Source organism: Salvelinus fontinalis, chromosome 2, assembly GCF_029448725.1.
Source record: "Salvelinus fontinalis isolate EN_2023a chromosome 2, ASM2944872v1, whole genome shotgun sequence".
In the NCBI taxonomy this organism is placed as follows: Eukaryota; Metazoa; Chordata; class Actinopteri; order Salmoniformes; family Salmonidae; genus Salvelinus; species Salvelinus fontinalis.
Genome location: NC_074666.1, coordinates 19,318,980 through 19,379,927, shown reverse-complemented (window position 1 = coordinate 19,379,927; position 60,948 = coordinate 19,318,980). Strand labels below are relative to the sequence as shown.

The 60,948-nt window shown below is 43.2% G+C and overlaps 3 protein-coding genes across 3 annotated transcripts; 2 read left to right on the top strand and 1 right to left on the bottom strand.

Moving 5' to 3' along the window:
• The first annotated feature begins 6,643 nt into the window (after window positions 1–6,643).
• Window positions 6,644–11,686, top strand: LOC129813637 (creatine kinase S-type, mitochondrial-like). Its single transcript, XM_055866009.1, has 9 exons — window positions 6,644–6,821; window positions 7,523–7,721; window positions 7,813–7,908; window positions 7,998–8,219; window positions 9,422–9,507; window positions 10,131–10,254; window positions 10,585–10,719; window positions 10,843–10,968; window positions 11,097–11,686. The coding sequence occupies exons 1-9, from the start codon at window positions 6,673–6,675 to the stop codon at window positions 11,211–11,213; spliced, it is 1,254 nt and encodes a 417-aa protein (XP_055721984.1). The 5' UTR covers window positions 6,644–6,672; the 3' UTR covers window positions 11,214–11,686.
• A 2,795-nt stretch (window positions 11,687–14,481) lies between these two features.
• Window positions 14,482–17,764, bottom strand: LOC129813631 (ubiquitin-conjugating enzyme E2 L3-like). Its single transcript, XM_055865997.1, has 4 exons — window positions 17,660–17,764; window positions 16,062–16,157; window positions 15,690–15,876; window positions 14,482–15,375 (listed from the first exon to the last, which is right to left on the bottom strand). Exons 1-4 carry the CDS (start codon window positions 17,684–17,686, stop codon window positions 15,221–15,223), a joined length of 465 nt encoding a protein of 154 aa, XP_055721972.1. The 5' UTR covers window positions 17,687–17,764; the 3' UTR covers window positions 14,482–15,220.
• A 3,889-nt stretch (window positions 17,765–21,653) lies between these two features.
• Window positions 21,654–44,332, top strand: LOC129813628 (hypermethylated in cancer 2 protein-like). The gene is made up of 3 exons (XM_055865982.1): window positions 21,654–21,973; window positions 39,999–40,240; window positions 40,482–44,332. The coding sequence occupies exons 2-3, from the start codon at window positions 40,022–40,024 to the stop codon at window positions 41,847–41,849; spliced, it is 1,587 nt and encodes a 528-aa protein (XP_055721957.1). The 5' UTR covers window positions 21,654–21,973; window positions 39,999–40,021; the 3' UTR covers window positions 41,850–44,332.
• The last annotated feature ends 16,616 nt before the right edge of the window (window positions 44,333–60,948 follow it).

Here is a 60,948-nt window from a genome sequence, read left to right as displayed (position 1 = left end):
ATCAGGCAACACAATAAACCCAACATAGAAACACAATACATAGAATGCCCACCCCAACTCACGCCCTGACCAACTAAACACATACAAAAACAAGAGAAAACAGGTCAGGAACATGACAATGGCCAGAAACAAATACAACAATTCTGAAACTCATCAGTCTATTCTTGTTCTGAGAAATGAAGGCTATTCCATACGAGAAATTGCCAAAAAACTGAAGATCTCATACAATGCTGTGTACTACTGCCTTCACAGAACAGCGCAAACTGGCTCTAACCAGAATAGAAAGAGGAGTGAGAGGCCCCGGTGCACAACTGAGCAAGAGTACAAGTACATGAGAGTGTCTAGTTTGAGAAACAGACGCTTCACAAGTCCTCAACTGGCAGCTTCATTAAATAGAGTACTCCCAAAACATCAGTCTCAACGTCAACAGTGAAGAGACAACTCTGGGATGCTGGCTTTTTAGGTAGAGTTTCAAAGAAAAAGCCATATCTCTGTCTAGTGTCTGTTCTTTTGCCCATCTTAATCTTTTATTTTTATTGGCCAGTCTGAAATATGTATTTTTCTTTGCAATTCTGCCTAGAAGGCCAGCATCCCGGAGTCGCCTCTTCACTGTTGAAAACAAGAACATTTCTAAGTGACCCCAAACTTTTGAACGGTAGTGTATGTTATGGTTCAATCTTAGTTTTCCTTATCTCCACTGTGGAATGTCCATGTCGATCCTCTTGGTCCATCCACCTGTCTTTGTTAGTCAGGCCTGACCCCTTCATCCCGTAGTTTATTCCAGTTATCTATTTTAAAATGACTGAAGATGCAGAAGTTTATGCCAGACCCCTTCTAATAGGGTATAATAGACTGGTTAGAACTTTGACCACATGCCCTCTAGACGGACTACATGCTCTCTATCAAATCAAAACTGGATTTTTTACTCAAAACAAAGTTGTAAAAGTATGCTAGACATTTATAGAATAAATCATATCTAGTTTGATGTTTCTGTGACAAACAGTGAATAAGTTTATGATTTATACAGTTTAAAATGGCATTTGATAGATTTTATGTATTTCTATCAAGTCAAAACTGGAATATTACTCAAAATAAAGGTTGTAAAAGTATGCTAGACATTTATAGAATAAATGTACTTAGTTTGATGTTTCTGTGACAAACTGTTAATTAGTTATTGATTTATACTGCTTTAAAAGGCATTTTATAGATTTTATGTATTTCCATCAAGTTAAAACTGGAATTTCTACTCAAAACAAAGGTTGTAAAAATATGCTAGACATTTATAGAATAAATCATATCTAGTTTGATCATTCTGTGACAAATGGTGAATTAGTTATTGATTTTTACATTTTTAAATGGCTTTTGGCGAATGTCTGTTGAATGTCTGTTGAATGTCTGTTGAATGTCTGTTGAATGTCTGTTGAATGTCTGTTGAATGTCCGAATGTGTGAATATAAAACCAATTTTACCTCGGTCTGACGATTGCATCCAAAACATTGGCTCATCAAGACCTCATAGATGCTGATCGGCAAACTCCCCCTGAAAAGTGTCTATTGCCAAAACCTGATGGTGGATAGCACTTAGATGTGCACCGGAATGGCATGTGTTCGCCTTTTTAATGTGTGTCTTAAATACTAGCAAAAATCTTATGAAATGTGTTTTGTTAATCTATATCTGATGAGCCAGTCTGTACTTTCTGCAAAAGTCCCACCCGTCTCTAAAAACACACGCTGCAAAACGCAGGGTCTTCCAACAGAGCATGGTCAGCCATCTGCATTTCACGGTAAGGTCTACTACACCTGTTGTATTCGGTGCATTTGACAAAATAAAAATCATATTTTGATCTCTCATTCGACTTCCCATTATCTCTGTCTTTTATAGTAGCCTATTTCAACAATGGTTTCACTTTCACACGTGCCTCTAATTGATCAAATCCCTCTATGTTATATGCATTAGTATCTAACAGATGCACTGACGTGATAAAAGTACATGATATAGCCTGTCAATATATATTTCATGAATTCACAATGGTGTGTGTGTGGAGAGGGGGGTTACCTCTAGTAAAGATTAAGGAAAGATCAAGGTCAACACAGACAGCAGAGCAAGGACCGTCCAAGGTGTTGCACGAGGAATAAAAATACGATTGGTCAGCAGCACAGGTTCTTATCTCCCCATTGGCCCACAGCGTAAATTCTGAATTTTTAATTGGTTTAAAGCACAGGTCCTAATCCCACATTAGTGGGCGGAGTGTGGGATGAGAAATAGAGAAAAAGACTCCTGAAAGAAGATTCTATAGCAGGGAGGGATACCGGCAGTGAAACAGGTACTGTACTCTCTATGTTTCCTCTCTCTATAGCTCTCCTCTATCTCTCATTCATTCTGGAAGGGGGGATATTAACAAACTGTTTTAAATTAGATACTTGATACGTTTTAAAATGGTAGATGAAGCCAAGTAGTTGTTATAAATGACTGGTGAAATCTAAATGACTTTGGTGAGAGCCCCTCCCTCCCACCTTGAGAATACAGACAGACTTGAAGTTAAAGTTTCCTTCTGCATATTTTAATAAGATTTTGCAGATGTAGTCACTATCATTGTAAGACTGACATGATATTTGATGGACAGAACAGGAGCCTTTTGGTGTTGGAATGTAGACTGGTCTACTTAGTCTTGTCCAGGGCTCTTCAACCCTGTTCCTGGAGAGCCATCCTCCTGTAGGTTTTCGCTCCAACCCTGTTCCTGGAGAGCCATCCTCCTGTAGGTTTTCACTCCAACCCTGTTCCTGGAGAGCCATCCTCCTGTAGGTTTTCGCTCCAACCCTGTTCCTGGAGAGCCATCCTCCTGTAGGTTTTCGCTCCAACCCTGTTCCTGGAGAGCCATCCTCCTGTAGGTTTTCGCTCCAACCCTGTTCCTGGAGAGCCATCCTCCTGTAGGTTTTCGCTCCAACCCTGTTCCTGGAGAGCCATCCTCCTGTAGGTTTTCGCTCCAACCCTGTTCCTGGAGAGCCATCCTCCTGTAGGTTTTCGCTCCAACCCTGTTCCTGGAGAGCTATCCTGTAGGTTTTCGCTCCAACCCTGTTCCTGGAGAGCTACCCTCCTGTAGGTTTTCGCTCCAACCCTGTTCCTGGAGAGCCATCCTCCTGTAGGTTTTCGCTCCAACCCTGTTCCTGGAGAGCCATCCTCCTGTAGGTTTTCGCTCCAACCCTGTTCCTGGAGAGCCATCCTCCTGTAGGTTTTCGCTCCAACCCTGTTCCTGGAGAGCCATCCTCCTGTAGGTTTTCGCTCCAACCCTGTTCCTGGAGAGCTATCCTGTAGGTTTTCGCTCCAACCCTGTTCCTGGAGAGCCATCCTCCTGTAGGTTTTCGCTCCAACCCTGTTCCTGGAGAGCTATCCTGTAGGTTTTCGCTCCAACCCTGTTCCTGGAGAGCTACCCTGTAGGTTTTCGCTCCAACCCTGTTCCTGGAGAGCTATCCTGTAGGTTTTCGCTCCAACCCTGTTCCTGGAGAGCTACCCTCCTGTAGGTTTTCGCTCCAACCCCAGTTGTAACTAACTTGATTCATTTTATCAACCAGCTAATTATTACAATCAAGTGCGCTAGATTAGGGTTGGAATGAAAACCTACGGAATGGTAGGTAGCTCTCCAGGAACAGGGTTGGAATGAAAACCTACAGAATGGTAGGTAGCTCTCCAGGAACAGGGTTGGAATGAAAACCTACAGAATGGTAGGTAGCTCTCCAGGAACAGGGTTGGAATGAAAACCTACAGAATGGTAGGTAGCTCTCCAGGAACAGGGTTGGAGAGCCCTGGTCTAGTCTGATGTTCTAAAGGACAGCAGAGCATGTTCATAGTGATACTTAATCCTTATATACATTATTAACTGTCAGTAACTGCTTCATGACTCGAGTTAATTCATCATTTTGAGAGCTTTACAAAGAAGTAGTATTATGTCTGTTAACTACATTCCCACATATTAAATACTCAAGCAGTGTGACAGTGGTTTTTATGTTTGTTTTTTAACTTTAAAAAAATGATTTATTACAAAAAACACAAAGAAGGGGTAACATTAAAGTATTAGAACATGAAGGACAAACAATACAGCATCAAGACACTATCAAACATGTATCAGTCTTTCCACAACAGAGCCATCCTTATGTGTGAGGGTGCGTGTGCATGATAGTGATATAAAATATATGTCATAGTTTCCTTTTTCATGATCACAATCTTGTGAAACCCGAACCCTCCAAGATCCACCCACAGTTCCCCAATAGCTGTCCCTCAACCATTCGAGACCCCTCCCACAGTCCCCTCCGGAATATATAAAAAAAAAAAAATACAATTAATTAAATTAAGTGTGACAGTGTTAACACTCCTCTCCGTATGGCTAGTAGGGATGAAAGTTGCTGAAACTCAAAACTGATCTAAGGTCAGTTTTATGTTTCTCCCCCTGATGGTTAGGATTGTGGGAGGATAATGAACTGATCCTAGATCTGTAGTAATCCTGGCTTTAAAGCATACAATCCAATGTGACTGACTGATGGCTGCCTTTAAACCACCATATAGGCCTGTCATACCAGAAAGTTGCTGTTTCTGACATAACCTTATCACTGATTCACTGGTCTTTGCTGTCAGGGCTGTAGCCCCGCTTTCTCTTCCTACGTCTCTGTGTTCATCTTTTCCACCTCTTATTTTCCATCTCTCCCTCATCTCTCTTTTTCTGTCTCACTTATCTCTCAATCTCTTTCTCTGTCTCTCTATAACTCTCTGTATCTCTTTCTCGCTGTGTGTGTGTCTCGTTCTTTCCTCCTTTCCCCTCCCCCTGTCTTTGTCTTGGCCTGTGTCCTGTCTTGAGAGACTGTGGCCGGTTCAGAATGTCAGAGCAGAACAGAACACGAGGCCTGTGGTGTTTTGATTCCAGAAAGAGCGGTCTTGGCATTAGACCCATCTGGCACTGTTTCTCTCCTCCAGATTTCTATAAATAATAATTTATTTGCAGTGCTGACAGCCTCCTCCATTCTGACTCCTCAGCTACCTAGTGTGTTCTACTCTCGCTGTATCAAGGAAAACACAGCCACAACTTTGAGGTCAATAGAGTTGAAATGACCCAGAGATGTTACCTTGTGTTCAGACACTGATATGTGTAACAGTATAACTTTAGTACGTCCCCTCGCCCCGACACGGGCACGAACCAGGGACCCTCTGCACACATCAACAACTGACACCCACGAAGCGTCGTTACCCATCGCTCGACAAAAGCCGCGGCCCTTGCAGAGCAAGGGGCAACACTACATCTAGGTTTCAGAGCAAGTGACGTAACTGATTGAAACGCTACTAGCGCGTACCCGCTAACTAGCTAGCCATTTCACATCCGTTACACTCACCCCCCTTTCAACCTCCTCCTTTCCCGCAGCAACCAGTGATCCGGGTCAACAGCATCAATGTCACAGTATATCTTTAAACCGTCCCCTCGCCCCGACACGGGCGTGAACCAGGGACCCTTTGCACACATCAACAACGGTCGCCCACGAAGCATCGTTACCCATCGCTCCACAAAGGCCACGGCTCTTGCAGAGCAAGGGGCAACACTACATCTAGGTTTCAGAGCAAGTGACGTAACTGATTGAAACGCTACTAGCGCGTACCCGCTAACTAGCTAGCCATTTCACATCCGTTACATATGCATGTAGGTTTCCTTAAATGGATCATAGAGCAGAGAGGGTGGATCATTAGCTTTGCAGCCAACTGATGATCTGATGGAATAGTACTTTTCCTGTATTCTTAATGAAGACCAATATGGAACTAAGTCAACTGACGACTGCAGATCATGATGTAATAGATGTGTAGAATGATAATCAAGACAGGAAGTCAATCCCAGCTTTTGTTTCCGCTCTGACAGGGATTAGTGAATAGACCTCTACTAGACCTCTACAGACCTATATACAGTAGACCTCTCTATTTTAAGACAGCTTTCCCTCTCTCTCTGTCCTCTGCACTGCGGTGAAGGACAAGTCAGTGAGAACAAACTTTCACCTTTAGATTTTAGTCACAGGAGATACTGAGAGGAATAACTTGTTCGGGCTGGGGCAAAACCAAATGTAATTTTATCTTGGTGACCTAAGATCAGTGTATAGGGGCATCTTCATCCTACCTACTCCTCCTTGATGGTGGCGGCCAGATTGTGCTTGCTAAGAGGCCATCCTGTGAGGCCAGTTTAGGAGACTGAGCTTAATCAGCCATCTGCTGATACTCCCGTCTCATACTGTAAGCTCGTTATCAACGACCTACATCTACTCTATAAGATATAAAGCGTTAAAAAAATGACTTGTTACGATACAATTGAATACAGTACAATCAACCAACTGGAAGTGCATTGTAACTCAACTGAGGACATGGAGTAAGTTTGAGCTGCAGCATCCACAGTCTGTATTTGATAGACAAAAGGTAGTGGCCAAAGGGTTAAAGGTAGGAAGTGTATTGTTCTTTAGGAGGAGATTCTTCCCACAGCTCACCTGATGTGAAGGACATACACACAAAGAAACTAATGCATAGATAAATACATGTTTAAGAATTTTTAAGAAGTTAAACCTTTGAAATGTGTACATTTTATCTTATCTCTCTTCTTCCCTAATTCCTCTCTCTCCCCCAGTTGACCTGATTCTGACCTCTGAACTGTCCAAGATGGCGACCTCCTTCACAAGAATGATGTCCGGCCGTAACACGGCCGTGCTGTTGGCCAGCCTGGGAGCAGGCACCATGGCAACCGGCTACCTGATGACCGACAGCAACATCCTGTCCGCTGAAGAGAGGAGGAAGCTCTATCCACCCAGGTAGGACTACAAACAACATGGCCTCTAATGGACTGTTGACTACACATAGGATGGCCGTATACAGACGACCTACACAGGTTGGAGAAATCATTTGGAATACAGGTGTTGGGCCTAGGATAGCTGCATCTATTGAATAGGAACAACTATAATCTGACACCCAGTGTGCAGTCAGTCCAAATGTAAGTCTAAGGTAGAGGGGCGGGGAATGAAACCTTAGTAGATACAAGTGTCGCCAGTCACCTCCTTTGCCCTTTCTGACATTCACATTTAGTAAACACACACACACACACACACACACACACACACACACACACACACACACACACACACACACACACACACACACACACACACACACACACACACACACACACACACACACACACACACACACACACACACACAAGAGCCAAGAGGAGACCAGATCATGAACTAAGGCTTGAGCCACAGATTAGACAGATCACCAACACTCTAAAATAACTTCCTCTACTTGTCTCAATCAAGCAACCAATCAATCAATCAACCAATCAATATGTACCTGTCCAAAAAAACGACATCCACATTACATCTAAAACCACAGCCCTCTTGGCAAGGGGTGTGTCCATAATCAAACCCAATCTGAAATGTCCTTCACAGTGCACAGCTTTTGATCTTTTCATCTCTATGGTTTGAATGAAAACTACTTTTCCCATCATCCCCAGCGCTGACTATCCTGACCTGAGGAGGCACAATAACTGCATGGCGCACTCCCTGACCCCTGCTATCTACGGCAAGCTGAGAGACAAGGTGACCCCTAACAACTGGAGCCTGGACCAGTGCATCCAGACCGGAGTGGACAACCCTGGCCACCCCTTCATCAAGACTGTCGGCATGGTGGCTGGGGACGAGGAGAGCTACGAGGTACTGTATGTGTGCGTGAGTTTGTGTGTGTTTTTCTATATTTTGAAGGAGGTATCTCCTTTTGGTTAACTGTTCATCCTGTCCTCTGCAGGTGTTTGCTGATATCTTTGACCCCGTCATCAAAGACCGACACAATGGCTACGACCCCAAAACAATGAAACACCCCACTGATCTGGATGCGTTCAAGGTAACACACACACACCTCCAGTAACCTATACACACTACATGAGATAGTCCATTATTCTCCGATTTAATGATAACCCTCCTTCTCCTCAGATCACCAACGGTATGTTTGATGAGAAATACGTTCTGTCGTCTCGCGTGCGTACAGGCCGTAGTATCCGCGGTCTGAGCCTGCCCCCGTGCTGCTCCCGCTCAGAGCGCCGTGAGGTAGAGCGTGTGACCGTCCAGGCCCTGGCCGGCCTGAAGGGTGATCTGGCCGGACGTTACTACAGCCTGGGAGACATGACGGAGAAGGAGCAGCAGCAGCTTATTGATGTGAGACACTCAGAGGACATCTATCTATCTATCTATCTAATGTACCTATCTATCTTTCTATTTATCTATCTATCTATCTATCTAATGTACCTATCTATCTAATGTATCTATCTATCTATCTATCTATCTATCTAATGTACCTATCTATCTATCTATCAATTCAATTCAATTCAATTCAAGGGGCTTTATTGGCATGGGAAACATGTGTTAACATTGCCAAAGCAAGTGAGGTAGCAATACACAAAAGTGAAACAAACAATACAAATTAACAGTAAACATTACACATACAGAAGTTTCAAAACAATAAAGACATTACAAATGTCATATTATATATATACAGTGTTGTAGCAATGTACGAATGGTTAAAGCACACAGGTTAAAATAAATAGGCATAAATATGGGTTGTATTTACAATGCTGTTTGTTCTTCACTGGTTGCCCTTTTCTTGTGACAACAGGTCACAAATCTTGCTGCTGTGATGGCACACTGTGGAATTTCACCCAGTAGATATGGGAGTTTATCAAAATTGGATTTGTTTTCGAATTCTTTGTGGATCTGTGTAATCTGAGGGAATCTATCTATCTATCTATCTATCTATCTATCTATCTATCTATCTATCTATCTATCTATCTAATGTACCTATCTATCTTTCTGTCTGTGGGTCTGTCCATCTGTCTGTATCTCTCTCTCTCTCTGCATCCCCCTCTCTCTCTTCCTCTTTGTCTGTCTCTCTTCACTTTTTATCCCAAAATGTACATACATGTATTATCATAATCTGACTGCATATGGGATTCCTCATATCCATGATAATGTCTACTTATATTGCCATGCTAATGGCAGGGATTGTTGTGCCGATTATGCTGAAATAGTGCAATTGGAACCTGGACTGTAGTGACAGCATTGTTTCATGAGTTTTATTTGACCCGACTCATTTGAGGACATGGTTCTTAATTGCACTCATTTGTCTTCATTCCCCAGTGGTAGGCCTACCAATGATTTCAGGAAAGTTTAGCACAATGGAAAAAAGGGTCTTACCCAGTTAATCCACTCAGTCTAGACAGACTGGGGTGACTTTGCGTTTAATCCTAACGGCTAAGATTAAGATTGGAAATAGAGGTAATCTTTGGGAGAGATTACACTAGTCTTGATCTTTAACTTTCAGTCTCATTAACCTTTGTCCTCTGAACCTCACGTTGCCTCAGGAGCATTTCCTGTTCGACAAGCCCGTCTCTCCTCTGCTGACCTCTGCCTTCATGGCCCGTGACTGGCCTGATGCCAGGGGCATCTGGTAAGACCAGAGTAGTAGAGAGCCAAACCATGTCCCCAAAACTACACTACCTGTAGAGAGACTTAGTACTAAGAAACTGGAAAGGCCAGAGTAGTAGAGAGCCCAACCCTGTCCCTGTAGCTTTAAAAGCCTGTAGCACTGTCTTGTATCGTAATAGCTGTAGAGATTGTACTATCGGTGAGTAGGGGCGTCTGGTAAGACCAGTAGAGAGCAGAACCATGTTTCCATAGCATTATGGCATTGGGAAAGGTCTCTTCCTCTGACTACTCTTCCTCCTCCTCCTCTCGTCCTCTTCTCCCCAAAGTGTCATTACATCAATGTCCTAGCCTTGAATTCCCATTTCCGTGACCACCTCCTTATCTTCCTCCTCTTCCTCTTCCCCTCCCTCTCCTCCTCCTTCTCTCTCCTCTCCCCTGTAGGACCACTCCCTGTTTGACAAGCCTGTCTCCCCCTTGTTGATGTGTGCCTTCATGCCCCGACGGCAGGGGCCTCTGGTAGGGTCTACAAGGCTCTCATCAGCAGAATCCTCTAACCAGCATGTGTGTGCTGTGATCACAGAAGTTGACAATCAATGCAACCAACAAATGTTTCTAGATTCTTAGGATTGTGTTCTTTCTCTCCAGGCACAACAATGAGAAGACCTTCTTGATCTGGGTCAATGAGGAGGACCACACCAGGGTCATCTCCATGGAGAAGGGAGGAAACATGAAGAGAGTGTTTGAGAGGTTCTGCAGAGGACTCCAACAGGTACTTTACATGTCACATCTTAGTGATTTAATGATGATTGTCTATACACTCTTAAAAAAATAATTCCAAAAGGGCTCTTCGGCTGTCCCTATAGGAGAACCCTTTTTGGTTCCAGGTAGAACCATTTTTGGTTCCAGGTAATATGGGAAAAGGTGAAAATGGTTCTACATGGAACCCAAAAGGGTTCTACCTGGAACCAAAAAGGGTTATTTGAAGGGTTCTCCTATAAGGATAGCTGAAGAACCATTTTATGTTGTAGATAGCACCCTTTTGTCTATAATATACACGGACATGTACAGTAGATCATTAATGTGGCCTCCCATCCTCTAGGTGGAGAAGCTGATCCAGGAGAGAGGCTGGGAGTTCATGTGGAACGAGCGCCTGGGATACATCCTGACCTGCCCCTCTAACCTGGGTACTGGACTCAGGGCTGGAGTGCACATCAGACTGCCCAACCTCAGCAAGGTAACACACACGTTCTCTCTTTCTCTTTCCTTTTCCTCAAAGTTTGTACTTGGATTGTCGCTGTGCATTGACCCCTCTATCCCTAGACAAAGCATTTATTAAAGTTTTGTACTTACCATGCAGGACCCTCGCTTTGGTAAGATCCTGGACAACATGCGTCTGCAGAAGAGAGGGACAGGCGGAGTTGACTCAGCCACAACTGGAGACACCTTTGATATCTCCAACAACGACCGTCTGGGAAAATCTGAGGTAAAACTAGAACCGATATTCTATGAATGAATGAATAACTGAAGGAAACTGTAAACCATCTCTATCTGGACTAGAGATTAAACTCCCCTTGATCGCTGATAACTGTGTGTATCGGTGCGTGTGTATAGGTGGAGCTGGTCCAGTTGCTGGTTGATGGAGTCAACTATCTGATTGACTGTGAGAAGAAGCTGGAAAGGGGCCAGGACATCAAGGTCCCCTCCCCCATCACCCAGTTCAGAAAGTGAAACACCTGAGCCCCACGTCTGAGAGGAAGTGACCCGCTCTGCGGTTAGAGAGGGCCAAAGAAGAGGAGTTAGGCCTGATCCCTCCTCATCCCCAAACTGAGCAATTTGGAGTAAAGTAGAAGTAGAATGTCTTTCCACTGGTCCAGGGACAAGTGTTGGTGTATCCCCCTTGATGGTTAAGGCTGGGGTTGGGGGTATCATAATCTGATCCTAGATCTGTGGTTAGGGACAGCTTCTACCAGAAGCGAAAGTCTAACCTGTAACATTAACCTCAATAAAAATCAACCCTAATAAAACCACTGATCTCTGATCAATAAAACAACTAATTCTCTGATTCCAAGGCGATATTACAGCTTGTGTTTTCTCCTTCAACTAATCATTCTACCCTAACTAAAAGCTTAAATACCTTTCCAATTAACAACTGACTGGGACTTTCCATAACTGTAGTACGTTTCCATTCCCCATAAATGTCATTGGACTTTTTATATGTAATGACTATGTAGAAGATCCATCATTAACTGTGAAGTTGACTATATATATAGCTGTGTTGTAGGTGGAAGTGTGGCAGTGTACAGTTCCAATCGCTCCAGTGAGTCTCTTCTCTCAGCAGGCCTCTGTCTCCCACCAGCTGATCTGCCATAATGGGTTTACTGCAGTAACAGAGTTTAACCCTGAGTTAAGCACTTTTAGAGGTCAGGCAGAGGAACAGAGAGAAGCATGGCAGCAGTCCAATTCCACCAATGGAACTACCAGTAGAATTGGCACAGATGTCTCTAATCTAACCTTTATTCATCCAGGTTAGTCTCAATTAGATAAAATACAAATCGCAGTTGAGGGCTCCAGACTAGAATGGGAGCAGCCTCAGTGCCAAAACGTTTGTCTGTCTTAAAAGGGTAGATTCTGTCCATTTGTCTGTCTGTCTGTCTCGTCTCTAGGAGGGTAATTGGGCTACTTGGAGCAGCTTAGTGACGTGGAGATAATCAGCTAATCGCTGCCTGCTATATTTACACTGAAAGGGTCAGGGGACCACAGAAACAGAGGGCATATAGGACATATTTTTTGCATGTCGGAAAGACCAGGTGGCAGATCTGCTCTAGATGTTCTGCTTCTATGCTTTAGACATTGCGTGACTGAGAGGGCAAGTGCCAGTGGGTTTGTGTGTGTAGGTGTGAGAGGGTCTGTGACCACTAACATGGTCAGAGAGGAAACTGAATCTGGTCGGTGTATTTTTAGCAGTGTTCTGTGTGCTGACCACTAGTCTTCTGTCTAATGCCAAGGAGGAGACATTAGAAATGTGAGAGATAAGGGTTGTAGATTTGTCCCATGGCAATACGTGGGGTTTGGTAGACGAACAACCAGAATATAGCTTTTTGTAGTTTACTGAAAGTTTCTGTACATACATCTTCATCTGTATCCCACAATGATCTGTCCTCTAGTAGAATCTAGACTACCCACTGAAATAAATCCCATTTAATAATATTACAACTACCATTGAGCACTATTAAAATGTTAATTTTCCTTTGGACAATTCACATAATGGTCAAGCTATGTAATACTACACCAATATAATAGTGTGGTGCTGTCTGTAAAAAAATGAATTTTTCCATAACCATATGGTCGTCGGTCGCTCATCGTCAGCAGCAGGGGTTACCTCACTGACCTCTCTGCTCCAACTCCTACGGGCCGTTCACTTCGGTGCTTTTCCATTGAGACTTACTCCCACACTAGTGGCTCGCCAGTGTTTTATGTTAATGTAAGCTGTAGTGTTGTGTTTCCATCAGGAGTGACACTAAAGACCTCCCCAACAACCTCAGCATCATTCAAGACTGTTGCTTTGTGAGGTGTTAAAAGTTCACGGTTGACTCCAAATTAGAGCAGGTCCCCCAGAGCCAAAGGCCCAATGAGACACGGGTGCTGGTCCCCGTAGATGGAAACATAAAAGTCTGAGCCTTTTGGGTAAAAGACTCCGGTAAACCATCAATGGAAATGTTCCAATGGAGGTGTAGTCTAGAGGACCATGGGAAACTGAGTCCACATTCACTTCAAAGACAAATACAACACTAGTTTCCACTACACGTAAGGGTATCAATCTGAACAAAGCAGTGCGCAGAATCACTCATCTGCGCAGAACATAATTACAAACCATTTGACTTCAAATTGACCGCAAGAATCCCAAATAGATATATTTGACTAAAACAATAATTTCAAACCTTGCTTAGATTTGTATACGAACATGTCTCTATATTATGCGTGGGATAATAGGGAACACATCTCAAATTAAAATCACTTGGAGCTGATCTCATGGTGTCTTTTATGCCTAGCAATAAAAGATTTAAATAAACAATTTATTTTTATCTTGCTCAGAAAACCTTGGGGGCCAAATAAGACAACCTGGCCGGTGGGCCACCAGTTGAGGGACCCCGGCATAGAAAGACCCATTGGGCAGCACACAATTGAACCAGCATCGTCCGGGTTATGGTTTGGCTGGGGTAGGCCGTCAGTGTAAATAAGAATTTGTTCTTAACTGATTTTCCTAGTTAAAGGGTCAATTAAAAACAATTGAAAAGACCCACAGACCTTTGGATAAGGAGTTCCATTTCTCTTGTAAATAAGTATCGTCCTCTAGTGGTGGAAAAGTGTTACTGACATATACTGGTCTGCAGTACCTTGCATGCATCTCATTGGCAGTCAACCAATACATCATATCATTAGTCCTAACCCTTCAGTGTTTACAGATCCCTGTGGACTGGACGGGTAACTGCCTCCTGCCTCTAGGTGGTTACTGGCTAACTTTCATTTACAATTACATATATTAATCAAATAATCAAATGTTTTGGTCCAATGCCATTACTATTCCCCAATGGCAGCTGTTCTTCTCCTGATACTGTTCAGGTGGTTGTTGCTGAATGACTAAACAAATGTGTAAATGACTAAACTTCTGCAATTTAATCATCTGATTCACAAATCACTTTGTATGACAAATATGTGTACAAGATTAGTGAATTTGTGGAGTGCCTTTCTAGGGCTGATTACTTCAATACCCAGAAAACCTTTTGCCATCCCCGTCAGTTGCAGAGGAATAATGATAAGCCGTTTCCATGGGAACACAATGTGATAGTCTGATTCCCTTCTTGGAAAAGGCAAGTGGGCAAAGGTGTAAAGAGAGGTACTTCCTGTCACATGGTCAGACCTTTACAGGAAGTGCCATATATCTGCTGAACAAAACATTTCATGATCATTTCTCAATTAAGGTTCAAACACAAACACGCATCTTTCTTCTCCTTTTTATAACATCTGGAACATCATATTGGTGACAAACTGACGTTTTATGGTGAACTTAAAAACTAGTTCCACAGAGCAAAGTGCAACTTCAGCAAAACAATAAAAAGAAATATAAAATAAACATTTTGTCACACACCTGAACCTGGATGCTTTAAATGTTTATCATTTAGTTGCTTTTGGGGTTGTTTTTTATGTTACATATTTTAGTGAGGGGAAGGAGTGAGAGGAAAAGGGTTAGCAAACAGACCACAAGTTGAGCATTTAGCAAATAGCTTTCAAAACAGTCTACAATCTTTATACAGGTCTGCTCCAGCAATCAATACACTTCTGTGAACAAATCATGAGCAGAACAACATTTTACCCACATATTTGTTTCCTCTCCCTGTTACAGGTTGCTCTCTCTGGCCCAAATCCGGCACTTTTATAATTTAATTTAAGAAATCAGTAGAAAGTTAGTAACAGCCACAAGCTAACACCCAGAGGTGACCGACGAGCCTGATTCACGACAAAGTCCTGTTGCCAGGGCAAAGTGGAGCCAAGATATACCGCCCCAGGAGGAGGAGGGGGGCTAGAAGGATGTGTGTACGTGTGTGGGGGCCATTTTCAGGAGATGGGGTAAGAACAGAGGGGTATAGGTGGTCTTGGAAGGGGGGAGAGAGGGAGGAGTTGAGAGAGGATCCCGGGGGGAGGGAGGAAAGGGAAGAGGGAGTCACACGTTTGCGTTCTCAGTCCATAGGTCGTTTTTCTCCATGTTTCTTTGTAAACTCTTCTGCGTTCTTAAAGAATTTTTTACGGTCCTTAGAGTATTCCTCTGCTAGGTCTGCCCTGAGAGGATGCTCTGGTTGAGGGTCGTTGACCAGCGCGATCAGGGACTGGATCACTGCAAAGAGACAAGCAGGACAAAAGAGACCGTAAGAATGGTGTAAAAATGGATGACGACATGAGGAAGTCCAGATGAAACAGGTCAGAAAGACACATTGAAATCCATAACCAGGCAGAGGATACAGGATGGAAACCTCTCCAGCCAAATAGATATGAGCCTCTGATGGAGAGGAGACTGGAGGGTTAGGGTTCAGACAGCATTTCAATGACAAATTATGAAAAACTGCAAATAATAACTACAGAAGAAAACCACAGTGTCAATTGCCTCTGTCTCGCTCTCCATGTGTGTGTCTGCGCTTCTTTCCACCGTACCTTGGTCAGTTTTAGTGGCTGGTTTCCAATTCTCTGCGCTGATCACAGGCAGACACACCTGTCCCTTCTCGTCGATGTTGGGGTGGTAGATCTTCGTCTTGAACGTGATCTTGGGGGGCTTGAAGGGGTACTCCGCAGGGAAGATTATCTCGATCCTGAACGCACCTTTATCGTATGGAGGGTTGTCCTTTTAGAGGGGAGAAAGAGAAAGAATGACGTTTGGTTAAAAGGTGAACTGAGTCCTGCTGAACATGTCACAGCAACAAATAGATTCGAATATCGCTGTGAGTGACTTGGTCCTCCTTGTTATTCTGCTCATGTTCATGTTTTCTGTCTGGAGAAGGTAGTACGTAGTGGCGCTAGGCTACTTACTGGAACAATGAGGCCTTGCCAAGTCAAAATATTTGTTTCATCCACTTGAATGTTACGGAAATTTTTCATTCCAGACTTGCGGATTTCATCAAGTTCCTGAAAAAGAGAGAGAAAACATAATGAACAAGTTCTTCTGTACTGCTAATTAATGACAGTTAATCACAAACCATAAACATCACCACTACGGGAAGAAGGTGTATATCAAATTAGAGATTAAGGACTGATAAAACATGTCTGTTGGCTGAGTCTTAGTAACCATTAAAAAAGCTGTTGGCCAAAAATAGGCCAAAACAGCCCAATGACTGAATCACACAGGTAAACACAGACCGAATGACTACAACGAGTACTAGAGATGAGCCTATATCTGACACTTCAACTGTCTGTCTCTCATCATGGTAGCCGAGCAGCCACATCTCTTCCCTCAGACACCCACCCAGGAAGTGTTCCAGTGCATTCTCACACTCTGATCTCACTACAGAACACTGGTCTCTGCCAAACCAGATGAATGACTCATAAATCCCAGGGCTGGTAATCTTTCACTACAAATCATAAGATTGGGGGTAGTGTTACAGTGTGTTATAGTGACAAGGACATTACAGTTAACACACCCATAACAATAAAACATGGGCACACAGCTTCCTGGTTTAATTTCTCTCCGTATAAATCTGAGCTTGAATGTAGACTTACTCTATGTCCTACGGTTGTTTTGAGAAAATAAATGGTTTACAAGTCTATGTAAAAACGTTCTAAGAAATAACCACTGTTGGCACAAATAAACAAAAAGCTAAAGTTAGGTTAATCGATTAAGTTTGTTAACACTCATTGTTGAGAAAAGGAGGATTGTTTACACACAGTGTTGGTCAGCTAATGTGACTGTTGGCTATAAAGCTAGCTAGCGCGTTTATTGAAGTCGAATGAATGAAATTCAACTAGCTTAGCTAACGTACTTGGCAGAGAATACATTTTTACAATTTCGCTTTCGATTCACTCGATGACTATCCAAAACTATGAAACCAAATCTGAGGAAATGCATGTAATTGGCCAGCTGGTAAGCTTCCTCGGTTACACATTGAGAAAATAAGCGGAATTAACCTGATTTGCTAACTTGCTGGTTTGCTCATAGATCCACACTGTTAGCTAACTAGGTAACTGCTGTGCATTGCACAATTAACTCCCTTGCTAAGGTTCGCAAGCTAGCCAGCTAGTAACGTTGGCTAGCTAGCCAAGTTTTTCTGAGACAATGTTCAATCATGTTGAACATGCGTCACGCAATTTGACACAATAATGAATTTAATCTAAATACATTTGATGACACATCGTTACTTAATTTAGATGAATAATACACGGATCTTGCATATTAATATACCGGTGCTAACATCAAAACATCACAAAAAAACAGCTAGCTGGTTAGCTTAGCATGCTAACGTCTAGCTAGCTTCATTTTCCGCTTACCGAGTTTCATGAGGTTTTTAAGTGTGGGGCTAAATTAAACCAATTTAACGACTCTTTTAATTTGATCGGAGATTTAGAAATCTAAATGTGTTATTTTCTTTAATCTAATATTTGAAAATCCTAATTTGATTGATCAGGAAATGTACCTTGTGCAGCCTCCTGCTCGCCGCCATCGTGGAATTACTGTCTGTACCCAGAATACACAGCGATATCCAAATAGTCCACTCACTCTCACCTCTGTACAGTGTGTGTACTGTGTACGCACTGTAATTTGAGTGTACTTTGATTTAAGTTATTATCTTGAAGTTATTTAGTCAAATGAGATCATTTGTCAATGTATTTATCCTAGTTTGGGAGAAGCCTACACATTATGGGCCACTCTTTGTCACTTGATTTAAATAGTAAAAGTGTAATCACATCTGAGCTAAGGCAATCACATCTGAAAACATACTTATAGCAGGTTGCTGTTAAAAAAGTAAGATCATGCAGTGGTGTAAACCGTGCCCCCCCCCCCACCTCCCCCCGCGGGACGGTTGAGCCAACATAGGCTAATGTGATTAGCATGAGGTTGTAGGTAACAAGAACATTTCCCTGGACATAGACATATCTGATATGGGCAGAAAGCTTAAATTATTGTTAATCTAACTGCACTGCCCAATTTACAGTAACTATTACAATGAAATAATACCACACTAAAGTTTGAGGAGAGTGCACAATTATGAACTTGAAAATGTATTAATAAACCAATTAGGCACATTTGGGCAGTCTTGATACAACGGTTTGAACAAAAATGCAATGGTTCATTGGATCAGTCTAAAAATGTGCACATACACTGCTGCCATCTATTGGCCAACATCTAAATTGCGCCTGGGCTGGAATAATACATTATGCCCTTTCTCTGGTACAAAAAAAAAAGAATGTTTTTTTTACTCCATACATTTTCCCTGACACTCAGTAGGCTACTCGTTACATTTTGAAGGCTTAGCAGGACAGGAAAATGGTCAAATTCACAGGAAAATGGTCCAATTCCCTACTGCTTCTGATCTGGTGGACTCACTAAACACAAATGCTTCGTTGGTACATTATGTCTGATTGATGGAGTGTGGCCCTGACTATCCATAAATAAATAAAAACAAGAAAATCAGGCTTTCTGGCTAAGGAATGTGAAATTATTTATGCTTGTATTTTTACTTTTGATAAGGAAGTATATTTTAGCGATTACATTCAATTTTACTTGAGTCATTTTCTATTAAGGTATCTTTACTTTTACTCAAGTATGACAATTGGGTACTTTGTCCAGCACTGAGATCATGGTACAAAATATTTAACAATGGTATGTATAGTGCCATGCCCCCTGGTGAGCCTAATCTGAATGGCTCATTTTCCAAATCAATAAAACATTCTGAAGCTTACAAGAATGCCAGTGTGCTGGAGTTTCTTTTTCCCAAAAGGTTTTACGCACCAGGAACAATATAAGGTGTGCAAACAAACTACATCACATACGAACAACAACTTACAGACCCACATAAACAATGTGGGTCTGGGCAGGGGAGATGTAGTCCTTGTTTATGTGGGTCTGTAAGTTGTTGTTCATATGTGTATGTTTTGTATTTGGTGTGAAAAAAAATGGATCCCTCACTGAATCATACTTTTGCCTTAAAATCTATGGAATAGCCTACCACCATGATGGAACATATGCTATACCGTAGGTACCATACTTCAGTGGTGGAAAAAGTACTCAATTGTCAGAAAATGACTCAAGTGAAAGAAAATGTATGGGAGTAGGAAGTACATATTTTCTTTAGGAATGTAGTGGAGTAAAAGTAAAAGTTGTCAAAAATATAAATATTTCAGTAGATATCCCAAAAAACGTTAAAGTATTTTTAATTGTGTAATTTACACAAGTGCCATAATTCCAAAAATTTGCATGGACGATACCAGAGAGAAAGAGGTGAAGCGAGAGGCCCAACTCGGACAAAAATCTACCTCCTCCAGAAGGTGGCGTTGTTTAGTTTCTTTCGCTCGCCCAAGCAAGGAGTTTTTGTATGGAGTTCAATGATAGTGACGAATTTTATCAACAAAAAAAACGAATGGTTTATTTGCTACGTGAGGATTATTTTATCGAAAAATACGTTTTGTAATGTTTAGGTTGTTATGAGTGTACTGATATAAGTAGGACACGTAACATCCCGGACACTTTTTGAAAACACATTATATCAGAGTTGTCTGGAGATGGCTATGCAAATTAATGACATGAGGCTAGTAGCATAGCATCTCTCTACATTGAATACAGGCGGTTGACATCAACATATTAAAAACTTTATTACAATAATTAGATGTATCTGTAACGGATGTGAAATGGCTAGCTAGTTAGCGGGTACGCGCTAATGGCATTTCAATCAGTTACGTCACTTGCTCTGAAACCTAGAAGTAGTGTGGGCCGCGGTTTTTGTGGAGCGATGGGTAACGACGCTTCGTGGGTTTCAGTTGTTGATGTGTGCAAAGGGTCCCTGGTTCGCGCCCGGGTCGGGGCGAGGGGACGGTCTAAAGTTATACTGTTACATATCCTCCACCAATCCAAAGAGATTGACAATCGTCACGGCGGTGCCGCTTGTGGACAACAACTCCTTTTTTTAGGGCGTAGAGACAAGTATCTTGTCAGTATATACATCATTTTTGACAATACTGACGTGAGTGTTATTATAGTGTATGCTATGTCCTCTAGGGGGCATACTTGTAAACATATAATCCCTTGCAGAGAAAACATACACACACACATTCCATGATCGTAATTAAAGATTAATTGGCACCATCTCCTCTCCTCCTCTTTTCAACTCGTCTTCTTGTGACCCACTGTTCATAGGGATAGCTGGAGAGCAGTGGAGGCTGCTGAGGGGAGGATGGTTCATAATGATGGCTGGAATGGAGTCCAACAGCTGGAATGGAGTAAATGGAATTTTGATTTTATTTAACCTTTATTTAACTAGGCAAGCCAGTTAAGAACAAATTCTTATTTACAATGATGGCCTACCCCGGTCAAACCCTAACCCGGACAACACTGGGCCAATTGTGTGCCGCCCTATGGGACTCCCAATCACAGCTGGTTGTGATACAGCCTGGAATCAAAACAGGGTCTGTAGTGACACCTCTAGCTCTGAGATGCAGTGCCTGAGACCGCTGCACCGCTAAGGGAAATTATGTTTGATACCATTCCATTTACTCCATTCCAGGTAATATTTTGAGCGGTCCTCCCCTCAGCAACCTTTCACTGCTGAGGAGAGAGGCATCCAGGTCTTACAGATCAGAACATGAGAGAGAGGATACAAGCAGAGGAAGCTACTGTACTTGAAATGCACTGTTGAGATGCAACCCTAGTCAAGCTCATCAGCCTGCCTCTAAAAGTCCATACCTGGATTGTTGACTGACTGTTGCATGGGAAGCAGGAGTCTGTCTGATAGCAAAATAATACAGTTATCATTTGCACTTAAGTAGTCCAAATGTTTTAGTTGTTGATTTTAGTTGTAGTTTGTAAAGGACATGACCCCCCCAGTAATTGGACAGGCACAATGATATTTGTGTGGTTTACTATAAATTGCTTTTATAATTTTCAATCAATTTACAATGAATTACCACTCATATTGCTGTGTTAATAACACTGTCTAAAGGCAGTAAGAAATTAGTTACAATTAATATGTTTAATCTATTTATTTTACTGCTCCTTGTCACATGTTTACACATTGATAGTTTAACTCAAACACAGAATGTATTTATTATTTAATTACCAATGGTTTTCCAAACAACAACTTTTCCATGGTTTATTAACCTTGTCAAATGTGTGTATTTCTTGTGTTTCTTTTAATAATTTATTTTTGAGAGATTCATATTTGATAGAGGTGTACTAACTATTTCGGTCAGTTATTTTTATCTCACACTATAAGATGTAATACACTTTATTGGCATACAATCAATGAGACGAGGGTGAAAGAATGTTGTGCATTCATGTCGGCAAGGTGTAAGACTTGAAATAATTAACTCCTTTTTCTGACAGAGACATGTAACCTATAATCAGCCTGCACCACACCCTCTTATCACTACTAGTGAGTTTTTCACATCGAGTCGGTTTCAAGCACCTGGCTCAAGGATATTTGAGTTTGTAGAATGCCATGGGACAGGGGCCCATTCATACAGTGTGTCAGAGGCGTTTGTAATCTTTGTGGATTCTGGTCAATTGATCCGGTTTGTATCCTGGTTGTTCAGGGTACTTCTGCTCATCGGCGGATGGTCTGGCATTTCTGAGGCAGAGGCAAACCTTTTTCTCCTCTCCCCCTTTCAGTTGGCTTTTATTTAAATTTTGGCCAGGGGGTAGGCTTCCTAGGGAAATAGCCTGCAGTGGCAAGATGGCGAACAGAGGGTTGTGAGGAGGGATGGTAAATGAAAAACGCGTTCATCGATGAATTAAGGTAAATCTATGTCATATTTCTCAGATCCTCGTATGTTTTGCGATGTAACTTGGTGTGTGTGTAGTCATGTTCAAGAATTTGCACATCGTTGTTTGAAGAAACACCAGAAACAACAAACATTTGACTCGTATGCCCAGAGAGGTCTCCCCGTGTGTAGCCAGCTTGGCAACCACCTCTTTACCTGCGTTCCTTTTAACCCGTGCATTGCGGGCTTCGGTTTGTTTTTCACCGTTTTGGAATAAGATATATAACTTTAAACAAACAAAACATTTACTTAAATCTGATGTATGCAAGGCTGGCGCAGCAATATAGGCTAATTTAATAAAAGGCATTGGTGGACCCCTTTACCCACCCCCTCTGCTAGGGGTTGCCACTAGTTACCACAGCCACAAAGTCAAAATGGCTATATCGTGGGGATGTGCATTTTTCCCTTTCAAGAAGATTCGATACATATGTAGATACATGGGCTCTGATACGATACAGAAACGATACGTTTTAGTTTGAAACGATTCGGTTTGATTAGAGAACGAATCGATGCGATTCATGCACAAAATTCAAATCTGCTGTTGATGCAGCTCATGAACTGGGCCTCTGATCTGGAACTGTCTGAGCTGACTTCTGTTTGTGTACGCGTAAATGGTGTATGTCTATGTTGTATACGATATAGGCACCTGATCTGAGCCATAAAGGACACTAGGCATCTACGACCCCACTGTCAGGTTAGGGGAGGGCAATTTAGTTTGTTTTTTTGTCGTCACCCCCCCCCCCCCCCCCCCCCCCCCCCCACTTTGTATCTGAAATCCCCATCACCCACTAATTAACTTGTTGCTTTTTGCAGATTAAGGGGTTGAGCTAGTAATGTATCTATATTTATCATTTACAAATGAGCTATGACATACCCAATGAATATATATATATAGCACAACTTTGGATTTCACCCCATCTCAAAATCATTTTTTTTGTACATTTTGAAAAAAAAATTTGAGTGAGCTATTTCTTCTCCTCCAGCTTTGGCCATGCAGTGCGCCTCGCAAAAGTGATTCCTCATTATGAAATTATACATTTTACCCAGTATATTAAAAAAATGACCATATACACTACCAAAACTATTGCTGACGTTGAACTTGAACATCAAAATCAAATCTATTGTAAGCCCCGTTCAGCAGGTATAGGCAGATGAGTTGTCCCCAGTAGCTTACTTCTATTCCAGTAAAACACCATTTTCAACAGCGCGAAGATAACAATAACCTAGCAAATTACATAGGTTGCCACTCAACTAATACAGCTTAATATCGCCCAAGCTATTTTAGCATTTGAATGCTGAAGGTGCTGCACAGATGTGTAAGATCAGGAACAGGCCAACTACTTCGCATTGGTCAGTGCGCGAAGCTGGGCTACTGATGTTCCCTAGAGTTGTTCGGCATGCAAAAAGACTTGTAGATCAATGACTGTTAATATAGTTACATGCTTAATTCGACACTGAAGGAGAGGACACATCAGTTGTCACAAAATATGAGGTATTTTCGGAAGGTAAAAAGTAATATGAGCAACAACAAAAAATGATGAATCGCTGATTCACATGTCTGAATGGATTTTCTGACCGATGCAGTTCTATCTAAAGCTTTCCCGGAAGTCTCGCGATGTTCGGCCTCTGGGTTTAGAAACTCTGTTGTATCTATTTTGTTGTAGACGGGTATCGCCCATTTGTATGTTTTTTTCTCTCGAGATTGTATTCTCTCAAATGTGTATCAACAGCTATGTTTCCGTTAAAGGTACTACGTCAAAGAAACGAACGTGTGTGGGCGTGGTGTAGTGTTTGGCCTGAGCAAGGAATCGGGTAGCCAGTATGGGCCCCCAAATATTTTTGGTGTGAAAAAATAATGGGAAACTATCATTCCACTATTACTGCATTTATTTATTATGGACATTTTCTGAAATTACAAATCAAGAATATTACACAATACTCCTTTAACTTGTCCAGTGATTTTTTTTTATCAACATTTACACAGTTCACATAGAAATAGATGTGACAATTTTCTGCTACGGTGCATTTCCATTTAACTTAATTGTCGATTAAAAACAGCAGGATTTAATGATGTCACACCTTAAAATAAATAAATCATAATTGTGGTTGATGTGTTTCCATTACCCATTTAGGCAAGTTGCACAATGCGCATTCATAAATTGGTGGTAGCCAGTTTGCCCTCCCACCTATCTGTTTCATGTAGGTAGCATGCGAAAGCCAGCATGGATAGAATACAATAATTGACTAATATTTGCCATGTTCCAATAATGTTCATGTACCAACATATCGCCATGGTCTGTGCCATGGTGAAACTTGCACACCTATAGATCTGAAATAATTATATGGCGAAACTTGCATCCAGCCGAGCAGAAAAGCAAGGCGAAGCAATTCAGCTATTCTTGAAAGTCAGGACAATCATTGTGCTGCAAAGAAGCATCATTTTTTTATAGCTAAAAAAATAGATTTTGCCAGCATTTAGAATTAAATGTGGAATGGACCTTTTATAGTTAGGCCTAGGTGATGACATCAGATGCCCCGCGTACCTTCAAAATCATTCAACAACCATCATTTATTTGAAAAACAGTTTCCATCGTCATTTGTCTCAAAGCAAGATAGACAAGAAAAATCCACCCATCAAACGGATAAAAATGTTGTCTATATGATGTTTCCATTACACATGTCTCAATTTAGTTTTTTTGAAACATTGCTTTTGTTGATTACATTTGGGTCCATGGAAACCTGCCTAGTGTAACCAGTAGCAATAATTTGATGTTCTGGAATTATATGTATTATGTTATTATTTTTATTTATTTTTTTACAATATTGGATACTTCCTGCTGTTAAATTTCAATTAATGATTTATACCCATTGATTCTTAAAGAATATACCTTAATAGCATCAATGATGGCTTACGCTGATGTAAGCCATCATTGATGCTAATAAGGTACTGTCTTACTGTATCATAACCCAGAATAGGCCTAATGTTATTTTACTCCTATGTTTTGTTGCCATTTCTGTCTTGTAAAACAAACAATATAGCTCAGGGATTCCCTCATTGGTTGCTAACCCCCTTGAGATTGATATGTTCATTGTACTGCAGCATATGCTTAAACTATTGCAGTACTTGCTGTACTAGACATAAGAGATAATGCTTGCTTTATAAATCTTGTTTTATGTTCTGTATCTAGGAAAACCAACCAAAATGCTAACGAAATTAGCCCTGGAGCATTATACTGTGGTATAAAAAAACTAAGACGTTTGGAGATTTGTATTGCATATTTTAATATTAGAACGTTAGAATGAAACAGTCAAGGCCTTCAAACACTTGGACAATAAATATAAAAATAATTATGGTGTCTGACGGAGTTGACAAATCTAGTTAGGTGGATTTTATGAAAAAAAGGTTTTAATTAGGAGGTTGTTCCTTTTACATGGTATAATATCTGATACTTGGTCTTTAACAATGTATATTTCAAATGTTATTAATAAAAATACTTGATTCTCCCATCTTTCAAAAAACCCTGAGCTATATCAGTATGTTTATAACTGGTGTAAAATCAATCTTATGTACTGCCAGTCCCCGCTTTTATAGCTTGGTCTATGAGTTTTAGTGGTTACATTTCCTCAGCCACGTCCCTCAGCTTTATACCAGGTGGTAGGACTACTGTTTGTCTGAAACACAAACTCAGGATTGTGGCTGTAAAAACATACTGGCCTTTTTTGGTTGAACTGAATGAACACAAACCTGAATGAAACAAAGTTCCCATAATATTTGGCAAATAGACTTTTAAAAACCTTTTGTCTTCCATCCCAAGATAGTAAGAGCCAGCCAACTACACTCCTCAACAGTAGCGGTGCAAGGGTAAAATTACCGGGGAAGCCAAGCCAGGGGAAAAAAGCAATTTTACAACCTATGTGTCGTGATAATTGTGTTGTTTGCTCTATAACCTGTTAGTTCATATGCCTTGCGACCATGATGTATAGGTCTAATGCCGAGACAATAAGAAGACAGTGGCAGAATAAATTCAACTACACCTTTGTTTCATCACATAACCGAAGAGCAACATCTGTCCGATGAAATCCACAGAACATATTACATGTAACAAACTGTTACATACCCTACAGCATGGTCAAGACAGTTAATGTTTCCAACCTTTTCGGACTACTTAAGAACTATTGATTTAGAACCACGGACAGTTACCGCAAGTTGCAAAGAAAACAGGCGCTGCCTCCACTATTTCAGCACCATTTCAACATGCTTATTCTCATACAATGAGTAAAAGATACAAAAAATGAATTAGTCCAATCAACTCAAGCTAAATATAATGTGGCTATCCATGGTACTGTTTTGTGTGTGTGAGTAGAAAATACATGTTGATTCATGCTACTTGTAGAGAAACGCCAATGCCATCCCCCTCTTTCATGTTATAATCATTGGCCAGTACGGAGAATGAAGTAAAACCACAAGTCCAAATCCCCATCTCTATCCATGGCCTATTTTAGCTAGCTAGTTAGCCACGAGAGGACAACGACACAATGGGATGCAACAATTCAAGTTTTCTGTCAATGACGTTTGGCTTCTGATGTGATTGGTCTGAAGCCAAATTCAACATGGCTTCCCTTGAGACTTTTTTTTTGGTAAGCCAGGACCATTCACAGCTGAGCTCACTCAGTTTAGCTCAATGCTGATTGACTATTATTTTATGTTTTTTATATCAAGGGAGGCCAAATGCTCGCTTGCTTCCCTTGCTTCCCTTGCATTCAATGCTACGGGTGGCAACAATGTCATACTATTTTTGACCAGACAGCATAGATGGGCAACACATAGAGACAGAGGGGCTCTATTGTTCGCTTGGATGCTTTCTCCGGTGAGATACATTCAGCCTCTTGCGAATTGAAGGAAATTTATAAAACACAGAGAGACGAAAGATGCATTGTTTTAGTTTTTTTGGTCATTTTTGGGGGGAAGCCTGGCTTCCCTTGGCATCCATGAATACATGCCACTGCTCCTCGAATCTTGACATCATCTTAAGATTCTAACAACTAATTCTGTTAGGAGTTTACATGTGTTCAGTAATAATTCTGTTAGCTAGTTACAGGGCCGGATTAACAAATCATAGGACCCAGGGCTTTTGTTTTTGCTGCGCATCAGCAGATTTTCTCTTGTTATATCAGCCACTGACAGTAAAATCAAGTTTTATTTGTCACATGCTTCGTTAAGAACAGGTGTAAACTAACAGTGAAATGCTTACTTGCCGGCCCTTCCCAACAATGCAGAGAGACAAATAGAAAAATAATAGAAGGATAATAACACAAGGTATAAATAGACAATGAGTAACAAACTTGGCTATACACGGGGTACCAGTACCGAGTCGATGTGCAGGGATACGAGGTAATTAAGGTAGATATGTATATATAGGTAGGAGTAAAGTGACCCGGCAACAGGGTAAATAATAAGCAATAGCAGCAGCGTATGTGATGTGAGTGTACAGTGCATTTGGAAAGTATTCAGACCCCTTGACATTTTCCACATTTTGTTATCTTACAGCCTTATTCTAAAATGGATTTAATCATTTTTCCCCCTCATCAATCTACACACAATACCCCATAATGACAAAGCAAAAACAGGTTTTTAGAAATTTTTGCAAATTTAAAAAAAATTGATATCACATTTCCATAAGTAATCAGACCCTTTACCCAGTACCTTGCTGAAGCACCTTTGGCAGTGATTACAGCCTTGAGTCTTCTTGGATATGATGCTACAAGCTTGGCACACCTGTATTTGTGGAGTTCCTTCCATTCTTCTCTGCTGATCCTCTCAAGCTCTGTCAGGTTAGATGGGGAGCGTCGCTACACAGCTATTTTCAGGTCTCTCCAGCGATATACGATCGGGTTCAAGTCCGGGCTCTGGCTGGGCCACTCAAGGACATTCTGAGACTTTTCCCGAAGCCACTCCTGCATTGTCTTGGCTGTGTGCTTAGGTTTGTTATCCTGTTGGAAGATGAACCTTCGCCCCAGTCTGAGGTCCTGAGCGCTCTGGAGCAGGTTTTTATCAAGGATCTCTCTTTACTTTGCTCCGTTAATCTTTCCCTCGATCCTGACTAGTCTCCCAGTCCCTGCCCCTGGAAAACATCCCCACAACATGATGCTGACACCACCATGCTTCACCCTAGGGCTGGTGCCAGGATTCCTCCAGATTTGACGCTTGGCATTCAGGCCAAAGAATTCGATCTTGTTTTCATCAGACCAGAGAATCTTGTTTCTCATGGTCTGAGAGTCTTTAGGTCCCTTTTTGGCAAACTCCAAGTGGGCTGTCATGTGCCTTTTACAGAGGAGTGGCTTCTGTCTAGCCACTCTACCATGAAGGCCTGATTTGGTGGAGTGGTGCAGAGATTTGCTCTTCATGAAGTTTCTCCCATCTCTACAGAGGAACTCTGGAGCTCTGTCAGTGACCATCGGGTTCTTGGTCACCTCCCTGACCAAGGCCCTTCTCCCCCGATTGCTCAGTTTGACTGAAGGGACAGCTCTAGGAAGAGTGGTGGTCGTTCCAAACGTCTTCCATTTAAGAATGATGGAGGACACTGTGTTCTTGGGAACCTTTAATGCTGCAGATATGTTTTGGTACTCTTCCCCAGATCTGTGCCTCAACACAATCCTAATCTCGGAGCTCTACGGACAATTCCTTCAACCTCATTGCTTGGTTTTCTCTCTGACATGCACTGTCAACTGTAGGACCTTATATAGACAGGTGTGTGCCTTTCCAAATCATGTCCAATCAATTGAATTTACCACAGGTGGACTCCAATAAAGTTGTAGAAAGGATGATCAATGGAAACAGGATGCACCTGAGCTCAATTCCGAGTCTCATAGCAGTGTCTGAATACTTATGTAAATAAGGTATTTCTGTTTATACAAAAATGTATAAAAACCTGTTTTGGCTTCGTCATTATGGGGTATTGTGTGTAGATTGATGAGATGTTTTATTTTCTTTACCTGTTTTAGAATAAGGCTGTAACGTAATGTGGGAAAAGTCAAGGGGGGTCTGAATACTTTCCGAATTCACTGTATGTGATGTGAGCGCATGTGAGTCAAAAGAGTTAGTGCAAAAGGGGGTCAGTACAGATAGTCTGGGTAGGTATTTGGTTAACAATTTAGCAGTCGTATGGCTTGGGGGTAGAAGCTGTTCAGGGTCCTGTTGGTTCCAGACTTGGTTCATCGGTACCGCTTGCGTGCGGTAGCAGAGACAGCAGTCTATGACTTGGGTGGCTGGAGGTTGAGAATTTTTAGGGCTTTCCTCTGACACAGCCTGATATAGAGGTGATGTACTGGGCCGTGCGTACTACCCTCTGTAGTGCCTTGTGGTCAGATGCCAAGCAGTTGCCATACCAAACGGTGATGCAGCTAGTCAAAATGCTCTCAATGGTGCAGTTGTAGAACGTTTTGAGGATCTGAGGGCCCATGACAAATTTTTTCAGGCTCCTGAGGGGGAAGAGGCGCTGTCGTGCGCTCTTCACAACTGTGTGGGTGTTTGTAGACCATGTTCATTCCTTAGTGATGTGGACACAGAGGAACTTGAAGTTCTAGACCCGCTCCACTACAGCCTCGTCGGTGTGGATGGGGCCGTGCTTGGCCCTCCATTTCCTTTAGTCCACGATCAGCTCCTTTCTCTTACTGATATTGAGGGAAAGGTTGTTGCCCTGGCACCACACTGCCAGGTCACTTGACCTCATCCCTGTGGGGGATGTTTTGTTGCCTGTACTCTCACCACCTGGGGGTGGTCCATCAGGAAGTCCAGGATCCAGTTGCAGTTCTCACATAGGTGTTCTTGTTATCCAGGGAAGCTTAGCAGAGGTAGAAATGCTTGGGTGATTAATGTTAGTGCAGGGTGAGTTACACATAGTGGACTTCCTGCTACGGCACACCGCCTCAGTGCTAACAGTATAATTTTGGTTCATAGGCATATGATTACAGCATACAATAACTGTAGGATCAGCAGAGTTATTCAGTGCAGTAAGAGGGACATAAATTATGTACATTACCTTGTGTCTTCCATCACCCCTGGGATAATGTACATTTGCTGAAGCATTATGACAACTCGGCGACACAACGGTAGGGATTTAATGAGCTGGGCTTGGGTCATTGATAAGTCATTGTGTCAACGCAGCCTTAATGCTGTGAAAGGAAAAAGTTAACGTCGATCCACTGAAGCAAAATGGACAAGTGAAAAGCTGCGTAATGGAGAGTTGAAAATAAAGAGAAGGGAGGTCCAGGAAAGTTTTGGTGAAGAGGTAGAGGATGATAGCAATGCTTATGTTATGTGTGATGATTGTGAAGCGCTATACAAATTCGACAGTAACAAGAAGGTGTTCTTTAAATAGGCCTATGGCACATCAAGGGAACTGTAGCCTACTGTTCAGAGGGGTTAAATGGAAACTGAAATCTGGACACTGACTATAATCTTTCAGTCTTAATATTAACGCCTGCAGAATTAAGCATTTTTTGCAGTAAAATGATACACCAAATGTACATTTTGACTCAGGAACAGGAGTGGAGAAATTTGATTTCTTTCTTTCAGCATCTTGAGACAATGCGACTGCATTTTTGGTATTTATTTATTGTATTTTGTCCCTGATTCCTAAACATCCTTTCTCAGCGAAAGAAGCCGAGATGACACAACTTTACCTATGTCAACTAGATTGATGCATTCATTCTATCATTTATGACATTATTCTGGTTCGCAAGGGTTGATTTAGTCTTCCAGGGCAGGGCTTCCTAAACCCGGTCCTGGGGCCCCCCTGGGTGTATGTTTTTAGTATTTTCCCCTAGCACTACACAGCTAATTCAACGAAGCAAAGCTTGATGAGTTGGTTATTTGACTCAGTTGTGTAGTCCTAGGGCAAAAACCAAAATGTGCACTCAGTGGGTGCCCCAGGACCGGGTTTGGGAAACCCTGTTCTAGGGCAACATGTAATGACGGAAGAGAAGCTGCATGTATCTAATTACAGACAAGCCTACTGATAGCCTACTGAAATTCTAAGCAGAAACGTATCTGTCAAACCTGACAAAACAATCGGTCCCCCATCTCTGACTGTAGCCTACAGCACAATTTCTATATTTGCAGGTCAGGTGCAGGCCTCACATTTTCACTTCATCACTTAGTTGGGTGGTTGCGGATGGGTTTTAGCAATTGCGGGTGGGTGAACAAACAGCTGACCTGCGCACCACTACTACCTATATTGCCTTTTTTGGGGGGCCTTTTGGGCCCTCTACGGGCTTCAACCCCTGTAAGCCCCTGCATTAATCCAGCCCTGGCTAGTTAGGAGTAAACGTGACATGAGCTATCCTTGCGCTGGCTTTTCCCGGAACACCTTGAGTGAACCTGGCTCTGTAAGTGTCACAATGGGTACAGCTTTAAGCCAGGTTCATAACTGCAGTTTACGGGGTTCTCTCAAATCTGTGACCAGAGCCTTGTCGAGTTTGAGGAGTTACCGAGGTAACTTTGGTCAACTGAGTTCAACTGCGCGTTCAGGCTGTGCGTCCCAGTCAATGGTGGTCATAGAGCAGTATAGCCTTTTCACAATGAGACGCTGAACTATTGTGTCCTAGCACACAGTATGTGGAATATGATTTACTCTTAACTCCATTTATCCTGAATGAAGTGTCTGAGCCGCGAGTTGAGGACCAATGGAATCAGATTCCCTTCCTCTCGAAAGATTGCGTCATCATCCCCTTATTTTACTTTTATATTATTTCATTTTTACAATAAACATACAGACAAAAAAGCACCATAACATTAATGGGAACCAGGTGTGCGTAATGAGACAAGATGAGTAATGAGACAAGACACTCCGGGGGTTGGTGGTCAGGCCTCCACTCCGGGGGTTGGTGGTCAGACCTCCACTCCGGGGGTTGGTGGTCAGACCTCCACTCCGGGGGTTGGTGGTCAGACCTCCACTCTTGGGGTTGGTGGTCAGACCTCCACTCCGGGGGTTGGTGGTCCGACCTCCACTCCGGGGGTTGGTGGTCCGACCTCCACTCCGGGGGTTGGTGGTCAGGCCTCCACTTCGGGGGTTGGTGGTCCGACCTCCACTCCGGGGGTTGGTGGTCAGGCCTCCACTCCGGGGGTTGGTGGTCAGGCCTCCACTCCGGGGGTTGGTGGTCAGGCCTCCACTCCGGGGGTTGGTGGTCAGGCCTCCACTCCGGGGGTTGGTGGTCAGGCCTCCACTCCGGGGGTTGGTGGTCCGACCTCCACTCCGGGGGTTGGTGGTCCGACCTCCACTCCGGGGGTTGGTGGTCAGGCCTCCACTTCGGGGGTTGGTGGTCCGACCTCCACTCCGGGGGTTGGTGGTCAGGCCTCCACTTCGGGGGTTGGTGGTCAGACCTCCACTCCGGGGGTTGGTGGTCAGACCTCCACTTCGGGGGTTGGTGGTCAGGCCTCCACTCCGGGGGTTGGTGGTCAGACCTCCACTCCGGGGGTTGGTGGTCAGGCCTCCACTCCGGGGGTTGGTGGTCAGACCTCCTGAGCTGGTGAATGGAATGAGCAGCAGTACCGTGGGAATCCGTTACAGAAATACGTTTTTTGTGCGTACAGAACATCTCTGGGATCTTTTATTTCAGCTTATGAAACATGGGATCAACACTTTACATGTTGCATTTATATTTCTGTTCAATATAGTTTCGTTCATAGTGTACACCTCTGATTGGCTCCACCCCAGGTTACCTCTCCTCCTATTGGCACTCTGGCAGGAAGATTATTGGTAACTAACCTACTCCGTCCTAGCTTCTCTGTACGTAGGGTTTCCAGCAGTTACGTTCACCCACTGTTGGCTCCATGTGAACTACAATTCCGAAGCTCTGTTTTAACGTTTAGAAACGTCAATCATCGCTTTCAAAACGGTTTTACAAACATATGCTGTTATGCTTCTTATCTTTCATATTAGCAAGAAAGATTGTACTTACTGTAGCAGTTTTGCACAGATCCACAAGCTGTGTGCCTCCAGTTTCCGAACTACATTTCCTTCCCAGTTACGCTTATACACAGTACTGGTGTTTGGTGCACGCTAGATAGGAAGCCACCTATGCTAATTAACTATGTCTTCCGTCTGTCTTCTGAAAACACGTGATGTAACGTGGAGATATGGCCGTGTGTGACGCCTAACGCTAAGAAGGTGTAGTAATTTAACATTTAAAAAATATATATATATTACTATCGCCAATAGGCGCTAAAGCAGTTTGCATCTATGAATGGGGTAGCCTACGCCATACTGGCAGCCTGTCTCATTTCAGGTATCTGGGATTAATGCAATCCAACCCCCCTCCCCCTTCCCACTGAAAGGAGGGAACGGAACATGACATTAACATGACATGAACCACGGCGAACCGGTATACCAGTTTCTGGTTAGAATAAACTCTGTCTGTCAACATTAACACAGAGGACGTTTGACGATCAGAGGCTTATTTTGAAAAATGTCAAGAATGTCTTGCTCACAATGCCCTGCTCACTTCTTCAAATATCTCTACCTCTCTAAAGTCTTGTGCGTGTATGTGGACAGTTCCAGCCCAGCACTTAAACTTTGACCCTGCTGCTATCTTGGACCGGGTCTCTCTTGCAAAATAGATTTTTATCTCAATGAGACTAACCGGGGTAAATAAAGGTTAGGTTAAATCGATTGGGTGGGTACTGATTAGGATTAGACCCCTGCTAGCTGTCCAGGACCAGGCTGGATGACCTCCGGCCTAAACATACCTCCAGTAGAGGGATTCAATACGAAGCAAGGACAAAAAAGACCATGATTTTGGGTATTTTCACAAGAAGGTTCCTTTTGTTGGAAGGATTGTTAACATACAGTATATTTGACATTATAAAAAAAATAAGCATAATTGAGAAATAATCAGTTGGCATATTTCTGACATTTTGGCCCATTTGGCAAGATTGTGATCCGAGGGTTGTGAGGTGAGAGAGGATAGTAAATAAACAGTGTTCATCGATGAATTAAGGTAAATATGTCATTTTTCTCAGATCGTCACATGTTTTTTGATTTAAGTTGGCGTGTGTGGTTGTGTTCAAGAGGTTGCACTCTGTTTTTTGAAGAAATACCAGAAACGCCTAACAAATGGCTTGTATGCCCAGAGGGCATAGCCTAATTCCAGAACTAGTATTACCAGCTTGGCAACCACCTCTATACTTGCACTAATTTTAGCCTGTGGGTTGCTGGCTTCGGTTTGTTTTTCACAGCTTTGGAATAAGATTAATAACTTTCAACAAACTAAGAATATTAACTGAAATCTGGATGTATGCAGTGGTGGAAAAAGTACTCAATTGTCATACTCGAGTAAAAGTAAATGCTATACATCAAATTCCTTATATTAAGCAATTCAGACAGTATGATTAAATTTTTTAGACAGAAGTTGGACACTCGACAAGAACTTCCAAACTCAGTATTTGTGTTTAGTGAGTCCGCCACATCAATGGCAGTAGGGATGACAAGGCGTTATATTGATAGGTGAGTGAATTGGACCATAATTATGTCCTGCCTGAGCATTTAAAATGTAACGAGTACTTTTTGGTGTCAGGGAAAATGTAAGGGAGTAAAAAGTATATATTTTCTTTAGGAATATAGTGGAGTAAAAAACATGAATAGTCATGTACAGAAACCCCCAAAAACGACTTAGTAGTACTTTACAGTATTTTTACTTAAGTACTTTATACCACTGGATGTATCTACCTGTACCGGCACCCCCCTGTATATATTGTTATTTTTTTTACAGCTGGTCTTTAATCACTTGTTACTTTCTTCCTTATTCTTATCAACATTTTTTTTTAACTGCACTGTTGGTTAGAGCCTGTAAGTAAGCATTTCACTGTAAGGTCTACACCTGTTGTATTCGGCGCATGTGACTAATAAAATGTGATTTGATGTAGGGCTGGCCCAGCAATATAGGCTAATTGAATAAAAGACATTGGTGGATCCCTTCGCCACCCCCTCTGCGCGTAGGGCATTATCAATTTTGTGGTAGACGAGTAGGCCTATCGCCTATTGATTTTCTTTTTTTCAAGATTTCGTTCTCTGAACTGTATCAATGAATCATACATTTTAGATCAGAGTTTATTATTATTGTTGGAGTTGAACTGTAAAAACACCAGCAAATCACCTGCAAGTGATAATATTTTGGGAAATTTTGATCCAAAGTATAGCCACGCTAATAGAGATTTATATGTGATTGTATACAAATGTAAGCAAGATTTGAATGAATTGTTTTTGTTAAATATTATATCTATTTGGACTTCTTGCAGTCAATTTCCAGTCTACAAATGATTTGTAATTATGTTCTGGCCACCTGACCATCCGCTCAAGAAAAACATCGTCGAGCGGCTGACTCTAATTGTTGATCCCTGTTTTAGATCATGGTAGAGCAACACTGGTTTGGAATGCTTGTAGGATGATGGTCACAGCATTGCATTTAAATGTTTCTCCAGTATGGGAGAAACGTTGGGCTTTTGCAACATAGCAACCAGTAGCATTGATTTAACATTTTGCTGCGTAGGTTAGACCAAAATCCAGCAGAATTTCTACAAAATAGTGTATATAGCTGAAATTAAAATTAATTGTTATGGAATTCGTAGATTTTGTTATTTTTTAGTTATAAAAAAAAATATCCTTTTCTGATCGCTGCCACTATCTCTTAGAATGCTGTTAAATTTCTATGAATGATTTCTACCCATTGGTACCTGAAGAATATATAACAAAAGCATCATGATTGTTTACATCCGCTAGTACAACTGTCTTACCCTATCATAACCCAGAATAGGCCTGAGGTTATTTTACTCAAATGTGTATGTTTTATTGCCATTTCAGTTTTACACAAACAATGTGTAGCAATATGGTTAAAATTGTGGCGTCAAATCAATGTTATTATGTACTGCCAGTCCCCGCTTTTATAGCTTGGTCTGAGTTTTAGTGGTTACATTTCCTCAGCCACATCCCTCAGCTTTATACCAGGTGGTAGGACTACTGTTTGGCTGAAACACAAACTCAGGATTGTGGCTGTAAAAACATACTGGGCTTTTCTGGTTGAACTGAATGAACACAAACTTGGACGGAACAAAGTTCCCATAATATGAAGCAAATAGACTTTAAAAAAAATGTCTTCCATCAGAAGGTAGTAAGAGCCAGCCAACTACACTTCTCAAATCTTGGCATGCATCTTAAGATTCTAACAAACTAATTCTGTTAGGAGTTAACATGTGTTTAGTAATAATTATGCTAGTTCGGAGTAAACATGTGAGATGGGCTATCCTTGGGGTGCCCTTTTCCAGAACACCTTGGGTAAACCTGGCTCAACAATGGGGATGTTATTTTTCATGTCATGTTCTGCTCCACGTTCAGCCCAACTGGTGAGTGGAAAGGACGTTTATTTTATTCCTAGAAAACAGTTAATTTAAGTTAATGAGCATTAAGGAGTGTCAATTGGACTGGCTCAGATTATCAATATTCCCTTACCAGAGGGCCAAACTGCTTCCTGTAGCGGACCTAATGCCTAAAGCCCAGCTAGATTACCAGATCATGTGATTTACTGCCAGTGATCTCTACCAGGAAGACAAGATGAAACACTGGACAGCCAAACTGAACACGGCTAACAGAACATAGAATATTACAGAAAACAGGTTAGAACCCACAGGCTAAGACTGAACACTAGAACAGTTACAGAACACAGGCTAGAACAGAGCTAGAACAGTTACAGAACACAGGCTAGAACAGAACAAACTAGCTAGAACAGTTACAGAACACAGGCTAGAACAGAACAAACTAGCTAGAACAGTTACAGAACACAGGCTAGAACAGAGCTAGAACAGTTACAGAACACAGGCTAGAACAGAACAAACTAGCTAGAACAGTTACAGAACACAGGCTAGAACAGAACAAACTAGCTAGAACAGTTACAGAACACAGGCTAGAACAGAGCTAGAACAGTTACAGAACACAGGCTAGAACAGAACAAACTAGCTAGAACAGTTACAGAACACAGGCTAGAACAGAGCTAGAACAGTTACAGAACAGAACAAACTAGCTAGAACAGTTACAGAACACAGGCTAGAACAGAACAAACTAGCTAGAACAGTTACAGAACACAGGCTAGAACAGACTGGAACTGTTACAGAACACAGGATAGAACAGACTGGAACTGTTACAGAACACAGGATAGAACAGACTGGAACCATTACAGAACACAGGCTAGAACAGACTGGAACCATTACAGAACACAGGCTAGAACAGACTGGAACCGTTACAGAACACAGGATAGAACAGAACAGACTAGAACAGTTACAGAACACAGGCTAGAACAGACTGGAACCGTTACAGAACACAGGATAGAACAGAACAGACTAGAACAGTTACAGAACACAGGCTAGAACAGACTGGAACCGTTTTAGAACACAAGATAGAACAGAACAGGTAACCTATATTGAAATGTATTTGTAAACAGGAGTGTTTATCAGAAGCTAGCAAGGCTAACTCATTGATCCTGTAGGCCAGACATCCTCTCCAGACCAGACCACCTGGTTAAATGGCCTGCTCTCTGTTCTCTCTTCCCTCCAGACGCCCTGGTTACGGCCTGTTCTGTCCAGCCTGCCTTCCTGGTTACGGCTTGATTATATACTGTACATCTATGGTTCTCTCATGTAAAGCGATTAGGTGATTTTTGAGCAGGCAGGGAAGGAGGGGGGCAGAACGGGGCTGTAGGCTCATAAATGGACCCTCAGCATCTTATCACCATCAGTGTGTTGTGCAGTCGTTAGATGGATTACCCAAACCACTCTTTTGTTTCAGTGTGTATTTTTGGGGGAGGGAGCGTGTGTTTTGTGATACTGTATCGATGTATGGCAAGACGGATGAGATGCATTGTTATCAGTAGTAGTATTTCAAATGTTGTACCATCCTGTTTTTAAATTACCCAAGGGTCCCGTGCAGCTCAGTTGGTAGAGCATGGTACTTGCAACGACAAGGTTTGTGGATTTGATTCCCACGAGGGACCAGTATATATATGAAAATGTATACACTCACTATTGTAAGTTGCTCTGGATAAGAGCTTCTGCTCAATGACTCAAATGTAAATGCTACTCGTACAGATGTAGGGCAGCAGATTGGAGGGGGATATGGAGGATTAGAACTGGAGAGTAGTTCGGTTTTAAGTTTTGCTGAAGCTCAGTACTGTAAATAGAACTACTGTTAATTGCTCCAATCAAGTTGTTTACATAAAAATCTTTATCTAAAGCAGTTGTTTGAATACCAATACCTGGCATATGATAATTGTTGTAAGCTTATGTTCACAGTAAGCCTAGTTACTAACACTGATTATACACTGAGTGTACAAAACATCGTCACCTGCTCTTTCCATAACATAGACTGACCAGGTGAATCGTGGTGAAAGCTATGATCCCTTATTGATGTCACTTGTTAAATCCACTCCAATCAGTGTAGATGAAGTGGAGAAGACAGCTTAAAGGATTTTTAAGCCTTGAGACAATTAAGACATGGATTGTGTATGTGTGCCATTCAAAGGGTGAATGGGCATGACAAAATATTTTAATGCCTTTGAACGGGGTATGGTAGTAGGTGCCAGACGCACCGGTTTGTGCCAAGAACGGCAACGCTGCTGGGGTTTTCACGCTCAACAGAATCCTGTGTCTATCAAGAATGGTCCACCACCAAAAGGACATCCAGCCAACTTGAGAAGCATTGGAGTCAGCATGGGCCAGCATTTCAAACACCTTCTAGAGTCCATGCCCCGACGAATTGAGAATGTTCTGAGGGCAAAGGGGGGGGGGGGGGGGGGGGGGTCTACACTTTTTGTACACTCAGTGTTGATCCCCAGTCTGAGACATTAAGTATTTGTGTTCTGCTTTAAGAAGACCCTGTTTTCCCCTGATACCGTACCAGTGTAGGGCAGCCTGTGATTTTCTGCTGGGATCTGTATTCTGGCGAGGTTACTGACTGGCTAAACTAATTGTTTAACCCGGTAAACGAAGTCTGATAGGCTGCGTTAGGGAGGCAGGTAGCCTAGTGGTTAGAGCGTTAGACTAGTAACCGAAAGGTTGCAAGATTGAATCTCCGAGCTGACAAGGTAAAAATCTGTCGTTCTGCCCCTAAACAGGGCCATTAACCCACTGTTCCTAGGCCGTCATTGAAAATACATTTGAATTTGTTCTTAACTGACTTGTCTAGTTAAAAAATAGGCAGCCCAATTATGATGTTTTTTCCTCTAATTGGTCTTTTGACCAATCACATCAGATCTTTTTCAGAGCTGATCTGATTGGTCAAAAGAAAAAAGATATCAGTTGACAATTAACAAGCAGTTAACAATTTGCCATTATCAAAGCCCCACTTGAATTCTCACTTCACATACTGTCAGGGTGGGTGTATATAAATATGAGAGTTAGCGATGACACGTGCAGTCATGTGCCCATCTGAGTTCCATTTATAGCTGATCAGGAGCACATAGTCTCTACTGGGTTAGCTGATAATACTGGAGAGCTGGGTTAGTGTTTGTGTGCTGTGATAAAGAACAGAACCATATCATGGTTGCTTTCTCTGGTCCCTCAGAATCTATTGCTACCAGAGAAGCTACAATGGGCCGAGAATAAATGGTAGAGCAACAAAAAAAACAATTTGAGGTTATTTTTACCAGGTTTTTGATATTTGTTGGTATTCGTTAGTGGGTTGGTGGTTAGTTTATCGCATTGGTTATCTTTCTTCCTCCTGCCAGTATGTTGTTGAGGCCTATCTTTGAGGAAAACAGTGTGATGGTTTCAGTGTGAGCAGAGAGGTGTAATGTATTGGCCATAGTTGGGCAACTATTTACATTTATTTTTTTAGGCATCCTGGGCATTGCAAGAATTTCAGGAGCACGTTTGGACCTGCAGGAGTTTAAATTAGTCTAAGAACATTAGTGGTTGTATTTCTTTGAGTTCTCAGAACTGAACTCTCCCTCTCTCCCCAGGTGTGTAAACCAAAGTGTGTGTGATGGAACAGCAGAATCATTCAAAGCAGCTGCTTCTGCAGCTGAACCAGCAGCGAGCCAAAGGATACCTGTGTGATGTCATCATCGTGGTGGAGAACGCGCTGTTCCGCGCCCACAAGAACGTCCTGGCGGCTAGCAGCGTCTACTTCAAGTCGCTGGTCCCCCACGACAACCTCATCAACCTGGACACAGAGATGGTCAGCCCCTCCATTTTCAGACAGGTGGGTCACTTGACGGGCAGTATCTCACTGACCGCAGTCACATATACAGACATATTTGTATTGGACTCTGTCATTCATATAATTGAATAGCCACGGACAGTACACATTAATCAACGTTTTAGTTTCCACATCAATGCTGTGAAGCCTAGCTGTTTTATCTGCATTCTGATATCAACTTGCTGTGAAACAAATTGATCATTGGGACATTATAAAGATTACTCTCTACCCCCCTTTCCTCTAGGTGTTGGACTTCATCTATACAGGTCGTCTGTCCAGTTCTGACTCCGTCAGTGACCACAGTATCTCGTCTCTCCTGATCGCCGCCTCCTACCTCCAGCTGACTGAACTGGCTGCTCTCTGTCGCAGGAAGCTCAAACACAACGGTCAGACCCCCTCCAGCTCCAACAAGATGACCCCCTCCTCTTCCACCTCCCCAACCTCAAATGGACACACCCCTGGCCCCCTCTGCCTCTCCTCCAACCCCCTCCACAACCACCAGCACCATAACAACCACTCAGGGTCCAAGAAGGGGAGCCAGAGGAACCAGAGACCGGTCCAGGAGGGAAGGCTGAGAGAGAATCTGTCCGAGAAAGTGTTTATTTCGGGCTCACGCTGTGCCTCCCTCAGCCCCTCTGGAGAAGGTAGGAGTAATGGGCTGGGACTGGACCTGTCCAAAAGGAGTCCGTCAGAGAGCACTGCCACAGAGGAGGTGTCCCCCAGCAGTCTGCTCCAGAGCTCTTCCCCCCACTCCTCCTCTCTCTCCCCCACTCCCACTCCTCCCACAACGTCTAGTGCCAAGCCAGAGCCTCCAAAGACCTCCACAGACCTCCAGCCCAGAGCCCCTCGCAAGAGGCCCCGAGGTGATAAAGTGACCCCAGAGCTGGAGGACGGAGAGGTGGATGGAGAGGAGAATGGGCTAGATCAGAGTGAGGGGAGCGGGCACAGTGGAAGAGGAGGAGGAGGAGGAGGAAGAAAAGGGAGGAGAAACGGAAACACCAACTACATCTACCGTCAGCCCCAGCCAGGGTTTGAGCCAGGTGTGGGGGACAACCTGTACGTCTGCATCCCCTGTGGGAAAGGCTTCCCCAGCTCAGAACAGCTCAATGCCCATGTCGACACACACACCCACGACCAACTCTACCTGAAAGACGAGGAGGAGGAGGAGGAGGAAGAGGAAGAGGAATGTGGTGGATACTTGAAGGACAAAGATCCGGACACATGCCCAGATGACTCTGGATCAAAGGAGGTGAAGCCTGATGCTGAAGAACCTGGGCATCTCTGCACAGTCTGCAGTAAGAGCTGCAAGGACGCGACATCACTACGGCAACACGAGAAGAGCCATTGGCTGAACCGGCCATTCCCCTGTAACATCTGTGGCAAGCTGTTCACTCAGCGAGGCACCATGACGCGCCACATGAGGAGTCACCTGGGCCTCAAGCCCTTCGCCTGCGAGGAGTGCGGCATGCGCTTCACACGACAGTACCGCCTCGCCGAGCACATGCGGGTCCATTCGGGGGAGAAGCCGTACGAGTGCCAGCTGTGTGGCGGGAAGTTCACCCAGCAACGCAACCTCCTTAGTCATATGAGGATGCACACCTCGCCCTCATAGAGGACACTTCACCATCGCCACTGCAGCTGAACCACAGCTACCGGGGTTCTATTAGGCTGTCTACCTCATCTTCAGATAACTATCTGGACCCTCTGTTACCCATAGTACCCCCTCACCCTTGTAAACACACCTGGGTTCTACCTCATCTTCAGATAACTATCTGGACCCTCTGTTACCCATAGTACCTCCTCACCCTTGTAAACACACCTGGGTTCTACCTCATCTTCAGATAACTATCTGGACCCTCTGTTACCCATAGTACCTCCTCACCCTTGTAAACACACCTGGGTTCTACCTCATCTTCAGATAACTATCTGGACCCTCTGTTACCCATAGTACCTCCTCACCCTTGTAAACACACATGGGTTCTACCTCAACTTCAGAAACTCACCTTGAAATGAATTACCTCACCTTTATAACCACTCACCCCGAGTAACTTACCAATATTTTCAACCTCTTAACAACTATCACTTATACCCTCACCCTCGTAACAACGATCACCCATACCCTCAACTAGGGATTCATATTTTCACGAAAACCTACCAAGTTTCAATACTGGGAATAATTGATATTTATACCAAGAGTCCCGGGAAATACCGCAAACATTTGAAGTACCCATTCTCAAGCCTTTAAAACCAAGATATGTCACTATGCCTGGGTTTTCCCAAAATAAGATTGTCGCTGTACCACAATGCCGGCTTGGCTGCGCCACTGTAAAGGTTTCACAGCAAGTGAAACTGATATTTAGTAATGATAGAGTAACTTTGATCACCAATGACATTGTTGTGAATTGCGAAACAGGCTGTTCATGAATTCTGAGCATTATCATGTTACTCAATTAATTTAGCCCAGGACTACTGCTGAAATATGCTATCTCGAGACAGAGCATGCTCAGGACCCACAGAGCGCACCCAGAGTAGGCGATAGCGTTGTCGAATTATACAAACTTTGTAACAGCAGTCAAACAAAAGTCAAATGACTAAAGTTGCTACGCTTGTTAACCTCCAATGAATGACAAAATATCTCCTATTTGTCAAAATGGAGTTGATGATTATACAGATAGCAGGTCAGCTCATGAATAACTAGTAGTTGAAGAGAGGAAATTGTTTAAAGATCATAACGGGGACCATACTCTCTACTCTCGTACTGTTTGTTGATCTCACATTCTGTACCGACGCTCTCATATAGTCAGAAATACGAAACAACTCAGAGAAGCGGGGGAAATGTTCCAGGTATTTTGACATGCTTTGTTTTATTTTTTATTTATTTAACCTTTATTTAACTAGGCAAGTCAGTTAAGAACAAATTCTTATTTACAATGACAGCCTACCCCGGCCAAACCCTAACCCGGAAGACGGTGGGCCAATTGTGCGCCGCCCTATGGAACTCCCAATCACGGCCGGCTGTGATACAGCCTGGAATCGAACAAGGGTAGTGACGACTCTAGCACTGAGATGCAGTGCCTTAGACCGCTGCGCCACTCAGGAGCATAAGCAGACATGCATTGGATTACAGAATAAAGTTAGGAATTTTCATTCGAGACGGGAGTCAAGATTTCTGGTTTCAGTGGGATTATTGGGACTATAGGAAAATAGCCTAGGCCTGAGTCAATAGCCTGAGTCAATAGATAATACACTTGAATTTGGCTACATTATTCCATTCTAAATGTTTCTGATCAGTGATAAATGAATAAATGAGCTACCACTTCTACTTGTCCAGCCAAAATAAATTAACCAAATATATAGACAGAGATTCAGTGAAACAAAATCACATTGATTGATTGACACAGGATTTTTGTCGCGAGTAGGACAGGCTACTATGCGAGTGAAGAGCAAGCAGACTTGTATAACATGCTAGCAACATTTTCTGATCAGCTAATATATGAGCAAACTAGAGTAAAGATGATCATTAGCACTCACCTCAACTTGACTAACATTTCCCCAGCCTACCAAATATCCAAATGGAGATTCAGTGAAAACAAAAATGTGACATTGATTGATTTATCTAGACCCCACGCTTGTCTCGAAGCAGTGCGATGGCACTGTCTCAATTAAAACTGCTGAAATGATCATCTAGGTGACCACACACAACTATTGCTTTAAGTTAGTTTAACGGTTGGATATAACTTTGGCAGTTTCAGTGTAACCAAGAATTTGATACATGCAACAAATTTGCTTTCGCCTACTTTATTCTAATATTTTCATCATTCAGTTGATCATAACTAAGGTGTTTTCCTCTCTGCGCTTTTTCTAGTCCTAATGGCTGTTTCCCCGTCTCCTCACGGTGCTGCCCACCTCCGACCACGTTGTTCCTAATGGCTGTTTCCCCGTCTCCTCACGGTGCTGCCCACCTCCGCCACGTTGTTCCTAATGGCTGTTTCCCCGTCTCCTCACGGTGCTGCCCACCTCCGCCACGTTGTTCCTAATGGCTGTTTCCCCGTCTCCTCACGGTGCTGCCCACCTCCGCCACGTTGTTCCTAATGGCTGTTTCCCCGTCTCCTCACGGTGCTGCCCACCTCCGCCACGTTGTTCCTAATGGCTGTTTCCCCGTCTCCTCACGGTGCTGCCCACCTCCGACCACGTTGTTCCTAATGGCTGTTTCCCCGTCTCCTCACGGTGCTGCCCACCTCCACCACGTTGTTCCTAATGGCTGTTTCCCCGTCTCCTCACGGTGCTGCCCACCTCCGCCACGTTGTTCCTAATGGCTGTTTCCCCGTCTCCTCACGGTGCTGCCCACCTCCGCCACGTTGTTCCTAATGGCTGTTTCCCCGTCTCCTCACGGTGCTGCCCACCTCCGCCACGTTGTTCCTAATGGCTGTTTCCCCGTCTCCTCACGGTGCTGCCCACCTCCGCCACGTTGTTCCTAATGGCTGTTTCCCCGTCTCCTCACGGTGCTGCCCACCTCCGCCACGTTGTTCCTAATGGCTGTTTCCCCGTCTCCTCACGGTGCTGCCCACCTCCGCCACGTTGTTCCTAATGGCTGTTTCCCCGTCTCCTCACGGTGCTGCCCACCTCCGACCACGTTGTTCCTAATGGCTGTTTCCCCGTCTCCTCACGGTGCTGCCCACCTCCGCCACGTTGTTCCTAATGGCTGTTTCCCCGTCTCCTCACGGTGCTGCCCACCTCCGCCACGTTGTTCCTAATGGCTGTTTCCCCGTCTCCTCACGGTGCTGCCCACCTCCGCCACGTTGTTCCTAATGGCTGTTTCCCCGTCTCCTCACGGTGCTGCCCACCTCCGCCACGTTGTTCCTAATGGCTGTTTCCCCATCTCCTCACGGTGCTGCCCACCTCCGCCACGTTGTTCCTAATGGCTGTTTCCCCGTCTCCTCACGGTGCTGCCCACCTCCGACCACGTTGTTCCTAATGGCTGTTTCCCCGTCTCCTCACGGTGCTGCCCACCTCCGCCACGTTGTTCCTAATGGCTGTTTCCCCGTCTCCTCACGGTGCTGCCCACCTCCGCCACGTTGTTCCTAATGGCTGTTTCCCCGTCTCCTCACGGTGCTGCCCACCTCCGCCACGTTGTTCCTAATGGCTGTTTCCCCGTCTCCTCACGGTGCTGCCCACCTCCGACCACGTTGTTCCTAATGGCTGTTTCCCCGTCTCCTCACGGTGCTGCCCACCTCCGCCACGTTGTTCCTAATGGCTGTTTCCCCGTCTCCTCACGGTGCTGCCCACCTCCGCCACGTTGTTCCTAATGGCTGTTTCCCCGTCTCCTCACGGTGCTGCCCACCTCCGCCACGTTGTTCCTAATGGCTGTTTCCCCGTCTCCTCACGGTGCTGCCCACCCCCGCCACGTTGTTCCTAATGGCTGTTTCCCCGTCTCCTCACGGTGCTGCCCACCTCCGACCACGTTGTTCCTAATGGCTGTTTCCCCGTCTCCTCACGGTGCTGCCCACCTCCGCCACGTTGTTCCTAATGGCTGTTTCCCCGTCTCCTCACGGTGCTGCCCACCTCCGCCACGTTGTTCCTAATGGCTGTTTCCCCGTCTCCTCACGGTGCTGCCCACCTCCGCCACGTTGTTCCTAATGGCTGTTTCCCCGTCTCCTCACGGTGCTGCCCACCTCCGACCACGTTGTTCCTAATGGCTGTTTCCCCGTCTCCTCACGGTGCTGCCCACCTCCGCCACGTTGTTCCTAATGGCTGTTTCCCCGTCTCCTCACGGTGCTGCCCACCTCCGCCACGTTGTTCCTAATGGCTGTTTCCCCGTCTCCTCACGGTGCTGCCCACCTCCGCCACGTTGTTCCTAATGGCTGTTTCCCCGTCTCCTCACGGTGCTGCCCACCTCCGACCACGTTGTTCCTAATGGCTGTTTCCCCGTCTCCTCACGGTGCTGCCCACCTCCGCCACGTTGTTCCTAATGGCTGTTTCCCCGTCTCCTCACGGTGCTGCCCACCTCCGCCACGTTGTTCCTAATGGCTGTTTCCCCGTCTCCTCACGGTGCTGCCCACCTCCGACCACGTTGTTCCTAATGGCTGTTTCCCCGTCTCCTCACGGTGCTGCCCACCTCCGCCACGTTGTTCCTAATGGCTGTTTCCCCGTCTCCTCACGGTGCTGCCCACCTCCGACCACGTTGTTCCTAATGGCTGTTTCCCCGTCTCCTCACGGTGCTGCCCACCTCCGCCACGTTGTTCCTAATGGCTGTTTCCCCGTCTCCTCACGGTGCTGCCCACCTCCGCCACGTTGTTCCTAATGGCTGTTTCCCCGTCTCCTCACGGTGCTGCCCACCTCCGACCACGTTGTTCCTAATGGCTGTTTCCCCGTCTCCTCACGGTGCTGCCCACCTCCGACCACGTTGTTCCTAATGGCTGTTTCCCCGTCTCCTCACGGTGCTGCCCACCTCCGCCACGTTGTTCTCAACACCAGTTTGAATCAATATAGCATACTGTTATCTAGAAATCTGCCATTTTTTTATTCTGTGATGTCGGACCAGGCCTGTGATCAGGCATCAGCTCACTGGCTTGGGTCGGCCCGGGATCTAATTTTAATTTCTGATGAGAACTCTAAACTGGATTCGGGTCTTGTGTTCAATCCGGCATTTGCTTTGCATTTATGACGACTTTGTGTAAAGAAAATATGCTAGGCTAAAGGCTTCCATGTGACTAGGCTAAAGGCTTCCATGTGACTAGGCTAAAGGCTTCCATGTGACTAGGCTAAAGGCTTCCATGTGACTAGGCTAAAGGCTTCCATGTGACTAGGCTAAAGGTGTCCATGTGACTAGGCTAAAGGTGTCCATGTGACTAGGCTAAAGGCTTCCATGTGACTAGGCTAAAGGCTTCCATGTGACTAGGCTAAAGGCGTCCATGTGACTAGGCTAAAGGCGTCCATGTGACTAGGCTGAAGGCTTCCATGTGACTAGGCTAAACGCTTACATGTGACTAGGCTAAACGCTTACATGTGACTAGGCTAAAGGCTTACATGTGACTAGGCTAAAGGCTTTCATGTGACTAGGCTAAAGGCTTCCATGTGACAACATGTTTGGATAATGTCCCATTTTATTTTTTGCCAATCTGCTGCTGTAGATGTTGGGCATTTGGTGGAATTGCATTACTGCGACATTGGTGGAAAATCTGGTTATTTCCCAGGTCTTGTCACTATTTTTTTTTCGGAAAATGTGACAAGTGGTCCCGGGATCCCAGTTACCAGTGTTAATCCGTACCCTCAACCTCTTAACAACTATCACCAATACCCTCACCCGCTTAACAACTATTACCCTCATCATGGCAACCATGATTCCGTACCTCTATTTGAGAACTGTTCCTCATCTTACTAATACCAACCATTACTTCACCCTTAGAACCCATCATAAATCCACATTGAGCCAGCCAGCCAGCTGTTCTGGCTATCTCAGGGTCAACACACCACACCTCCTCATCTGACATAAAACCAAAGACGCCTTCCTCCCCATCCCAGGTGGCTCAAATATGTTTTGATGATGATAGCTTTTAGCATCCAACCAAACTAGCCCTCCCAGGGTGTCAGTCCATGCTGTCGTTCCTCCAGGCTGTTGTAGCTGTCTCTCGCTGGCCAATGGGGGACCTCATTGGCTCTCCTGCCTCATTATCAGACACATACTGGACCCCAGGCATGACTGGCTAACAGTCACTAATATTATGTTCTCCAGCTAGATAGGACAAGTGAGTCAGCCTAGCCAGTGTGCATATAATAACTTATCACCTTTACATACACTGCCTGTTGAAAACATGGCATTATTTGAAAATGATCAGGGTGTTCTAACAGCAATGTTTACTTTATTTGTAGTTCATAGGTCAGACTTTGTAGTTTAACTTGGGGGTAAAATGTTTGAGAACTTAGTTCTGCTTTTGTGAATGTTTCGACTGGGTATTTCTACTTTAAGGGGTTTGGGTCAGGTAGGGGGGGTTCTTTGTCATTTGAGGCATCATACTCTGTTGGTACTGTCGTTTTGTCTGCGTTTTTCCTTTAAAAGGCTGGACTACTGCTACTAGCCCTGTCACACTGCTACCTCTTCACTCTTCAGATTAACCATTTAATAATACTTTCCCAGTATCCCTGTATTAAGTTTGCTTTTGGTTTTCAACAAGTTCCTCTCGTCTGTTAATGCTGTGAGGAGGGGTGAGTATTGCTTCCTGGATAAGTGTTACTGGTACTAGTGTAGGAGATTGTAAGGTGAAATCCAAAGAGAAAATTATTGCAAACTAACAACAACTAACGTTTTTCAATGTCAGTGTAGTTTTACCGATGCTATTATGTCCACTCCTAGTTCCACACAAACAGCCACGTGGTAGGAATGACTCATGTTGATTGGACCAACCTCACCTCATTGCCTTACTTTGTCTTCACTATGTCCTCAGGAGGACTACATACGTGTCATTTCTGAACATCTAAGAATGTGTTGTAATTGCTTCGTTTTAGACTAGTAAGTGCATAGTTTTAAAATTCTCTTTCCTACATGTTTATCACTTAAGTGTTGAAAAAAGTCATTTTTACTCCAGAAAAGTGTACAGAACTCAGGAACATTGATGTCAGGGTCTGGCATCCATAAAGTACATATCTACACTTATGAGTTCTGTTAAACTACAAAACTCTGGTTGTTTTGGTTCAGGCATTTAGAATGTCTACAAATGAAATGAAAGAGCAGAGAGAAAAAGATAAACATGTTTCAGCTGTGAGGGTGATAACTCTAAACCATATCTTCAGGGATGGTTCCTCACGTTTTAACTGAAGAACCCTCCGCTGTGTTGTCAAACTGTCTGTACTGTCAGAAAGCAAAAACACTAGTTTCCTAAGCAAGAGATTTTTTAGAGGAGGTGGGTGGTGATTTATCTTCTTTCAAATAACTTCTGGATAAAAGGTAGAGGTGTTTAAAATATATTATAAAATATTAGTTCTTGAATGTTATCAGCATGCATTGTATAAAAGATACAAGCTTGTTCCAAATCAACAGACTATTTTCTAAACCAAAGCACATACTGAACGACTGACGGCTTGTGTGGCGTAAAGTGTGCGTGTGTGGGAGCGTGATCTCATTGTTTACATAAACCTAACAGTCAGACCTCAGGCAAGGAATCGTTTTTTCACGTCTAAAAACAAAGAAAAGAACAGCATTGTTTATTTGCATGTATTGTTGAGCCTGTAAACTTAAGTATCCGCATGTTATGAAAATATGATGAAGCCATTTTTGATATCTTGTTTGTTGTTGATTGTTTGTTGTGACCAACCAAATGTTTTACGAAGGGATAGAAACATGTGTAAAGGGAGTAGGCTGTAATATCAAGTTATTTAGTCTACAACTCATTATTTTTAAGAATAGGAAATATTACCTCAGAGTACACCAGTCAGGGATTTGGTCACAAACCCTTTATCCAGTTAGATTATTCTATTTATCTCTTACTGTCTCTCTCTTATTAAGTAAGTTGTTGCAGTCACTTACAGACAGTGTAGTCTATTGATGAATGTATTTATTAGTTGGATCCTGTTTTAAACCGCTTTATGATAACTCAGTGGATGATAGTCAGGGGCTTTATTACTTTGTTACTGCTAATACAGTTTAGAGAGAAAATATGCTAAAGGGTTAGTTAACCCCAAATAGCTTGACAACCACTCTGTGTGAGAATGTCAAACCATGATTTATTGGGTGAAATGACCCTTTAAACACGATATAGCTATAAATCAGATCAAGCTCCCAGCCCAAGACACTGGAGACAGTGGGAATGTACTGCTCCTGTGGTATAGGTGTTTTGTACCACTTTTACCTCATCCAAAGCATGTAGAACACAAAGATGAAATGGTTTTTATTGTGCTACATTGTTTCCTGTTTTTCTGAGAATGTAATCTGTGTTGTTGTTGTCATCTGTTCTATAGGTGGTCTTATCCATTGGTGGGGGACCACTGACTCCTGGTACAGATGCAATATGTATTGTATTCTACAGAAAGCATTGGTTTTGTCAAAGCAACTTCTGTTAAAGGCTGGTATTGTTACTATTACAGAGACGCTTCTTGTTTAATCTCTATCTGAAAACCAAAGGTGTCTATGGCAGCATTAATATGTACATAGTCACACGTGCCACTACTAATCCAAACCAAGCCACTTATGAACTAAACCAAAGGCAGTCTAAGGCAGCAGGTCTATTCATATAATTCCTAAGACTTCTGGGCATGAAACCATGTCAAAGCTGGCTCTATGTATTCATTTACTCTGTCTTTGTACAACTAGTTTCTCTGTTCTACTAAATATTTGTTCAATTATATATATTTTTTCTCAGTCTTCAACATGCTTACTGAGAAACTCCAAAGTTCAATTCCTCAGAGCTTGTGTTCAGGAGTTTCTTGATCTGTGTGGTTCTCGCTGCACCACCACGTGATTCAACACAATGTCATGATTCAGAGTCCACTGGTTAACCTGCAGTCTCTTAATGTACAGATATGAGTGTCATCTTTATAAAGATCTTTTCATTAAACTTGATTGGAAAGAACTAAATTATTCTTTGTTTTTCTTTTGTGGTGTGTGTGTCGGGGGGATTTGTCACTGGTGGTTATTGATGGGGTGCTGGAGAGGGCAGAAAGGGGGGGGGGGAAGGGTCCAGACTAGGGGGGCCCTGTTCCAGTTGGGCATGGTTGAAGGGTGGGTTGGGGTTGGGGGAGGAGGCATGGGGCAATGTCTACCATCTGTCTATTGTGCCCAAGTCAAATAGGCTTTCCTTCAGCAGACTGATCTCTCTCTCTCGCCAGCCCTCTTAGGTCCGTTATCACCAGGGTGAGGAGAATGCTAGCCGCGATGTAATCAATCTAGCCCGCCTCTCGTCTCCCTTGTGATTAGAGTTGGAGAATTGGTCTGAAAGTAGTAGTACACTTCAATGTTTCATTAGATGTTTTCAGTGGAAAGAAGACTGTCGTTTTGGTCATGGCCTGCCTGTTTGTCTTGGTGTTAACCCTGTGCACCCCACTTAGCTACTCACCCAACACACACCCTTGCCCCTGTGTCATGTCTAGATGTGATACCACTTTTTTCAAATTGATGTCAAAAGTTGAATTGTTTTGCATTTTAGATAACCCTTTACCTAATGTTTTGTCAAAAGCTGTATCCCTTGGAAACAACTTTGCCCCTGGGGGAGCAGAGTGGTTCATAATGTGAGGCCCATTTTAAGCCCCTCCCCTCCTGGTGTCACATGCCAGTTGACCCTTGAAGGGGTCAAGGTTCAACACAATAGGCTGCATTTTGTTTCTAACCCCCCCCTCCCTCCCTACGTCCTCCTTTCATAGCCGTCGTGACCAAATATGGCAGCAAGCAGGGATACATAATTAGATGCATTTCAATCTGAGGGTCGGCGTGAAGGGATTTACATTTTGGAGGGACAGGCTGCTGGTTGGAGGGGGTTTTGTGGTGCTGAACCCAGAAAAGAGCAGTTAAAGCTTGAATCCTTAATTGAAAAATAACAAAGTGGCCACCTAGCCTCTGTTTTGGTAAAGAGCTGAGGGATGTGCCTGGAGAAATGTAACCACTCTCAAATATATAGACAGAGCTATGGATGCAAGGACTGACCATCCATGATATCACAAATATAGCATTAACCATGTTTTGAGGCTATACAGTGTTTGTTTACATTTACATTGTTTACTGTGTAAAACTAGCTTATATTCTGGGTTCTGATGGGGTACAACAGTTGAACTAAGCTCAAGGCATTTCTAAGTTACATTCTTCAAGAATCCATGGGTATATATAATTAATTTATAAGTCCAAAAATGTATGAAGCCATAAAGGATTCTAGTTTTAAGGGTCTGTGCGAACTCGCCTTTGTTTTGGTCATCGAGCCCTGTTGGTTGAACTGTTGAGCTTGTTCCTCAGCTACTTGGAGATTAGGGTTTAAAGAGGTTATGTAGAAGTAACAACCTCTCACTCTAGTCGTAGTGGGCAGAAAGATGTGTGTGTACGGTGTGGGGGGGGGGGGGGGGTCTCTGAACTTCACAGCTGCCCTGAGGACTGAAAGGGCCTCTGCCCCCAAACACACAGCCCAGCCCCCCCTCACCTCAGTACCCAGGCCCACCACTAAAGGACAAAGAGGGTTGGTTGGGCATCTGGGGTTAGGGTGGGTGGAGGTCCTCAGTGGGCAACAAAAGGATGAAGGGAGAAACAGAAGGATGGAGAGTGGCGGACAAGAACTCATAACATCTGCTGCTTTCTTTATGTGCTAATGGTTTGTGGATAGTGTGTAGACAGTCATGCCCATTGTCAACTAGATGAGGTTGTTTGATTGCTTATGCACTCGACTAGGACCACATCCAATCTCGAAAACACACAACTCTGAATGAACAAAAAACTGTTCTTAAAGGCCCAGTGCAGTCAAAAACGTGTGTTATATACACTGCTCAAAAAAATAAAGGGAACACTTAAACAACACAATGTAACTCTAAGTCAATTACACTTCTGTGAAATCAAACTGTCCACTTAGGAAGCAACACTGATTGACAATAAATTTCACATGCTGTTGTGCAAATGGAATAGACAAAAGGTGGAAATTATAGGCAATTAGCAAGACACCCCCAAAAAAGGAATGGTTCTGCAGGTGGTGACCACACACCACTTCTCAGTTCCTATGCTTCCTGGCTGATGTTTTGGTCACTTTTGAATGCTGGCGGTGCTTTCACTCTAGTGGTAGCATGAGACGGAGTCTACAACCCACACAAGTGGCTCAGGTAGTGCAGCTCATCCAGGATGGCACATCAATGCGAGCTGTGGCAAAAAGGTTTGTTGTGTCTGTCAGCGTAGTGTCCAGAGCATGGAGGCGCTACCAGGAGACAGGCCAGTACATCAGGAGACGTGGAGGAGGCCGTAGGAGGGCAACAACCCAGCAGCAGGACCGCTACCTCCGCCTTTGTGCAAGGAGGTGCACTGCCAGAGCCCTGCAAAATGACCTCCAGCAGGCCACAAATGTGCATGTGTCAGCATATGGTCTCACAAGGGGTCTGAGGATCTCATCTCGGTACCTAATGGCAGTCAGGCTACCTCTGGCGAGCACATGGAGGGCTGTGCGGCCCCACAAAGAAATGCCACCCCACACCATGACTGACCCACCGCCAAACCGGTCATGCTGGAGGATGTTGCAGGCAGCAGAACGTTCTCCACGGCGTCTCCAGACTCTTTCACGTCTGTCACATGTGCTCATGTGCTCAGTGTGAACCTGCTTTCATCTGTGAAGAGCACAGGGCGCCAGTGGCGAATTTGCCAATCTTGGTGTTCTCTGGCAAATGCCAAACGTCCTGCACGGTGTTGGGCTGTAAGCACAACCCCCACCTGTGGACGTCGGGCCCTCATATCACCCTCATGGAGTCTGTTTCTGACCGTTTGAGCAGACACATGCACATTTGTGGCCTGCTGGAGGTCATTTTGCAGGGCTCTGGCAGTGTAGCTCCTTGCACAAAGGCGGAGGTAGCGGTCTTGCTGCTGGGTTGTTGCCCTCCTACGGCCTCCTCCACGTCTCCTGATGTACTGGCCTGTCTCCTGGTAGCGCCTCCATGCTCTGGACACTACGCTGACAGACACAGCAAACCTTTTTGCCACAGCTCGCATTGATGTGCCATCCTGGATGAGCTGCACTACCTGAGCCACTTGTGTGGGTTGTAGACTCCGTCTCATGCTACCACTAGAGTGAAAGCACCGCCAGCATTCAAAAGTGATAGGCAATTAGTAAGACACCCCCCAAAAAAGGAATGGTTCTGCAGGTGGTGACTCCAGAACCATTCCTTTTTGGGGGGTGTCTTACTAATTGCCTATAATTTCCACCTTTTGTCTATTCCATTTGCACAACAGCATGTGAAATTTATTGTCAATCAGTGTTGCTTCCTAAGTGGACAGTTTGATTTCACAGAAGTGTGATTGACTTGGAGTTACATTGTGTTGTTTAAGTGTTCCCTTTATTTTTTGGAGCAGTGTATATATACTGAACAAAAATATAAACACAACATGTAAAGTGTTGGTCCCATGTTTCATGGGCTGAAATAAAATATCCCCAACATTTTTCATACCCAATAAAAGCTTACTTCTCTCAAATGTTGTGTAAAAATTTGTTTACATTCCCGTTAGTGAGCATTTCTCCTTTGCAAAGATAATCCATCCACCTGACAGGTGTGGCATATCAAGAAGCTCATTAAACAGCATGATCATTACACAGGTGCACCTTGTGCTGGTGACAAAAGTCCACTCTAAAATGTGTAGTTTGTCACACAACACAATGCCTCAGATGTCTCAAGTTTTGAGGGAGTATGCAATTGGCTTGTGACTGCTGCAATGTCCACCAGTGCTGTTGCCAGAGAATTGAATGAGAATTTGTCTACGATAAGCCGCATCCAATGTCGTTGTAGAGAATTTGGCAGAACATTCAACCTGTCTCACAACCGCAGACCACATGTAACCAAGCCAGCCCAGGACCTCTACATCTGACTTCTTCAGCTGCGGGATCATCTGAGACAAAGCCACCCGGACAGCTGATGAAACGGTTTGCACAACCGAAGAATTTCTGCACAAACTGTCAGAAACCGTCTCAGGGAAGTTCTTCTGCATGCTCGTCACCCTCACCAGGGTCTTGACCTGACTGCAAATCCATAGATTAGGGCCTAATTCATTTATTTTCATTGACTGTAACTTAGTAAAATCTTTGAAATTGTTGCATGTTGTGTTTATATAATTTTGTTCAGTGTATATTTCCACTCTATGAGAATGGAATAATACTGTGAAATTGTGAAAATTATGATAATGCTCTTTTAGTGTAACAGCTGTTTGACAAGACCGCCTGAAATTTCAGCCTGCTTTGAAAACAATCACAGTAAGGTACTTAATTGTTACCTAGAAAGTATTTTATTTTGAGATTTGTTTTGAAATGGCTGCAATGGTCAGGGTTTGAGATGCATCCTGCAGCAGCCAGTGACTTAAATAAAGGTTAATAAACCTTTTTTCCTTTTAGAATTGGTACACACACTTCACCACAGTGTTCCTCCTACTCTATATAATATATGTTAATAGATGTGTTGTTTATTTGATGCATTGTATAAGTAATAAACTTGAGTTCTTACTGATTTTTTTAGTGGTGAAGACTGACTTCAAAGAGACTACATTCAAGTCCCCTCCTTAGTCTGACTGCTGCTCTCTCTGGCTCCACAACAACCCCCCCACCTGGCCATCTAGAGGTGTTAATACCCAGCTAGCCTACAAGTAGAGGATGGGAAGTGCTTTACAGCAGAAAGAGACTTGGGACTTGGGACCAGCAGCACCATCTTCTGTTGAGGGTGTTCTAAATACTTTAATTGTAAATAGTGTGTACATTTAACAAAAAAAACTTTGTGTGTGGTTTGCGTTATTCACTTATGACATTAGATCAGTGTTGGCTGCTAACTTGGCTCTTATCTTAAATATTTCACTTCTGTGTTTGGAGACATTGGATCAGCATTCTTGTCGCGTCTCCTGTTAGTACATTTTATGTAGGGAAGCTAATAATCCATCATGTATGACATTCCTGGGAGTGGGTAAACTTGTATTTTTTATTTGCATTTTTGTATGTTTTCTATAGTTATGTGCTTGAAAACGTATCAATTTACCAATTCGGCCACTTGGGTATATTTGGGAAAATCGTGAAAGACACCTGGGTGACTTCATACTAAATGTCATGTAGGTTGCTCATTCTTGAAGTTATCAGTCTGACACTTTGCACATACACTGTTGCCCTCTTGCGGACACCATCTAAATTACCTCCAGCTTCCTAGCTGAATGTGTGGCATTTATTTCTCATGTCAAAGATGATGCAACAAAAATAAAAATAGAAAACATAATTTTTCTTTGTATTATCTTTTACGAGATCTATTGTGTTATGTTCTCCTACATTAATTTCACATTTCCACAAACTTCAAAGTGTTTCCTTTCAAATTATATCATTTGCATATCCTTGCTTCTAGTCCTGAGCTACAGAGCTACAGATTTGGGTATGTCATTTTAGGCGGAAATTAAAAAGAAGGGCCTGATCCTTAAGAGGTTTAATGCATACTTTTAAATTATATTATGTGAGCTAAACATAAAAATATAATATGAAAAAATATGATACTTTTTCCTTAATGTATAATTTTTTGCAATGTTACTGTCCCCAATACTACAAAAAAATACTTAAATACATGACATGTTGTCCTTGAAACATTTAATTGAAATACTGTAGAATTCCATTCATTCCTATGGAGGACGCTTCTTCCGCGGAGTACCAATATGGCCGGCCGGTGTCCTCAAAGCCTCTCATAGAGCTTGCCAGCTGTAGTCCTAAAAAACGGAAATGAGTTAGCTCTGGTTCGTTTAGCCATTGCTATAGGGAAAATGAATGGGGAAAGAATAGGGTTTTGGGATAAACGCCAACAATAAGGTCTGAGGTTACCACAGACTTAGGAGATCTTAAATGTTTTGTTCTATTACATAATATCAGTCAGCTAATATGACCTTTATGAATTAGGAAGCCTGTATGTGCTTTTTTTATTTCATAAAAGCTTTAAAAAAAGTGATGTTAGCTGCTGAAGATTATCTCATAGAACCAAACCTATAAAATCTCCTTATTTTCGGCGTTAATCTAATAACCCTTTATTATCTACAGCCTCTTTATTACTTGATATCCCGACCACTGGTCACATTTTCAATGCTTGTCCTGTACAATCAGCAATGGCGCTGGTCCAATGAATGTGTTTATTTTCGAACGCTCCCCCTGGAATAACGGTCAAAGAAAATACAGGTTAACAGTGCATGTCTACATAACACAATGGGGGTGATGAGACAACAGAGCCCCATTCATGTTCAATGGAGGTAAGTGAAGTGGGGAGGTACATGTAATGCTAAACAATCTGATTATCTAATACACTATTTCAAATGTAACAATCTGTTTTAGTTGGTGACCAACCTTTGTTGTGTTTTTGCTGGTGACCAGCCTTCGCTATGTTTCGGACACTGGTGACCAGCCTTCGCTATGTTTTGGACACTGGTGAGCAGCCTTCGCTATGTTTTGGACACTGGTGACCAGCCTTCGCTATGTTTCGGACACTGGTGACCAGCCTTCGCTATGTTTTGGACACTGGTGACCAGCCTTCGCTATGTTTTGGACAATGGTGAGCAGCCTTCGCTATGTTTTGGACACTGGTGACCAACCTTCGCTATGTTTTGGACACTGGTGACCAGCCTTCGCTATGTTTTGGACACTGGTGAGCAGCCTTCGCTATGTTTTGGACACTGGTGACCAGCCTTCGCTATGTTTTGGACACTGGTGAGCAGCATTAGATAGCGTTAGTGATGTGTAGGTTGACTGATATATCCATACATTTATTAACATATCATATTGCTACTTAGAGGTGCTTCTACGCTTTAGAGACATATTGTAGCGTGCCAAATACATGCCAATTCCCAAAAGCTTTTGGGAACTTGGCCAGAAAAACTTAGACCCACTGAGGAAAAAAGGACAATGAATTTAATTCAATAAGGGGGGAATTCCGACCCGAGTTAAGTGCCTAAATGGAAGGTAATTACCTTTTTATGCACTTTTCTCTCTACTCATATTTGACCTTGAATTTAAACATGAGCTATTCAAATGCTGGCCTTATAACCTTGCAGGGATGAAATCTGGAGGCCCAAGCTATAGGCTTGCACATAAAAGTGAATTACTTGGGCTTTAGGAAAGGCAACCAACTACAGAGATTGATGGGGAGGGGAGCAGGAGAGGAGGGGAACCCACGTACCCCACTTCAATAAATCAGGCTTCAGTCACCCACTTGGCTTCAGTCATCTCCAAGATTGAACGGGTGACAAATCCAGCTATGACCTCCTACTTGTCAGGCCTCACACTGGGCAGAACGGGGTTCTGGAATGGACAGCTTCCCCAGCTTCCCCACATATGGCGCTGGATCAAGGTTGACCTGTTAAAGAGGAGATCCAGGAGCCTGTCTATGTAGCCTGTAATGTTTTTGAAAAGGAAATGTTTGTTAAATGGATAGTGAATTGAATTTCCTTTGATTTACTGTTATGATGCTATCAATTTGTTTATGTAGTGATCTACTCATTCTACAATGTGTGTTCAGGTATTTTTTAAGTACTCAGTTTGAAATATACAATATTTGATTGTGTACTTTTTGGTGAAACTTTGAAATGTTTGTATTTGGAATGTGTGTGCCTGAAAACCTTAATTGATTTGAAATATATAACTATTACTTACAATATGTTGGGTTTGTCTTCACATGCATCACAGCATATCCCTCTTATTTGGACTTTCTTCACAGGCTTCACAGCATATCCCCCTTCTTTGCCTTGCGGAATGCTGATGTTGTATCATAGCATTCGTGCTGTGCTGGTTGCCTGGGAAGCTGTGCAGACAGAGTAGATGTCTGTCATTACAGCTTGATGAAAGTAAAAAGACAAAAGGAGATGGAATGTGAAATAATAACAATCAATTGAAATGTGCATAAAATAATTTGCGGTGCACCCTGTCCACGTGAAATAAAAAGCAGCCACTGCTGTCTGACGTCTTCAGTCTTCAGAAAATTTACCAGCAACAGTCATTTTTCATACTTGGGTCAACCTACTATGAGCTGCATCCAAAGAGCATCCAATTTCACGAAAACATGATTTTCACTGTTTGGGACCTTTAACAGATTTTAATATCCTTAAAACTGGTCAAACAGATGTCATCTGGAGATTTGTTGCTAGGCTTATTGCATTTTCTCCACGGTTCCTAAACTGCTGCTGTGCGAGAGAAGCAGAGATTAAAGAAGAACGAGAAAACAAACTTTACCGATGTCAACCAGATTGAAGCATTCATTCTATCGATATATGACATTATTCTGGTGAGCAAGTGTTTATTTAGTCTTCTATGGCAACAAATCATGACAGAAGCTTAGCTGTGTATCTATAGACACATTGACTAACAAATAGTCTACCAAAATGTCGGAAATTAAACAGACACATAGGCCTATCTAAAAGGCCTGTCAAAAAAAAATCGTTCTCTGATTTGCATTCTGTATATGTGGGGGTTAGGGTCGGGTGCGGGTCTCATATTTTCACTTTATCACATATAGTCGGGCGCAAATTGTCTTTATATAGCCTATATAAATAATTACAATAATAAAAACAATACAAAACACATAACATAGAACCCAGACAACATACAAAACTATATACAGGTGTCATCAGATCCGGAGGATCTGCAGAGGTCCTTCAAAGCTTTTCTGAACAGTACTGTCTTGAGCTGTGGTTTAAGGAGAACAGAAACTGCAGCCCTAATAGTGTCTGCAAGTGCGTTCCATAGCCGCGGAGCCGCGCAACTGAAAGCCCTGTCACCCATAGTTTTTAGTCCGTTGCTGGGCTGCTGAAGGGAGACGGACCTGGAGGAGCGAAGGGTGCGTGTGGGGCAGGAGTGAACCAGTAGGCCAATATTGGCCAGAATGCTCCGATTCAAACTCTGATTCACCAGCTCGACAAGCATTAGAATGTTAAAATATTTATTTGATCAGCAAATGAGTAATTCCTACTATGCCATGCCTTTTCTGTCCCCAGGAAATATCACATCTTATTTAGTGTAAAATGTGGAATCTAAAATTATTTAAATATAAGGGCAGGTGTCATTTACCTTAAAAACACAAAAATGTGGCTCTAGACAGGTCATTTTATGTATTTAGAAAACTGGATGTAGGCGTTTTTGCCATGTCCCCGGGTGTTATAGAGAGCAATAGTAATGTGTCTTTATGTAGGCACTAACTAGTTTGTTGAAAAAATGGGAAAATACATGGAGTTTTGTAGGGCTTTTGGATAAACGCTTTAAATAAGGTCTGTGGTAAACACAAGCATATGAGGTTTTATAGGCTTACGTTTTGTTCTATGAGATAATCTTGATCAGCTAATGTCACTTGTGAATTTTGAAGCATTTATGTAATCAAAGGCACATAAAGGCTTCATAATTCATACCAGCTGGGGGCGGGCAGGTAGCCTAGTGGCTAAGAGCCTTGGGCCAGCAACCGTAAGGTCGCTTGTTCAAATTGCCGGCAAGGTGGGAAATGATTGGTTCTACCGTTGAGCAAGACAGTTAACCCCAAACAACTGCTCCCTGGGTGCTAATGACATGGACCTTGAATAACTCAGCACCTCTCTAATTCAGAGGGGTTGGCTTAAATGCAGAAGATGCATTCAGTTGTGCAAGTGAATAGGTATTCCCTTTCCCTAAAGGCTTTATAATTGATAAAGGTCATGTTAACTGACTGGTATTATCTCATAGAACAAAACATATAAAATCTCCTAAACCTGTGTTAACCTCAGACCTAAACCCTATATTTATCCCATAGGAATGGCTGAATGAACCAGGGGGATAACTAATTTCCGGGTTTTAGGACTACAAGCTGGCGAGCTCTATTCATCATTTTCTACATGTAGTAACCAAATAAGTGGTAAACAAATCAAAATATATTTTATATTTGAGACTCTTCAAAGTAGCCACCCTTTGCCTTGATGACAGCTTTGCACACTCTTGGTATTCTCTCATCCAGCTTCATCTGGAATGGTTTTCCAACAATCTTGAAGGAGTTCCCACATATGCTGAGCACTTGTTGGCTGCGTTCCCTTCACATGC

Excerpts from the sequence above, each read along its gene's own strand:
- LOC129813637 (XM_055866009.1), top strand. The coding sequence starts at position 6,673 with ATGGCGACCTCCTTCACAAGAATGATGTCCGGCCGTAACACGGCCGTG. Across the intron at positions 7,909-7,997 it reads CTGATCTGGATGCGTTCAAG|ATCACCAACGGTATGTTTGA; the intron begins GTAACACACACA and ends CCTTCTCCTCAG. Across the intron at positions 10,969-11,096 it reads ACCGTCTGGGAAAATCTGAG|GTGGAGCTGGTCCAGTTGCT; the intron begins GTAAAACTAGAA and ends GCGTGTGTATAG.
- LOC129813631 (XM_055865997.1), bottom strand. The coding sequence starts at position 17,686 with ATGGCGGCGAGCAGGAGGCTGCACAAG. Across the intron at positions 16,158-17,659 it reads CGAGCAGGAGGCTGCACAAG|GAACTTGATGAAATCCGCAA; the intron begins GTACATTTCCTG and ends TCTCTTTTTCAG. Across the intron at positions 15,376-15,689 it reads AGCCACTAAAACTGACCAAG|TGATCCAGTCCCTGATCGCG; the intron begins GTACGGTGGAAA and ends GTCTCTTTGCAG.
- LOC129813628 (XM_055865982.1), top strand. The coding sequence starts at position 40,022 with ATGGAACAGCAGAATCATTCAAAGCAGCTGCTTCTGCAGCTGAACCAG. Across the intron at positions 40,241-40,481 it reads GCCCCTCCATTTTCAGACAG|GTGTTGGACTTCATCTATAC; the intron begins GTGGGTCACTTG and ends CCTTTCCTCTAG.